Below are 56,457 nucleotides of genomic sequence, written 5' to 3'. Positions count from 1 at the left end.
TATGTATTCACCTGCAGCATATACACGTAGTTGTCAAAACCCTTTCTCCACTAGTAATTGTACCCGCTTGGTGTTTTCCCTTCTCAGCAATGATTCTTTGCGGTTTGTGTACTGTTGACAAGCCAGTTTCATTTACATTATAAATTTGGTTGGCATTAAACTGGTATTGTCTAATATTTCCTCATATTTGTTAAAAAAAATCAGTTATTCGTTCTTTATTGAATCCCTTAGCTCTTGCTATTGAGGTGGCCTCTTGTGTACTGTACATAAAGATAGGGAAGGGCTGTCCTTTATGAATTCATATGAATATGTATAACCAATTTGGTACTAGAGGGAGGCGTTAGGTACCATCTCTTAATAACTTTAATAAGAAATGCAGCTTTCCTCCTCCAGTTTCTCATAGTTTCATGGAGCTATTAGAAACTGGAAGAGGAAAGGCTAGTCAACGCTAATACACGAGCGCTCGGCGTGATGGTATTGGGCGAGGAATAGCGAACATCATGTGTATTTGTCAAATCGATTGCATTCTAACTTAAATTGGGTGTAACCAGAATCGATAGACATACTAGTCCATCAGCTATGTTCTAAAGTAGAGTGAATGTGCCAGGTTGTCGAAAGCTGGCGCTCGAGTCGCTTTGCGGCGAGAAGTTGGTTTATCTATTTGGTTAGAAGATAGTTTTGTTTTTTCCGAACGTTTTTGTACTTTTTTCCTACAAGAAAAAGAAACAATAGCACGCCGAATAAGTGTTTTGTGACTAAGCATAAATCTGGATACTGCAAATTTGGTAAAAAGTGGCATTTTTTACACCATTTCCGAATCAGTTAGATAAGAGAAAACGTATTATTCCTCACAAAAAAATTGCGAATATGTGATTTGCATTTTAATAATTTGTTGCATATTATTAAGGGTAAAAAGAGTTGAGATTTCCCGTAGCAATATGCTACGTATTGTGTACGTAAGTTTTGTACATAATTTTTTCCTTCTGTGTAGTGTATCTGTTCGATAAATAGGTGCATTTGCATTTCATTGCATATATATTACATAGTCACAATTCCCTGCAAGTTTTAATCATATTTTTCATTCATTGGGCTGCAATTTGAAAAAATTGTAGGTGTATAAATTTCCGGTCTTTCCTTCCTTTATATGCTCTCCACCTGGGCCTTTAGCCTCGAGTTTTTCGTGTTGTACTCGAATTGACGTCATTCAACTCACTCGTGTTACTATGACTCACATGACGGCCGGATGGCCGAGCGGTCAAGGTGGCAGCCTACCGCTTTGGGGGACCCGGGATCGAATCCGAACGGGTCGAAAATCCCCAGGAATTTTTCGGGGGGTGGTCCGTTCGGATATGTCGGGCCCCGTCCCTCACCACCCGGTCGCCCCATTGTGGGCCTGGCCGAACCCATAATGGGCCTTCTAAAAGAGGCCCTTTTAGTGCCCACAGGGCGGAAAGAGTTAAAAAAAAAAAAAAAAAAACTATGACTCACATAATCGGTAGTCTCGAGTTAGACCCGTCGAGCGAACTCGAAAAGCGAGAGGAAATACGTCATACTCACTTGGTTACGTATGTCGTTAAGCATGATGGGATTATTTACAATGCATCTGGGGGGTTTGCGACTATAATGATTCGACCAATCAATTTAACTGTAGCAAGTTGTAAACAAATCCACGTGAATAAGTTTGCACGTGTTGCACTTACAGTAGAGAGTCGAAAATCGGAATCAATTGGGGACTGGGGTTGTTCAGATTAGTGATTTGTTCCGATTACCGATTATGTACGAATAAATATATTAACCTGTCCGATGTTCAAATTTTTCTCCGTTGCGTGTCGCTTCGTGTTGAATTTTCGTCGATTTTAAGCCTAACGAAAATTTTTATAATAATAATCGAGGCTATCGTATCGTTAAAAATTATTTCTTCATTTTGTACAAACAAAATAAATATATTGAAGAATATAAAAACATGAAAATTATACTTTAGAAGTAAATCTAGTATCAAAAACGTTCGATTCGGCACGACACAGTCCGACTGAAAATCGTTCCGATTACCGGGGTTCCGATTAACGAGTCTCTACTGTATTTTAATTTAATCCTTTCTTGATCTGTTTCTTAAATTGTTCAACGAACTTAACACTTCTGATTAATAAATAATCTTACTATAGTGTCTATGCTCTTAATAATTTATACGTATAATTTACTACCATTTTAATTCATTCTCTTTTTCTATGAATTATACTTCTTTTTATTTTTGGAAAAATTTGCTGTATAATTTTATCAAATAAAATTTTTTTATTAGTGCTGGCTTGACACGAAGAGAAATGCGAAAGAGAAGGCATCGAGAATAAAAAACAGCAGAGAAAAGACTGGGGGTGGTAGAGAATTGCATGAAAAATGATCTTCTTTAGGAGAAAGAATTATTTCTATAATGGGAGATACAGTGGTTTTGGGGCAGCAAAACTCTTTGGAATCTGAAGTTGAAGAATTTTCAACCTTATTGCAGACTGTTTTTTTTTTTTTTTAACTCTTTCCGCCCTGTGGGCACTAAGAGGGCCTCTTTTAGTAGGCCCATTATGGGTTCGGCCAGGCCCACAATGGGGCGACCGGGTGGTGAGGGACGGGGCCCGACATATCCGAACGGACCATCCCCCGAAAAATTCCTGGGGATTATTCGACCCGTTCGGATTCGATCCCGGGTCCCCCAGAGCGGTAGGCTGCCACATTGACCGCTCGGCCATCCGGCCGTCCTTATTGCAGACTCAGGTGAATAATAATCTTTAAATTTAAAATGAATAAAGACTAACAACGTCTTTTAAAAAATGTTATACTTTATCATTTTTCTGTATATAATGGACAGTATTAATAATAAGTTTTGAAATTTCTATCAGTACTACTATCATCTCTTTTTATATTTTAAAGATGTAATTTATTATAATAATAGGAATCTACATCACTGCCAGAAACTGAAAATATCACTGTGACAGGAATAAATTTTATTTCTGATTCTGAAAAGGGTTAGTATGCATCAAAATAAATAATCTCATACAAAATAGGGGTGTACTATAGATTACTATCTATGGAATTTCAGGACTTTGATTATATATTGGAATTCAGGGGACCGAGACGACTTCAACGGTACCCTAGTTTTGGACCGGAGACGAAAAATAAAAAAGTTATCATACTTTTTCACTTACCATACTTTTTTAATGCTCTCATGAAGACGGCACCATAGTTACTAGTACTGTCGCGTCAGGCCCATCCTAGTCTCGTGTAATGACTAATTAGCTTTCGTAAATCTCACCTGACCGTCTTGTTCGTACGCCAGGTTCCCTGTCGTATGTCCAATCAAGCAAAAAGTCCACTAAATCTGTCTTTAGATTTTAATCACACAAAACAAAAATCAACTATTTACATTAATTCGGTTACAAGAGCATTCCACTATGTTCCCGCGCCTTTTGGAACTTAACAACTTTTTCTTGGTGTTGCCAACTCTCGACAAAAACCAAATACCCGCCATCTAGTGGGATGAACGGGTCATCCTCCCACCCTTGATTTTGTCAGTCAAAATCAAAATTAAATTAAACTTAAATACAACAAACACATATAGTACTAATTGAATGAGTTCGAATCAGTCTACAAATCCAGCCGATTGGGAGCCTTTAAGGGTCTGCCCCTTTTTGAGACTCGAGAATTCTCAGATGAGGTGGTCACATCACTCCCTGTAGCGGCAGAGATCATTCGGGACCGATGATAGGTCCTCTCGCAATCGTTTTCAGTAGAGTCTACAGTCTTGCCACGAAATTCGTTTCGCATAACATACTTTTCATCCACCGAAGAGATTTCCAAGGGATACAGTCTCCTAACAGGACGGATGAGAAATCCAACCTGTGTTTTTATTTTGGCTACTCTTACCAATCCATCTTTACCTGGATAGATCTCGACAACTTTCGCCAGAGGCCAATCAAGTCGCTTTTGGTTGTCATGCCCAACCAAGACGATATCTCCCACAGCAATTACTTTAGCGCCCTTGGCTACCCCCTTCGGGTTTTGCAATTGCCCCAGGTACTCAATTCGAAATCTATTTCGTAAATCTTTTCTCAACTTGCATAAATAACGGAATCTCTTCCCAAGATTTACCTTTTCCAAGTGGTTTAAATCGGGAAGTCCAGTTTCCTTTATCCCTTGCAGAAACATATTAGGAGTCAACGGGATTAAATCTTCAGTATCTTCTGAGAGTGTAGTAAGTGGTCGAGAGTTCATCAAACCCTCTACCTCACAGATAATTGTGTAGAGCTCTTCGTATGTTAACGAGGCTCGTCCCAAAATTCTCCTCATAATCTGCTTTACACACCCTACCAACCTTTCCCACCAGCCACCCCACCAAGGCGAAGCTGGGGGAATGAACTTCCAGATAATGCTCTGAACAAGAATTTCATCTTTAATCTTCGTAAGTTCAGCCTCAGAGAAAATTTTGGCAGCACCGACAAAATTTGTACCGTTATCACTATAAATGACAGAAGGGCGTCCTCTTCTTGCCACAAATCGTCTGAATGTTTGCAGGAACGCCTTCGTTGAAAGAGACGTCAACAACTCGAGATGTACAGCCCTGTACACTGCACAAGTATACAGGACAATCCAACACTTCTGCTTATCCCTCAAGTACAGTGGACCAGCTAGATCAACGCCAGTAACCTCGAATGGCGCAGCATCTCTTATGCGATCCACAGGCAATGGCGGAGATTCAGGGTGGGCTGGAGACACAACAAATCTTCGACACCTAGAACATCGCAGTGTGATAAGCCGAATGTATTTTCTGCACCTCAGTATCCAGTATTTCTCGCGCAGATGATTCATTAAAATTTGAACACCAGCATGGTTTAATTCTCTGTGTTTCCATTCTATTAATTTCTGTACAATATAGTGATTCCCAGGCAAGATAATGGGTAATCGGAAATCTTCACTATCTTTACTTCTGAATACGAGAGTTTTCACTCTCAAAAGACCTTCCTTGTCTATCACTGGGTGCAATTTTCGTAAACGGTTATCTATCCCCTTTGGAAATTCTTCTCTTTGAATCAGTTTCAGCAATACTAATTCAGCGTGCTTTATTTCCTTTACTGTGAGCCCCCCAGACATTCGAAGGGGTCGTCCTTTGAGATTTGAGGTAAACCGGTATATCCAAGCCGTTACTCGTAATATTTTCCAGTAAGTAGAATAATTCTCATAAAACTTTTCTGCTTTCTCTACATCCAGCGCAGAAATCACAGATTTTTTTCTTTCAGAGCTCACTATCTCCATGTCAGGCATTTCCTTCTGCCGAGGCCATTCTTCTACCGGTAAGCTTGTAAATTGAAGTGTCTCCCACCAGCGAGATTCGGCTAAAGTTCTTGCATTACAACCCCGAGATGGGAGATCTGCAGGGTTTAAGTATCCTGGAACGTGATTCCAGTCATCTGGACTACTTAAAGATCTAATTTCGTTTACTCTATTCATAACAAATGTAGCCCAGCATTCCTGATTCTTGATCCAATACAACGCATTCATGGAGTCAGTCCAATAAAGTGTTGATAATCGTTCAAGTGGGAAGTCCCCTTTAATAGTGTTCATCATTCTGACACCCAATAAACAGGCTAGAAGTTCAAGCCTTGAGATCGATACAGACCCTAAAGGTGCAACACGCGCACGAGCCTGTATCAACAGCCACTTTATGTTGCAGGTATCTGGCTGTCTGAGATAAATACAAGCGGCATAGGAGTACTGTGATGCATCACAAAATATATAAAATGAGAGTGGGACAGCTGTATTGTAGCTATTTACTATCCTTCTAGGAATTTTCACCTCCTTTAAAAATTTTAATTCTTTTATCCACTTTAGCAATCTTCTTTCTAAATCGTGCGGTAATGGGGTGTCCCAAGCTAACTTTCTTTTCCAACACTCTTGCATCAGAAGTTTTGGTATTAACGTCACTGGAGAAAGGAATCCAATTGGATCAAAAAGTTGACTCGCCAATGACAGAACCACTCTTTTTGTTAAAATTTCATCGTTAGGTACCCTAAGGTTTGCATCACAGTATAAAACGTCCTCTGAAATATTCCAATTCAATCCTAGCACACTGACTATTTCATCGGGCTGGATTTCCAAAGTTCCCAATGTCCTTTCATCGCCGTCGCAAACCGGTGACGTTTCTGTTTGTATACCATTGTATACCCAACCTCTTAAATCAAAGCATGCTAAACGCATGATTTCTCTAGACTGTCTCATAAAATTCACCAGCTCCTCTTTGGACTGACAACTCGTAACGCAGTTATCAACGTACATCGATTTCTTGAGTTTTAAAGCTGTTTCTTGCAGATGATCTGGAACATGGTTTAAGTGATAATTTAGAGTGGCTCCCAGGAGAAATGGACTCGAGTTTACTCCAAACACTACCCTGCGATGTCTGAAAACCTTTAATTTTCCAGGGTCGCCACCCTCCCACCACAAGAATCTGAGAAAGTTGCGATCCGCTTCACTTATTTCTATCTGCAAAAAAGCCTTTCGAATGTCAGCTATTACTCCGTATTCAAATAATCGAAATTTATTTAGAATACTGGGTATCAATTCAATGTAGTTAGGACCCTTTGCTAAACAATCGTTTAAAGAGACGTTGCCTCTTTCCTTAGCGGAGGCGTCGAAGACTGGACGAATCTTCGTCGTGGAATGCTCTTTGATGACCGCTCTGTGTGGAAGGTAATGGCAGTTAATCTCATTCGTTTTGACGTCTTTTATTTCTTCGATTATTTGTTCTTCAAGCCATTGCTTGAAGACTCCCTCGTAGGCATCGACCAGGTTCTTATTCTGTAGAGTTTTCACTGTAGATTTTAATCTTCGCTCGGCCAGAACCCTATTATCAGGCAGAGCTTGACAACCTTCTATCCAAGGCAAGGACACCATGTACCGACCATCGCTATCTCTCTTCAGCGTCTTTTCAAAATGTTCGATAGACGCTTGTTCCAGTTCCTTCTTTGATTGTTTTTCGGCAGGGTCCTTTATTCCAAGAATATCTAATTCCCAAAGATCAGGAATTCGCAAATCTCCAATTAACATCGAAGTGACAATCAAGTTTTCGGTTGGCTCGGAATGCTCCTTCGTGCGTCCTAAGATCGTCCAACCGAGTTTCGTTTCAATAGCAGTTAAACCTGATTTGAGTGTCCGGAGTCCTCCTGTCATTAGTTTGCCAGCGACATCCGCTCCTATGAGCAATTCAATGGGACCTTGACAATCGCTCAAGGATATCCCCATATTTGACAATTCATCCTGACACAGTTCCTGTGTAACTGGGGGCGTGGTCAGACAAATGGTCGATTGGTCCAAGACATCAAAATTACAACGATATTTATCGTCTACGCACGAGAGGTGTACCTTGTACACATCGTGTTCACAAATATCCGTACATGAACCTCCAAACAACGAATGTTTCAAATTTTCCTTTCTCATTGGTTGGTAACCGACTCTTTCTGCAGTGCTCTTCAAGATATAGGATCTCTGGGAGGCAGTATCAATAATTGCACGGATTTTGAGACACCTTTCCTCTCCCCTCAGAATCACAACCAAAGTCTGTAGCAAGACACGTGGAGTTGATGACACATTAGCCAATGCCTGCTCACATACTGGGGGGGCGCCGTCACCTTCACCAACAGAAGCATTGTTGGGAGATACCTTTCGGCTATTCCTACAGAGAAGAACGTGATGTGGTTTGCCACAAACTGTACAACTACACTTTGCTCTACATGAAGAAGATATGTGATTCAGTTTTAAGCATTTAAAACAAGCTCCTCGCTTTATAAGGATTTGTTTCCTTTGATCTAAAGTCAAATTTTCCGCCTTCCTGCACTCAGCGCTAGCATGGGATTTCTCACAGAATACACACTGCTGATCCCTGAATGGTTTCTCTTGAGCAGAAGTCAAAAGTTCCATACCAGTTGGAACAGTCTTGTTATAGGGAGAAGCAGCCTTAATTTTACTTTGTACTACCTTCTTGGTTTTGTTCTGAAAGCCAAACCCACTTGTGGCTAAGGAAATTTTCTCCTCGCTTTCAATTTCGTTACGCAAAAACTGCATCAGAGTTTCTAACTTGTTGAAATTCTCTCTTCCAGACTTGAGTAGCATCGAATTTAGGTGTCTTTCCCAAATTCTCAAGAGGTCGGTCGGTAAGCTAGATTCAACTAAAGGGTAGAGCATTGAAGCACACTTATCCGTAGTAACACCAAGCATTTTAAGGGATCGTAGTTGTGTCTCGATACGATCATAAAGTTTCACAATTGGCAATTTGTGCTCTTGCCCCAATGCATTATTCAGTACTAGACTCAGGAGCTCTCTCACGTAAACCTCGATGAGCACATCTTCTCTTCCGAAACGCGAATTTAAACACTCAATTGCTTGCGAGTAATGCTCGGCTGTCACGGGGAACGATTCAATTACTTCCCTGGCCCTTGAGCCCTTCAGAGTCGACTGAATGAGGTATTGAAATTTATCCAAATCCGAAATATTGGGATCTTCATGTATTTTCTTAAATAGTCCCCAAAAGGAAAGATAATTTTTCAAATTGCCATCAAATTTTTGCAATTCAATCTTTGGTAACTTAAAATTTCCCTTGGAATAGCCAGTTTCGCCTTCGCTTCGTGTTTCATCCAGCCCCGACGTATTCAAACGACGCTCTAGTCTTGTTTTCAAGTCTACGAATGTACCATTGTAATTCTCAATACCCTCAATTTCTTCATCCAACATCTGTTGAGAACACTTCTCATCCTTTTGTAACTTATCTAATATTTCTTTATCGATGGTTTCTATTTTAGAATATTTTTCCTGTAACTGGGCCAAAAATCCAGCACATGAATCGAAATCTTCAACCTTCGACGTCAGAAATTCCTGCACCCTATCGGCGAACTTTGTGAAAGCACCTCGGTAGGATCCACGTAATCTGATTGAGGGCTCCATGAAGTGAATCTTATTAATTAACCCAAAGAACAAAAGCAGACAAGATAGACATAGAGAAAACCTCGATGCAGAGATGTATTTCCACTAAATCCTCCAATCAGTACTCATTTTCTGCAGTTAAATAAATACTTCCAAACGTAAACAATGTTCGTACAACAATTGTAGAACGTTTATAAATAAAATCAGTTAGAACCTGACGTCCCTGTTCGGGCGCCATTATGTCGCGTCAGGCCCATCCTAGTCTCGTGTAATGATTAATTAGCTTTCGTAAATCTCACCTGACCGTCTTGTTCGTACGCCAGGTTCCCTGTCGTATGTCCAATCAAGCAAAAAGTCCACTAAATCTGTCTTTAGATTTTAATCACACAAAACAAAAATCAACTATTTACATTAATTCGGTTACAAGAGCATTCCACTATGTTCCCGCGCCTTTTGGAACTTAACAACTTTTTCTTGGTGTTGCCAACTCTCGACAAAACCAAATACCCGCCATCTAGTGGGATGAACGGGTCAAGTACTGCCATCTTGCGGTAAAGTCTGCAAACCATGACGTCGGACTACGGTCATTTCCTGGAGAGTTAAACACGCGATACGAGAGCGGAGAGAGCGACGCGACTTCCGATCATCGCGCGATCGCCATTTCGGTTAATGTTACTTATGGCAGCGAACATGGCGGCCCAACTGACCTCTCGTATGGGCGCCACCACACGCCGCCATGTGCTAAACTAGTGATCGATTCACGGTAGTTCTTGAAAAAAGTAAAAAAAGGGGGGGGAAACGTCTACTAAAGGCAATTTTAACGGCAAGCGACGGGACTCCCGATCGCGATAGCGAGGCCGACTTAGCGGAGAGCGACGCGACTAAAAATATGATAACTTTTTTATTTTTCGTCTCGGTCCAAAAGTAGGGTATCGTTGAACTCGTCTCGGTCCCCTCAGTTCAGATATATACTCAAAGTCCCGAAATTCCATAGATAGTAATCTATAGTATCCCCTAATTTAATATACAAAGTTATAAGATTTAGTGTAAAAGAATTAATTTTATAGCTATAGTAAGTTTTCCGTGTGAATTTATGTTTTATAGTAAAAGGAAGAAAAAGAAAACACATTTCTGCCGAACAAGAATTAACTGAAGCAAAAAGAACAGATTCATTTATTCATCTAGAACAGGAAAAAATTAAATTAAAGAAACAAGAACTAGAGTTGAGGGAGAAAGAACTTTCCATATCTGAAGAAAACAGACTTACTTAAAAAAATTGCAACAGCATTAACTACTATTGCTGATATATTATCCCAAAATAATGTATAATATTTAAGAAAATATATTATTTTTATGTACCGTATATGTTTAGAATAATAATTTATTTATTTTTAAATACATTCAAACCTGTTTTTATGCGCTCTTTTTATGTGCGATTTTTTAATTTGTGCGGTATAGTTGGTGACTAGTCTCGTGCGATTCGTCATGTCTCACGTTGACTTATTATAGCACAAATGCACTTATTATAGTAATATTATTGCACGAATATGCGAAAAATGAAATAATTTACTTTTTAAGTCAACAAAACACCACCTGGACAAAAATATGTAAAACAGACGATAGACCAGACGATGCAGTCAAGTGCTGACATCTGTTGTCAATAAATTCTATTTCGTACGGTTTTGAGTTATTTTCTATGTGAGACTTTTTTTATGCGGTCCCTGTTGACCGCATAAAAAAATTATTTTTTTAATTGTGTTGCGAAAACTATTATTTACAGCCATTCGTGAAGTTTCGTGAAAATTTTTTTAATGCGTTTTTTTTAATGCGGTCCCTATCCTCTGCATAAAAACAGGTTTGACTGTACTGATTTTTCTGTTCTTTATATCTGAATATTCTTGAAAAAGGCAGGCTGTTGACAGACATATATATATACACACATGCACACACACACACAATTTATTAGTATATACAATATACACACAATTTTTTAATGATACATATATATATATCATTAAAATTATTTTTATGAAAAACACAAGCTTATTAGTTGTTGTTGAATCCTTCTAGTTTCATTAAGAAGTATATCATTTGATGTATTTTCAAACTCTGTTGATGGTATGATCTGCTGTAACTGGTCTTCTGGTTGCAATACATCATCATCCTCCAGAGCAATATTATTTTTAATGCAAATGTTGTGAAGCACAACACATGCAATTACACTATCATCCAGAGACAGCATCAAATATTGTAAGACCCTATGTTTCAACAAACATCTCCATCTATTTTTCAAGAGTCCATTACATTGTTCTATTATACTTCGAGCTGCAGTGAGACAATTATTATATTTTACTTCGGCTCGAGTATCGGTTGTACGAAGTGGAGTCGACAACCACGGCTCCAAAGGGTATCCGCTGTCACCTAGAAAATACAATACATAATTTGATAAGCTAATTATGATTTGTAAATACTGCCTATAAACTATTTATAAAGTATCTGGAAATTTAAACAGAGACTTACTGTTAACAACTATAATAATATATTTAGTTTATCATTACCTAAAAGCCAAGTATGTGCATTTCTGTTGTAGTTATGCCATCTCCGAAAGGCTTTTCTAACATTCGAATTTTTCCATATAAATGCATCATGGACACTACCAGGAAAACGAGCATTTACATTCATTATGTACTGTACATGTTTGCATCACACACCTGAAAAAAAGTATATTGAATGAAATTATGTATTAATTCTATATAAATGTTGTTAGTGTATCATAAAATTAAATGCATACCAATATTGGATCCACAAATGCAATAAGAAATCAACCAACATTTTCTTGTAAGATGATATTTTGTGATATTCTGAATCAAAATAAAAAATGTTGGTTGATTCCTTATTGCATACGCTCATATCATATGCATAATTCAATATAAAAATACAATAAATATCAAAAGTAACTTTTTAATTGCTAGATATATTTTGATAGATAAGTAATGCAATATTTACCAATTGAACATTAAGAGAGTGATATCCTTTTCTATTAACCTATTCCTACCAGTTAGTAGGAACCACAGGCAAAAAATCTTACAGCTGCCAAAACCTAATGAACAGTAATAAAATACATGATAAATACTACTACACAATACTCAATGTAAATTTAAAGATTACATTAAGATTTTAATTCTCTTACTAAAATTAACAATGTTTACAATTTATAGTGACACACAATGTATGTAATTATTACTAGAGGAAGATATTTTAAATATGTATATTGTAATATCATTTAAACTTAATAATTGATTATTTAGCACATTCATATATCTGTATTGTATTATAATAATTTAAACTTACTCTAGTTTGAACACTTAATGCCGATCTTCTAGTCTGTTCTTTGTGTCGGTCGAAGTGTATCTATTAAATTTGATGCCACATCCTTGGAAAGCCTAAATAATCTTCTAAAATGTTCTTCATGAAGATCACAGGCATCTACTCGTGGTCGAAAAATTCGTTGCCTTCTCAAACAATGTCTTTCGGCTCTTTCTAACTCTTCGATAGCGTTAAGAATTGCATATCTGTCAGCCATTTTCACTTTCGTGTAGTGAACTCGCATGCGCGACTCAACGTGAGTAGCAACTCACGTGGTGAGATGGGAAAGCATGTGAGTTATAACTCGAGACTACCGATTTGAGGTCAGTGTGTGAGATGGTACCACGTGACACCCCAAACATGTTGGGAGTTGTAACACAAAAGCTCGAGACTAAGGGCCCTGAAATCAGTAATGCCCTACCCCTGTATATCATACTTTTCCTGTTAGCAATAGAGTAATGCCGGTTATCTAACTTCTTTTTGAATAGGGGAAAAAAGTGAAATCTACTCCGCACGCGGCGCTAGTATCGACGAGGTCGTAAACAGACTAAGCGATACGTTGTCGGTTGTAAAGTACCATTTGTTTTTTCTTTAAACGAAAATCTAATAAATATTTTAAGTTTCAAAAATGCCAAGTACGTGGTGCTGTGTACCACATTGTTCTAATAGTGGTGGTCACAAGTTTCCAAAAAATCCAGCATTGCGAAAGAAATGGATTCACGCCGTTAAAAGAGCAAATTGGAAACCAACTTCATCCAGTCTCGTGTGTAAAAATCACTTCACACCTGATCAGTATAAGGAAATTAATATCTTTGGTAAGCACATTATTTAAAGAATTATAATAACTGTACAATATTTTTTTCAAGCTATTAGCAATTAAGAAGCTTCAAACACCTCGCTTGAAAAATACTTGATGTTTACATCAAAAGTCTCTGTTTAGTTTTAATATCTAGGCGTGATAAGCCCTAACAGTAGAGGCTAGTTTTGAGCACTTACATAGCATTAATGCTAAGTTAACAAAGGATAAAAAATATATATAGTATCATGGATTTAATTGTTAATTCTTTATGCTAAATGAAAAATAAATAGATTTATTTTACTTTATTAGGAAACATCCCAGCAAAGAGACAACTGAAGGCTGATGCTGTACCAAATGTATTTCTTTGGTCTAAAAAAGAGGCACCTTCGGTTGCGAGCAGACGAGCAAGAAGAGAAAACCGTGAACGCAAAGTTCAAGATAATCATGATGCATGCTATATAATGGATACTGGTACATTAGAAATAGGAGGAGAAGTAATAATAGATGAGGAGGAGGAAAAGGCTACTTGTCTTATTGAAAATAATGTGGCAAGCACTATGGTCTGTGTAACTACACAGACCCATACTTTTGAAGTCCCAATGTCAGTTGAAAGATTTGAGTTTGACAACAATGCTATACATTACTATACTGGGTTAGAGAACTACAATTCTTTCAATTTTGTACTACAAAGTTTGGGACCAGCAGCATACAGCTTAAAATATTACAAGTTTCAGGTTGTAACACTTGCAGTGCCAAACCAGTTGTTCTTGACTTTAATAAAATTAAGATTGAATACAGCAAATTTTGAGTTGAGTAGGATGTTTAGTGTATCTGAAGAAACAGTACGAAACGTTTTCATTACTTGGATCAATTTCATGTATTTACAATGGCAAGAGTTGGATATATGGAGTGAAAGATCTCTTGTTGATACATACATGCCTAGAGATTTTAAAATGAAATTTCCAAATACTAGAGTTATCATTGATTCTCTAGAATGCAAAATAAGCAAACCAAAAAATCCTGTTGCACAGCAGGCTACATGGTCATCATATAAAAATGACAACACATTAAAAGCAGTTGTAGGTTGCACACCAGGTGGTCTAGTAAGTTTTGTTTCAGAAGCCTATGGTGGTTCTGCAAGTGATCGACAGATTGCAGAAAGGTCTTCACTGTGTAAAATAACAGAGGCAAAAGACTGTGTAATGGCTGATAGAGGTTTTAACATTCAGGACTTGCTAATTACTAAAGGTGTTGTGGTAAATACACCCACTTTTATGAGAGGAAAAGCACAGCCGAGCAGCAGTTTGTTATCTCGAGACAGAAAAATATCTAGTAAAAGAATACATATTGAACGTATTATAGGAATGGCTCGTACATATAAGATTTTGAGGCAACACATGCATCCGACAGTAACCAAACTTGGCAGTGAAATTATATTTATATGTTTTATGTTATGCAATTTTAGACCATGCATTGTTGGCAGAGATGCTTAATTTGTTTCACTGTTAGTCTAGCTCTATTAATTCTGTATATAATGTTTTTTTCATTCTAGACTCTAGCCTAATTTAAGTTTTCCATTTATAGTATTTTTAAATTTTTGTCTGCTTATAAATTCTAAGATTAAGAATGTATACTAGCATACACAGTAAGGTCTTCATTATGGAACTTCAATTCAAAGTAATATAGTGGTTTTAAAATTTGTACTATAGTTGAATAAATGTTTGTAAATTTGTAAGCAAATAAAAAATTTTAATCTTTAAAACAAAATCTCTTTTTATTATTTAAAAAATTCCATCTAGAAAAATTTTACATAAACTCAAATTGTAAAATAAAAATAACAATTAGCTCAATTATTTTATAAACTTAATGTTTATAGAACATCTTTTTTAAAAGAGCTGGCTTAAAATGCTCATGGAAAAACATAATTAGTGTTTCAGTCATGTCTGCAATAAATTTATCATCTCTTGGAATGATAAAAACTTTGAAGTCACTTTTTGTGTAAATAAACAGGTGAGCAACTTGTCTATTTGTCACTGCTAATTGACCTTGGATTTGATAAAAATAATCATGATTCCGTTTTAAAGTAATTTTGTCATCAGTACATTCCAAATATGGTACATTTTGCACATTCACAGGAAGTTTAAAACTGGAGTAAGGACATTTAACTTCTAATATTTTATCATCATCCACAAGCCCATCTGGACTTGCAGCTAAGAATGGGTATTTTGGATGAAGAAACATGCCACATTCTTTCACAGGAGTATTTTCAAAAGAAGAATATGCTTCAATTGCTTCTTTTTCATACCTTAAGCCATGAGAAATTGCCTTACTTTTTATTGGCCTACTTGACAGTAACGAGTCACACAATTTTAGTCTGTCTGCTGATTTTAATTTACAAACTTTTCCAAAGTTTGAAGATGTCAAACGCAACAAATGTTCCTTCTTCCAAACTGCACTTTTTCGTTGTAATCGGGTCTCTTTTTCCAAATGTTCTATGTACTCCCTACTTGCTTCAGTTACATGTAAAGCTTTTAAAAACATTTCGGACATTGTGCTTTTGCAATAATCATGATCTGACTCTAAAGCCCTCATGTTTGCTGGTTGCCTTAATTGTAATATCGGTATTGCACAACCACTTTGCATGTTCATTGCCAAATTAATAACAAAGTTTGTATAATCAGAGATTGAACTGCCAGATGGTCTGGGGTCAAATTTCATGTCTTCCAATCGTTTCCTTTTCATTCCTCTCTTCTTAAATAAATGAAATGGAAGCTCACTAGCCTTAATTGGGGAACCTTTATGTTGGCGGGTAGGCTGATGGAATGTTTGCAGAACCTGAGTGCATGTTTTGTGACACTTATAATTGCCTGTTCTTCCGTATTCTTCTATTGCCAATAGTGTTACACATACATGTTTGCAATACGCTTTAGGCCCTTTACCTGCTGTACATTCACATATTGCATTTTCTACATCCCCATCATCTGTAATTACTAAATCTGTATAATATGTGTTCCCCTTGGTTAATTCAGATTTTACATTACCTTTAAAATATGAAAATTTTTTTTCTTTTGTTCCTCTTATTGTTAATAAGAATTCATTAAAATACATCTGCACAGCAGACAGTGGCATTCTTTGATCTGACATCTCCATGTAGGCATCAATTGTATCTATAGTCAAAACTGGTATTTGTAAACTTGGAGAGAGATCCTTATATTCAGATGAATCAGGAAGTTTGAGTTCAGGAGAGCTATCACAGGATATAGAAAAATTATGAGTTTCCTGATTCCTCTCATATGCCAGTAACCTGAAAATTATTGTAAACAAGTTTAATAACTAGTTAACATATGATCACCAATATTTTATTTAGTTTTTTCTGTCTCATTGACAGGAAAGGCAAAAATTATTATTATATATTATATTCTTACCTTAATATATTACATATAATATAAAAATAAACAGTATAAGGTAACTGAACAGTATTGACAAGCACCTAAATATGGCATATATATATAGTGTATGCCAGATTTAGTAAAAGAAAATGGGCAAAAATTCACTTGTACAAAAAGTTTATTGGTGAAGAAATTAGTCTTATTGCATTAAATTATTGAAACAAGTAAGAAGACTTGTGACCAATAAAAAAGACATTTTGATTATATTTATTTTAATTACTCCAAAAATTGTTTTCTCTTGGTAAAAGATTCAGATATATATCTCTTATATTGTCTTAGAACTTCATAGAAAGTAGTTTTGTTTGTGTTGATTGTTGTTCTAAATTACAGTGATAACCTATTGGTACAGTTAACATTTCAGATACTGGTATAAATTGGTTATAATATATCAGGTTCAGTACATGACCATATTCCAAGAGGAAAAAACTTCATTTTAAAGTTTTGACCTTATGTTTTGGTTAGGCAAATGTGAAAAGAATCAATGACAACTTTACTGATCTTTAAATGTTTTTATCGACGAAAAATGTGCATTTTGTGAAATCTTATCCTTAAAACTTTCATATACTGGTAAGTTACCTTATCATGTAATAGTTATAAGGACTTGAAATTATAAATGTAATAATTAACGATAAAAATATAGATGTAGATTATTTTAACTTACCTTTCTATTAAATCGGCTTTTCTACCAGCTAACTTGGCATTGTACTTTTTTAATTCTTCCTTTAATTGTACCGTTGTTAACCTTCCTAAAAAATATTTTCGTTCTTCCATTATTATAAAGTAAGCTATCCTTCGAACGGAACAGCTTGTTTACAACCGTATCGATATGCGCGACACCTATGTCACGTGATCACTTTTTTCCCCTATTGATATAACGTGATTTTCTTATATAGTTAATCGGGACCTCCTTTGCCTTTTTTGCTCCTGTGGTCATGATCTCTGTTAAGGTCCCAAGAGTTATTCACATAAACAAGTTTACCCATCATTGTCATAGTGCTATAACTGTAGGCTGTCCATATATAAGAAAAAAAAAACCAAAAGATTTCTTTTTTATTCCTGTCCTGTGGGAACTAACAGGGTCATTTTTCCATACCCATTATGGGTTAGGACAGATCCACAAAGGAGCAGCAGGGTGTGAGGAAATGGGTCTCAAATATCTGGTATGGACTGCCAGCAAAAAATTTTTGAGGTTTCTTACCAACAGTGAAGGTAGGCCAAGGGGCCCTGGCACTCCCTGAAGTAAAAGGAAAACAAACACTACTAAATTTTCCAAAGATGTGTTCCTGATAAAAATTCATTTTACTTTTTATATATATTGTGTGAGGTATTCTCTTTCTATATAACTTATGAATTAGGAGTTATGAGAGAATTTTATTGAATTTGCAGTAAAGTTTTTTTATATCCATTCAACTCAACTCCCCAAGATTAAATCTTGAGTGCACCGAGATTTCATGTGTGGTCACCAGAGCAATACACCAATGCCTCTACTTCCTCAGTCATCCGACTGCCACTAATTGCAATTAATACAGTAATAGTTCATTAATCTGGCATTTATGGGACCAGATTATAAATTGTAATTGGAAACATTCTCTGTAAAAATCCGACGATAACACAGTGCATGATTATACTGGTAACGTGTTAAGATGAATCATGAGTAACTTTCCTTGATCTCATTGCTCTCAATCCAAGAGTGAACCTTCCAATGTGTAACAACATGCATGATTAAACATCAACCTTCAGCTTAGTTTATATGTAGATCTTTCGCGCATAAGTGAGAGAATTAGTGAAAAGAAAAAAACAATACGAGAAATGACAATATATGAACAATGAAAAAGAAAATACTTGTACTTAGGCGGTATAAAAATGCATAATAAAGAACTGACAGTACAGTATGTGACCAGCGAACACATTTAAGAAAAGAATTAAGCTCTAGAAAAGAGCTATAAACAGACAAAGGGCAAACATTCTGGGGGTATCTGGTGCAGGTGTAACGATGTTGTGGAATCCCATACGTTTCGCTAGTTTCGAGGTGGTGAAGCGACTCCAGTGCCATCAATAACCTCCAAGCCAAGATGAAACGCTTCGTCACCTCGAAACTAGCGAAACGTATGGGGTTCCACAACATCGTTACATCTGCACCAGATACCCCCAGAATGTTTGCCTTCGCGAAAACTCATAAACCTGGAATAGAACTCAGACTGGTGGTGGACAAGGCCAGAGCACCTACGTTCCTATCAGACAAAGGGCATTAAGTGTTTAAATCACTGCTGAAATGCAAAACTGTTAAAAATATATGACTAAATATAAAAATTGGCTATTGATAAAATAATAATATTCAATTAATATGGCATAATCACACAAGAAGGACGATATGTATGGATAGTAGAGGATAACCATAGAATGGAAAATAAAAAAAGGTGGAAGAAAAAAGAGATGAAGACACATTTTTATAGTCTATTGCTTTATGTATACTTTTATATGAAGATGTGTGAAGACTGATGGAAGAGAGAGATCACTAATAGTCAAATCTGGAACTACCGCAGTATATAAAGACACTGAACATACCTTCACACAGATGCTGTCTCACTACTGCTCACTACTGCTACATACTTCTCCAGCAAATAACTTTGATTAAATGTTTCCAAACAGTGAGCTGTTATAGAAATACGTACAAGAAAAACAAAATGAAAGAAATTCCGAAGATGGAAGACATCGAATTCCTTAAACTCGTATATAATTCTAATATATGTAAGTGTGAAACAACTAAACATTTGTTTTCCATGTAGGATGAAGGATCACTGCTGGACTTCTAATTCCTTTTGGTTTTCACCTGGTATAGGAATAGCCTACAACTCTAGTACAGTACTTAGCATGAAGCAATGAGAAAATCTTACTCTTAATTATAGTGAAGATGGCTTGTCAATTAGCAACCTTTGTTTTTAAATTATTAAACAATCCAAGACAATAAGAAAGAGGTCAGACTTACAGTGATATAACTCATAAATTGACAATTAAAAGTAAGATGAGATGAGATAGGATAACGTAAAACAATATAGAATACATGGTACATTATTTACATGCAGTCGTACAGTACAGCTGCTTGCGAGGATTTTGTAATTACAGTGAAAGTGAGTACAAAATATGCAGCCAATAGCATAAATGCGACGGTTCATTCAGATGGTAACTTTTGACGAGATTACGGAAGCAGATATAGGTATCACTGTCGTTAATAATATCATTTGCAGACTGGTTGAAGTTTGTTGGTCAATGATCCTTCCTTCTGTCAATGATCAACTGAAGCTGCAGCCTTTTGGCTGATAGCATTAGACATTCATAGAGGTAGTACAGGCTTCGGTCCTGTGTACCACAAATAGAGCACTGTCCGTTGTTATCAGAATTAGCAAATCTTTTAAGGTAGAGGTTAAACCAACCGTGGTTGGTGAGAAACTGTCATGTAGTGGTCTAATTTATTCTAACTGTAATCATTGACGTCTCTGACAGATAGAAAAATGGTATGTAGTAGAGTTCTGGCAGGTGTCCCAGTCTCTCTGCCAGTGAGTAAGCACGTTGTACCAGAGAAACTCTTTTAGGATGGGAGTGCTCATTTTATTGTAAGATATGGCATGATTTTGTTTTCAGATGCCTCTTTGGCAAGCTGGTCTGCACGTTCATGTATGAAACAACATATAAAAAAGAGACAAACAACCCATTTCAATAACTGAGATGTAGAGGTGTCTCCTACGATAACAAATATAGCTTAAACTGCCCAACAACAGCTTAAGCAAAGCAGTTTAAGCTGTTTATAATGGGTATGTTTCCTAGGTTTTACTAGGAAACATACCCATTATAAACAGTCCAAGTTGCAAGCCATTTGATTCTGGAAACTGCTATCCGGTGTTAAATGTGGTATATCGTTTGCTTTGTTACCTCAAAAGAAATTAGCATCAACACAAAGAAACTCTCATTAAGGCAGTACTACATTATGATCTCTCAGTAATTAGAAAGTCCCATGGTGGACAGGAAGTCTAGGGAAGTCTGACAATCACAATCATTAGTCAAACCTTCAGATGCCGAAATGAAAAGAACTATGTCGTTTCATTAGCCAGTAAGCCAGTTTTGACAGATCTTTGTGAACTAATAGTGCTAAAACGCTGATTGACTGACACGCACAAGAGATTTAAAATTACCATTATCAACAGTAAAGGAAACTGTTACAAAATTCTAGTAAAACAGATGTGTAACACCAGGAAAATCAATTGATTTGCAATTAGTACTGATCGAGATACATCTTTCTCTGGAAAAATAAAAACGTGGTGCTACAGGATTTCAAAAGATGTGTCTGCTTCCACTCGTACGTGGCAAAATCTAACAGCAAAACAAAAGAGGATTGGCACGGGCAAAGAAAATACAACACTCAATAGTAAGAAGGTAGTAAAAGATTAGGTAGTAATATTCCAGTTATTTTAATGGTAGACATGAAGTATTACAAAATGTGTATTCTCGTGGCTTAGAGACAGACTTGTGGTTTGTCCTCTACATTGCAAGAGATTAAGGAATTATAATTGATATAAAAATACTTAAAACTTTAAAACTTACAGGAAATTTTGAAGATGAGAACAAGAATAAAAAAACCTTTCACATAGCAAAATGTATTAAAAATGTTCTTGCGTATGAAATATTTCAAAACACGGTACTGCACATAAAGCAACACCACACTGCTGACACCTATATATAACGTTTCTTCGAACGTGATTTGCGGAACAAACAACACACGGACGACGAAGAGTACGATCCGAAGATCGAGAATTCTGAGAAATAAAATGATTTCCTAATAGTCTCCGAGATACGTCATTGGTCACGGATTCGTACGTTTTCCTTCTTCTTAAACCATCTCCTTTCAGATGGTGATCTATAATGTCCTTGACTAACTCCATTCTGAAGTTCAGATGAGTAATGTTGTGACCACATTTTTTATAAATGATGAAAGAATTCAAGATGGTGATGTCTAAAAGATGGCGGAACATCTTTATGTAATATTTTGTTGTTCGTTTCTTTGCAAGGGAATAGTCTGTGATCCGTTGATCAGAAAGATCAACTCCTCCCATTCCACTATTGTAATCAAAAATAACTTTGGGTTTGGTGGCCAGATGTTTAGAATTATTACTATTAGTTTTCATACTGTCGTCGTGAATGGTCGACAGCATATATACTTCCCTTTTACTCACCCATTTTAAAGCCATTAGTTTTTTCCGATAATATGCAGCTACCGCGTCCTTTCGAAGCATCAATTTCTTTGGCATACCTTTCCTGTTGCATCTAACGGTTCCTACGGCGTCCGTTTTCTTTTCCACCAAGGCATCAAACAGTTTAGGTGATGCGTAAAAATTATCAACATATAATCTGTGTCCTCGGTTCAGCAAGCTTTCCATCAGGGTCAGCACTATTTGAGCAGGCTTACCGAAATATTTGAGGTCGACATCTTGTATCTTGTCGGGAATGTCAGTTTTATCGCCGGAATATATCATTAAATTGTATACGTATCCGGTAGAAGATTCGCATAACTTGTACGACTTTATCCCCAGCCTATTCCTCCTTCTTGGTACATAAATCTTCCATTTAAATTGCCCTTTCCACAGCAACAAGCTCTCGTCGATACATACGTCCCTCTCCGGGGCGTACGTCGACTGCCACCTTTCCGAAAGCATATTTAAAACTGGTTTTATCTGAAGTAGATCGTAATTTGAATTTGATTTACATCTCTCCAGTTTTTTATTGAAATGTAGAAAAGACAACAATATCTGAAATCTGTCGCGAGACATTACTTCATAGAAAAAAGGGGTATCGATAATTTTACTCCTACTGAAGTACATTTGTAGTTCTGGTTTCACAACAATACCCTGAAGTATAAATAATGCAAGTAGTACTCTTATTTCGTCGGGATTTGTATCCGTCCAGCTTTTATCTCTACTGCTCTTCTTCTGCATCCTATTCATTCGCCGTAACTTGATATATTTATTTGCATATTTATTTGTTTCGTTCACTATTAATTCTACTAATTCTTGTGGGAAGAAATGATCGAATATATCTTTTGGTCTAGGTCTTTCGCCGAAATCTTTATGTATTACGCCTCGATTGTAAGCTGGAAATGGCTCTATTAGGCCAGCTGTATCCACCCAATCATCATCGACGTCTTCATCTTCGATATTTTCGCTATCTTCATCATCATCATATTCGTCTTCTTCACTATCATCGCTAGAAGATGACGGACAGCTCAACGAACTCTCACTGTCTGACGGATCTATAAATTGAAGTTTCCGTTTCTTTTTGTTATGTGTCGAAGGCTCATCCTCTTCATCCATTTTTGACAGAAATGATTTATTACGAGGTTATTCGCGGAAATTCTTCCTTCTTCCTGCTCGAAACGGCCGAGAAACGTGACATTTCATTCCGCCTTTGTTTTCGATTACAGTGTGACGTCATGTTTCTTCTCCCGCACTGTTGCCAGCTAGAAAAATGGCTGGCGTTTTGAATGTAAAATTGGTATAAATATTGATAAAATGATTAGAAATTTTGTTAAAAGATTGTAATTAATTTTAACGTTCCATTATAGGAGATGGCATACTTTTATTTTATTTTATTTTATTTTTAACTCTTTCCGCCCTGTGAGCACTAAGAGGGCCTCTTTTAGTAGGCCCATTATGGGTTCGGCCAGACCCACAATGGGGCGACCGGGTGGTGAGGGACGGGGCCCGACATATCCGAACGGACCACCCCCGAAAAATTCCTGGGGATTTCTCGACCCGTTCGGATTCGATCCCGGGTCCCCAGAGCGGTAGGCTGCCACCTTGACCGCACAGCCATCCGGCCGAGAAATGGCATACTGTATTTTTTGTGTATCGCCGTATCTTTTAGGTCTAGTAACAGGGCCTGATAAAGCCCTGTTACAAAGTTGCCAGACATTCGGGTTTCCGATTCGGGGAAAACGTTGCGAAGATATAGTTGTAATTTAAAACAGCTTCTCGTTCGTATATAACAGAGTAATACCATGAATTACCGCACCAGGTGACACCATGCCCTGGATGTTGTGGAAGTGTTTACGGAGAAGCTAAGAATTAAGAGATTCCGCCTCCAAGAAGACATGTATGTTATAGATAAACTAGAACACTCGTTGTTGAGTGCTTGTCATGGGCGTAGCCAGGGTTTTGTTATGGAGGGGGCCTAGTAGAGGCTGTAATTTTCTGGAGAGGGCACAAGGTTAACTGCGTGGGGGCCGGGCTGTAATTTTCTGGGGAGGGGCACCAGGTTAACTGGGGGGGGGACGTGCCCACCCCTGCCCCTACCTGGCTACGCCCATGGTTGAGTGGTAAAGCGAGTGAACAGTTAAATCTTGTGAAAAGAATACAGGAACTAAACTCTACTTTTCACCCATTTAAAGAATTCCCGAATCTATTTCAGGGGATTGGAAAAGCACAGAAACCTTATCACATTAAATTTAACCGGTAGCAAAGCCTTACGCTCTAGCAGTTCCTCGAAAAGTACCATTGCCCTTGAGAGATAAGCTCAAGAAAACTCTGGACGAGATTCTAAATAAGGGAATAATCGAGGCAGTAAATGAACCTGCAGAATGGTGTGCTCCAATGGTTTTGGTTCCGAAGAAATCAGGTGAAATAAGAATTTGCGTCGATCTATCTAAATTGAATGAGAACATTGAGAAATTGATTTCGAACTGCTCGATATGTATCCAATACTAAAAGTATCATAAACAACCTCTTATCCCAAGCGAATTTCCTGAGACCTTGGCAAATTGTAGGGGTAGATCTTCTAAAACTAAAAAGCCATTAGTATCTCATAATGGCTGACTACTTTTCAAGATATTTTAAAGTTCCCAGGTTGGGAAAATTGTCGTCAACGTCGGTAATTAACCACATGAAATCAATTTTCGCAAGACATGGAATTCCAGAGGTTGTACGAAGTGACAATGGCACCCAGTTTTCCCAGGTTATCTACTCGGAATACCGTAAATTTGCATATAAGTATAAATTTTCGAGTATAACTTCTAGTCCAAGATACCCCAAAGCAATGAATTCATTGAATCAATGGTCAAAAATTTCAAAAGTCATTACTTGAAATCTGAGTCGCAGGATCACTATTTGATGCTGCTGGCAATGAGATCTACACCATTAGAAAATGGCTATAGTCCGGCAGAACTGTTAATGAGCTGAAGATTGAGAACACCCTTGCCATCAAGCAATCAACAATTGATACCTCGTTTGATTGATTTCCCTTCAGTAAGAAAGAAGAAAAAGCGGAAGGCAGATAAACAGAAAACCTATTTTGATCGACGCCACGGGGTAAAAACTCTTCCACGTTTGAAGATAGGACAGCCAGTCTGGGTGTCTTTTAAATTTAACTTAATTATATATACTGATGTATATTTAATTCGTAGTGTTAAACTATAAGATAATTAAAAGAATTTATGTAATGTAAGAATACAATTATGTGGCTACGAAAAATTCGAATCCGGAACCTTACGCTATTACTTAAATTATAGATTTACGAATATATTTTAAATTGTTATAACAAATAAAATTTTAATACTCCATAATTAATAAATTAAAAATGTTAGATATAATATTACACTATTAATTAAGATTTATTTATTAAAAAAAAAAAATATATATATATATTTTTGTAATTATAAAAAAAAACTTCAGGTGGCGCTAACGATTGTTTACGCGTGTAAGATGAACTTTCACGTGGCTAAGTGTTATTCAAAAGAAAGAGAAATCGTAATATCGAAATTAAGTTTTAGTAATGAATGAATTAGTTTTTGATTATTTATCAATCGAAATTCAAAATATTCTAAAATAAGAACAAATTTCAACGCTTTCCATTCAGAATTGATATAGGCCTATTTATATATGAGATTCTACAAAATGGGAAGGTTTTTCGTGTCTAGAACATTGTAATCACATAATTAGTTATATATCGTCTAAGAAAATGAATGGCATTCTGTCTGAGTAAGTATATTTATTAACCTAATGTAATTAATAAATATAGCGAATATCAATATAAATTTTGATAAATACGTAAATTATATTTAAGATCACTTTATAAAAAACGAATTAAAAGTATGAGAAAATTTAACGTTATAATCTGAAATCTATTAAATAATTATGTAAATTAGGAGAAAAAGTGACGAACGTTACCTATTACTGCCGCCATGACAGTTGATAGTCGGATGGCGCGCCATCTAGATTACAGGCAATAAAAAACGCCAGTATAAATGTATCAGTAAGTTAGAGAAGAAAACCTGAGTTTTTCTCTATTTAAACTCTGATTATAATTTATTTTTATTTGTTTTTGGCAAAAATTTTAGCTATTAAGTTTCTAATTTTTGCCAGATGGTCATTGAAAAGAATACAGAGGATGAGACCGAAGTTTTAAACTCGTAAACGTGTACGTCGGACGTTCAGCGCCGCTTTCCTGTAAGCCTAGAAGTTTGATAATGTTGTTTGGAACGTCGAGCATGATTCCAAACGACATTATCAAACTTCTAGGTTTACGGGAAGGCGGCGCCGAACGTCCGACGTACACGTTTGCGCGTTGAAAACGTCGGCCGCAACCTCTCTATTAACTTCCTGTAATTCGGAGAAGAACGAAAGATCTTCGCTAGGAGTGGTTTATCCTGAATAAGTCGGGCAGGCTGCCCTATTCTGGGTTCAGCCGAACTCAAAATGGACTTCAAAAAAGATTCTCTTTGTTGTTAAGCCTGGACTCCACATTACCTGAAAACAGAAACTCAGAAACAGAATTGAAACATACAGAGTTTTCGTTTTAACTTGACTCCACTAGCGCGTTACGTGGAAATGCGTTATCTGTTGATCAGTTCTGTAATTCTCGTAAAGAGTCAAACTTGGACGACGCTGCGGATTTTGCCATGCTTTCTCTGCATTTATTTTAAAAAAAAAAAAAAACTGCGAAATAATCTTCTACTGTAGAAATAAAGATTTTATTATTTTTAAAATGCAATGCTTTTCTTTTTGTTTTTAAACATCAGTTATGCTTTACATATAAATTGGTTATCTTTTTCATGTTAAATGATATCGCGGAAGATAAAAATGTAGGTTAAATCCGCTAGTTTTTTCATACCCCGTGATATATTACATTTCCGAAGTTATTTTAAATGAACAGTTTAGTTACACCTGAATTCTTTTCGGTTTCGGTTTTGGTTTCGGTTTGCGGCCTGACTTTTGCGTACTTTTAATGAATATTCCTGTATTTTATTTACGCAAAAGTCATTGTGATATTATATATCGATTATATTTCTCTATATTTAGTACTTTGATAATTCGAATTGTCAACAATAACAGATACTAAAAACGCAGAAATCAAGCTTACTTAATTATGATCTATACGCTAATTTTATTCAGATATTGGCTTCAAAACGGTGTCTCTTCGGACAATCAGGAGAGGCCTGGTTGATTGAATTAATTACCTTACTTCAGCAGGGCGTCAGAACAGGCCCTAGAAAGAATTTTTGATAACAATAAAATTCGCTTTTCATATTCCTAACTTACGTAAATTTCATTGAAAATTTTTCATTTCTTTATTCCTCATTTCCAGAATTTCTTCACGGTTATTTCGTTTCAATTACAAATAACTTTTTTATAATTTAATTTTTATTACTTTGGAGTCTTAAAATAAATGTTTTGAATTAATAACTTCTATTACCTCAATACATGCAATGTATATTGATAAGTAAACGCGTAACTTTGGGAAAAATACACTTGTACCAATCAGAAACTGCCGCCAAATTGCCCGGAAGGACAAGCCAAGTCCTATAAATACCGTTTTCTCATCCTATTTCCTCCCTACACAAGTTATAATTGGTGCTGTTATCGTGATATTGTTCATTACTTTACACTTAAGCCGTTTATATTGCAAGGTGAGGTATTTTTCTTTATTCTTTCGGAGTTTTGTATTGTATCCTTGAACTTTCACCTCTTTAATGAAAATATTACAGTATATCGAGGTAACTATGTATATACCCTAGGTAAAGATATACAGTATATTGAGTAATATACTGTATATCTTTACCTAGTGTAGTTTCTGTATAATTTGTCTATAACTCATATTGTAGATTTAGTTTTTGATTCTATAACTTATGTAATAGTGATTTAGCCTATTAAGTACTTGTAAAATACGCAAAACATGTTACAAGTACTTTTTAAGCGTTTTGTAGACAAATTTGGTCCATTTAACATAAGACAGGCCAACATTACGTACAGATATGAAGACCAAGTAGCATTATCTACAGGTATTTTATACAGGATACCTGTAGATAAAACGCAGAAACTATCACTTTTAACGATAGCGGAAGATAAATAAACCGAAACCGAAACTGAAATTACCCGTTTTATTATAACACCTGACATAATACGGAGCTTAATTTACATTCTGACCTCCAAGCTGCTGTTTTAAATAGGTTAAGCAGCGCATGTAAAATTATACGAAAAACGGGTTCATTTAAAAAAAATAAAAGAAAACTACATAAAAAATTTTCGTCTTCTACAGACTTTTTTGATTGGTTAGAAGTTTGTGACGTAAAGATGCGTTCGGCGTTTAAAAAAAAAAGTACGCGTAGCCGTTTTCAATATGGCGCCGGAACACGATTCGCACAATCCGTTAAATTTTTTGTTTTTTTTTTCGTAAAGGGTGTTTTTTTCTGCTGTAATTTATTCATATTTTTCAAGTGGAAAAATAAGAAGTTAAAGAGTATTTTTAGCACTACGTAAATAAAACATTTTAAATGCCCTGTTTGCAAAGGTCTGTGCTTCCTGAACACAGGAATACTTAGATTGTTTGCTTCCTAATTTATAACAAATTCACGCAGTTTTGTTTCTATTCAATAATAATGTTAGAACGTGTAATTGCTAGTTTCAGTTTTGGTTTTGGTTTATTTATCTTCCACCATCGTTAAAAGTGATAGTTTCTGCGTTTTATCTACAGGTATCCTGTATAAGATACCTATAGATAATGCTACTTGGTATTAACATCTATACGTAATGTTGGCCTGTCTTATGTTAAATGGACCAAATTTTGCCCATAAGTTGTCTACAAAACGCTTAAAAAGTACTTGTAACATGTTTTGCGTATTTTACAAGTACTAAATAGGCTAAATCACTATTATATGAAGTTATAAAATGAAAAACTAAATCTACAATATGAGTTATAGACAAATTATACAGAAACTACACTAGGTAAAGATATACAGTATATTACTCAATATAATTAAAATTATGCGTATGTAGAAAGATAAAAAACGCAGAAACTTTCACTTTTAACGATGGTGGAAGATAAATAAACCGAAACCAAAACTGAAACTAGCAATTTACCCGTTTTATAATAACACCTGACATACTACAGACCTTGATTTACTTTCTGATATAAATAGGTCAAGCAGCGCATCTAAAATTATACGAAAAACGGGTTCATTAAAAAAAAAGAAACTACATAAAAACTTCTTTTTGATTGGTTAGAAGTTTGTGACGTAAAGATGCGTTCGGCGTTTAAAAAGAAGCGCTCGTAGCCGTTTTCAATATGGCGCCGGAACACGATTCGCACAATCCGTTAAGTTTTATTTTTTTATTTTTCCGTAAATTAATACATAATGTATATAGAAATGTTATTACAGTTGCTATACAGTTTTCAAACAGAGTACAGATTAAAAATTATTATCTTTTGATTACGTTTTTGCTTCTTAATCAATAAAAATATCAAATAATACATTGAAAAGTGGAAATAAAATTGATTAAAAATTATTCAAATGAGCTGTGTAATAGAAAGCATGTAAAATATAGAAGTTTATGTTTATGTTTCTGTATAAAAAGCAATTAAATGTTATGGCCCTAAGCTATAACGAGTCCTTCCTTCGAGTGATAATTCATTTAAAAGCGAGGGTCGAAGCTAGACTTATAATACGAGGTCCCGAGCTACTTTGCTTAGAGGCAGTCTGGCTTTGGTTCCCTTCTCTCACCTCTCAGCTGACCCTTGTGTGGCTGAATACATAATAGGTATGAAATAAAGACCCTCTCGGCACCCACAGAGCAGAGAGAGTAATGAAAAAAGTTTTAAAATACTTTTATAAGTTTTATCATTACATGTATAAATAACTTATCGATTGTCTTGTGATGTTTGTCGAGAAAGTATCGAGCGAAATCACACAGATAAATTAATTTTCCATATAATGTTATCTTTCAAATGTTGTTATCTGATAATTAATAATTAGGAAACATACATAATCAGAAGTAAAAACATAATAAAAAATAATTTGTTAAATAAATAGAGCTGCGCCAAAAAGATAATTTCTTCTTTTCCAATTTGCAGGACGGTAAACTCGGAGCGGAGCGAAGGATGCGCGATACTAAAGGAAACGGTAAGATGTATTTTAATTATTACCGGTACATTAATTTGATCGAAGAGGTATCATTTAGTAAAATATATAAACGTAGGCACCTTCGCTTGCTCTTTTTTTTGCCAGAAACTTTTCTGTAACGTGCCGAGGTTCGGCCTTATTCGAGACTGCAATTCTAGTAAATTATGTAAAAGACAAGAAATGTCTGCCGGCGACTGTATAACTGTAAAAATAAGTATATTACATTTAAAAATTCGGGTCACTCTTATCTCTTCTTTGCTGAGGTTCTACATCAAATGAAAGGTCGAATCTCTTTAGACGAGTTCCTGGAGCGAGAAAGGGCAAGCAAAGATGCTTTTTAGATCTTCTATATTTGTATTTTTAACAAACTTTAGTGTTGATTTTAATGGAGTAGTATACGAGTCATAAGGTACTGTACATGTAAAGATCCAGTCATTTACAAAGGTGAAATGGGAAGACAGCTCCAAATTTGTGTCCAAGAACACGAAGCTGCAATTAGATTAAAAAATAATCAATCATCATGGACAAGCCATTGTAATCAATTTGGATGTGTTATTGATAAAAATAACATTAAAATAATTTATAAAGAAAAAGATCTATATTTGCGTAGATTTAAAGAACACATAGTGGTTTAAATGCACATAATATTGTTAATTTAAATAACAGGATTCAGATAGAGGGCATGTGAATGGATGTATTAGGATTTCTTTGCACAGTATAAAGGTCAAAATCATCTGAGAAAACAGAGTTACATATGCGACAACAGCTTAAACACAAATTAAGTGCAAAGCTCGTCCGAACTTTACTCGCAGGCCGAAAGAGTGATGTATATTAGCGAGGTTGAGGCCGAAGTTTTAAATGCAAAAATGTGTACGTCGGACGTTCGGCACCTTCCTGTAAGCCTAGAAGTTTGACAATGGTGTTTGGAATGTCGAGCATGATTCCACCGACTTTCCAAATACCATTGTCAAACTTCTAGGCTTACAGGAAGGCAGTGCGAAATGTCCGACATGCTCGTTTTTGCGTTTAAAACTTCGACCTCAACCTCGCTATTAGCTGCTCTACCAGATACACACATTTCTGTACCTACAATTTTATAAGTCAAGATTGGATGTGGTTTGTATTTTGATTGTTTGTAAGTGGTTGTTAAATATATAACTCAGTTTTGTCAGAGGGTTAAAGGTTTGTTCATTTTTAAACTCCACACTGTTAATTTTCTCTTAGCGCACATAGGAAATAAGGATCTCTAAATTTTCATGCAGCTTTCTTCTTCCTCTTATTCATAGTTAATTAATAAAAATGCCTTAATTAATAAGTCGACTTCCCTCCTGAAAAAAATGAGTTCACACTGCACAGTGTGGTGTGAACTCAGACGTCTATCAGACGTCTAAATGAGTGTGGGACAGCAAAAGTATGTCGATTTATCTAGTGGTGACGAGTTAAACAGTGTCGAGTAAACCGGAGTTTTTTAACGTTAATGCCTACCTAAGTCGGCCGGGACCACAGATAACTGACTACTTAACCGACGGTGTCGAGTTATACCTATGATGACTTATGCGAACTCCACTGTATAAACTTTTATTATCGTGTCATTTGGAGGCATAGATAGCATTCTTATCAAGGAATTATAGATTATGTTTCAAGTGTGATTGCATTATGTCTTATTGTTGTCCGAGAGCAATACTTTCTTAATTTTTGTTCTAGATATATGGTAGGGATTTGTGGTGAAGGCATGGGCATCTGCAGAAAATTTTCTAGAAGGAAAGCTTGGACACAAATAAATTTTTATTTAATTTTTATGGGTTTTTCACAGGTAAAATTTAAAATAAAATAAAACAAAAAAAGATAGACAAAGTATCACATGGTTGAGGACGTAAGGTTATGTATCTCAATCACTTTTACAATTATAATTTGTGGAATTTTTTAAATTTAATCTCGGGAGAGCAACTGTTCCATTCGTCCCCTCAACGGATGCCACGAGTGTAGGTGTAGTGGGAGTGCTGTGACTGTACAGGTGTAGACGTGAATTTAATCGACACAGTACACATATATACAATAGGTAATTGCAGATCCTGTTGTAGGATGCTAACTGTAGGCAGGTACAGTCGTTCTTTTGAAATGCCAGGATATCATTTAACTTCTTATTGAAAAGTCATTTTTAATTAAGTTTGGAGTGTCTTTTTTTTGTATATTGTCTGATGAATTTCTCCTCTTTAATTACTAGTTATGCCTCTGCAACATTTATAAGATGTAAATCACCAGATCAAGACACAAGTACTCTATCCGTTTTTAGTTTTGCATTTACTCTATTTTCTAAATTGGTACACCTCACAGGTTATGTTATTAGTTTAAAAATATATGTGCTTGTTAGACTAAACCCCATAGAATGACATATAGTTCATCTACAGGATGATCAAATGAAAGTAGAACTTCTGAGAAATAGTGCAAAGAGTTTGGTGACTTTTTACGTCCGAACTTGTGATGTCGTGAGCTGGTAGTTTAATAAGCATGTGTTGATAAGCTAACTTAGTTTTTTCAGTATTTTTTTTATTGACAACATACAAATAATGTACATTCTTGGCACTGCGTAAGCACAGCCAAGTAATATCGTGTTACATATTGAAAAACCAAAAAAATTACAGACTCATGCATAGTATAATAAACAACAGATTGTATATATAAAAAGAGAATTAAACAAAACAAAAGTAAATATTTACAATAATGAAAAAAAGGTGACAGGTAACATGTAAAAGATAAAGACATTTCAAAACACTGGATGACAATGAAAGTGCATGTTTTGCACTGAAAGGAAAGATAACAAAGCATCAAACAGATTTAATGCAATACAGTAGACCCCCTATAACACGGTAGATACGTTTCGTGTTATACGAATCCACGTTGTTCGAGTCACTTAAATACATGACCAATCACAGCCCGGCACGTGTGCAATTTAGGGGCAATGGCCGTTTGAAAGGTTTTCTTCCATAAAATTAATCGATTCTAGACTAATTTGACTTAAAATTTCGAAATTACGTATAATTTTTTGGGAATAATCCATATAAACTATGCTATAAACAAAAAATTGTAGGATTACTTACCGAGTGTGCACCGTTCGACGACGCTATTGCTTAAGCTTGTTTTCGTCGCGGAGCTGCTCGTCGAACGGCGGACGCGTTTCCCGATCGATGAATTTTTCGCAGAAAAATAATTTAACTTTGAAGACATCATTAATAAAAAGATAATTTTTATGGCCGTTGAATAATAAATGTTTTTTTAGTAGGTCCAATGCTCGTTTAAACTCAACGGTTTGTACAATATTCGCTGTTGGTCCAGATTCGACCAATCCTGTCGTGACACCAGTCGGCGATGACGTTTTACCGTGTTATACGAGTCTCTTTTAGCGTGTTATATGAACACGATGGCAAATTTTTTCGCTGTGTTATACGAATCCGTGTTATACGAATCCGTGTTATATGAACCCGTGTTATACGGGGGGTCTACTGTACGAACATACCACTCGATGCACTTACATAGGCGTGTTTGTACTAAGAAAAAGAAACATGATGCATAGCATTACAACATGTGCCTACTACTCTATGCCCTAACGTAGATTACAGTAATTATACAAAATACTCAGATCGTACAAATATAGAGAGCTAGTATAGCAGTTGCATGTTTGTATAAGTTGCTGTTGCCTTATATTAACGAGTGGGTCTGTTGAACCAATTAATTTTTGTGTATGTTATATTATTAATTAATTAATTCTTTATTTATTGAAACACTACACCACATTTTATTTTTATTTTGGTTTAATTAATCCTTTCATAGTTTAAAATATGTTTAAATTTATTAAAATTTTCTTATTTTATTTTAGTTTTTTGGGAGAGTATAAATCTAAAAAATAAAATTGTTTAAAATAATTCTATATTTTTTTAAAAATTGCTTCAGATTTTAAGGTTTTTAAAATATTTTATAAGCTAACTTAATCAATTTTTATGATACAACTCAATGAATATACTTTTCTACATCTTATAATCATTCTTTAGAATCTAAATTATATTATAGGGCGACTGAATAAAAAAATACTTTCAAGGAGTAGACTTGGCGATACCACAAGTTCCTATAAGTTCCCACTGTCGTGTTCGTCTGCCCTTCTTTAATCTCAAGAACGGATTTAGACAAAAGACGAGACCGGATATGGAAATCTTAGGGACGGGAGGGGCCCCGATTAACTACGTAAGCACTTCCGATACAAACCGGAAGTTGCGTTATTCCAATTCAAAACTTTTCCTCCGAAAGGTGTTAGACGGACGAGCGGCACGACTCTGTTGTTAACAGAAGAATATGATGTACAGGGGCAAGCCACTACTAATTTGAGGCGAAGAGAATATATTTTAAATGAAATAAGTTAAAAATAAGATTAAAAATCGCAGCTCGGCATTGCGACAACATTGCAATAAATAATTGCTCCTCCTGGGAAAAATTCATTTGGTACTTAAACGGCTTTCTGGAAAGAATTCGGTTCAAGTACCGAGATGCCACTGTATATGATATATAATTAGAATTTACTGTTCATTTGCAGCGCTAGTGGCTACGTCTTTAGTGGCGCAGGGGTGAACGTACGTTTGCGTGTTCTAATTTGATTTGGTTTACACTATTGAAGTAAATAAACTTTATTATTGTAAAATATAAGAGAGCTTAAATAACTGTACAGTTATTTTAACCAATTTCTTGTGTAACTTAAAACTTTCTAACATTTTTTCTTACGAACAAATCTTTTTTTTTTATAAATTATATTGAAAGGATTGATTAATTATTGTTTTGTTTATTAAATATTTTAATACTTATTTTTATTTTTCTTCCTTAAAGATACTAACAAACACTTTTCAGAGGAAAATAATAAGAGAGAACAGGTATTTATTTGCTTTTTTATTCATTTTATAATTTAATTTTATAATCTATCAACAATTTTATTTGACACTGTAACTAAAAGTAAGTAATTTTCTACGTTACCATTGTTGTTTACACGTAAGACCAGTGATGAAGCTAGGGGTGCAGGAGGAGCAAATGCTCTTCCTATCCTTTTTTCCTTTGTGCCTTCCTCATTTCAAAACCTGGCTATGCCACTATATAGGATTTTTTCAAATCTATATTGGCTTTAGCCAGACACACAATGGAGACTAGCGGCAAAGGAAAACTGATACGACTGGGTCTGAATATCACGAAGGTTTCCGTGGATCTGACCGGACTCGAACACCGATTAGTTTTTTATGGCTACATGGAAATCAAGGAGGCACTAGCCTGCTGCTCTCAGAGATCCAGGTTCAAGTCCAGGGGCCGTATTCTGGTCATTGTCTCTGGTCTCTCATCTCTCACAAGCCGGTCACTGATCGGCTAATCCAAATGACTAGCCAATCGGCGACCGGCTTGTGAGAGACAAGAGACCAGAGACGGCGACCAGAATACGGCTCCAGATTAGATTCTTGCACAATTTCGGTTTGAATATGTCTGCTCTGCCCCTTTGTCATTGTTTCGTTGTGAGCCTGGCCAAATTTATGGTAGGTATGACAAAAGGCTCTTCATACCTGTCCTGTTATCATCTCGTTTTGGCACCTGTAAGGCAAGAGATAGAGAGATCAAGATTGTTTTCTCTCGGTTGTTTATGGGGTGTTTGTAAACAAAATTGAAAAGTTCTTATTCTTAATATAAAACTGAATATATCAAAGAGAAATTTTTACTAAAAATAAATTAATTATTTTTCATTTCTAGGTATTTTGCGATCCTGTACATGGTCAGATAAGTTTCGATTCCCTATGTCTGAAGATCATAGACACGATAGAGTTCCAGAGACTCCGATTTCTTAAACAACTCGGATTTGTTTATACCGTTTATCCCGGAGCCAATAATAATCGATTTGAACACTCTTTAGGGTAAGAGGACGTAGACAAGTTATATTTAGAAATGTAGATTTTCATTACAAAGATATGCAGGTATATGCAAATGTTTCACCTGGCTATATCTTGCTTCTGTTATGTATTCCCAACTGCCATTCTCGGGGCCAAATCCTGTCTTTGTTTATATGAAAAATAGTGGAACAGTTTAAATTACAAAGTCATAGAACATATCAAAATTAGTATAGAATGATTTTGATATAGTTAAAATATTCAAAGGGAAGTGGTTTGAGGAAGTGTGAGGCTTCTCTGCATGGCCTCAAGCGTGCAAAGTTATGCAGAAAGTTTCCATCCATTTTTTTAATGGTGTCCAACCACTTCTTTTTATAAGTTTTTTAACTGGACAAGGAAATGTTTTTTACTAATTTTGGGATGCTTTACGGCTTTGTAATTTAATGTGCCACTATATTTTATAACGCTGACCAGTGGCCTAGCGGTTCTGTTGCTAAACACTGGGAGTTCGGTCGCGGGTTTGCACTGTGCTTGGACAGGCTGGACGTGTGGAGTTTTCTAGGTTTTCTCCACGTTTGTAACACCCGAATAGGGGCCAGTTTCCCTTACAAGACCTCCCGGAAGGCATTTTTCCTTGCATAACATCGCACACCAGAGAAGGCAACGGGGAACCACTCCGGTTGTAACTTTCCCCAGGATACACATTGGTGCCTTGACTAACTTGTTAACCTGCGCCATGTGCTCGTCGACATAGTGATTTCTGATAGGGCATGCAAAGAGAGATATTTTATAACAGCTAAGATAGGATTTGTTTGTAGAACAAAGTGAATTAAGGGTGCAAGTGACTATGCAATTGAATAGCCCACTACCTGTATTCTCATCCACATATATTTAGCTAATACATGACAGAAGCAAGATTCACATGCAATCGTAAAAGTAGTTTCTTCTTATACCATTTTCCAGTTTTTGTTTTCAATTAAATTGAACGTTATAAATTGTAGGGTGGCTTATCTCTCGAAACAATTTCTTCTCGAACTACGAAACAATCAGCCCGATCTAGACATTACAGATGCCGAAATACGTTGTGTACAGATAGCCGGGTTGTGTCACGACCTTGGTCACGGTCCATTTTCTCACTCGTGGGAGATTTTCATGGAGAAATCTGAAGAAAAAAGAGAGAATGGAACTCAAAAGTGGAAAGTAAATATGACAGTATTTGGAATAATTAAAAAGTTTTGCATCATTGATAGCAAAAATGTCGATTTTGTGTTTTTTAGCACGAAGATTCGTCGATTAGAATCTTTGATTATATTGTAGCAAAGTACAATTTGGCTGCTGAATTTAAAAAATTTGGAATTGATCAAGATGGAATATGTTTTATCAGAGATCTTATAAAAGGAAACATGGTAAATATATGTATATATATATATATATAGATAGTTCTTAATAATCATTTGTTATAATTTCTTACAAAGAACACTTTTTAATTTTATAGAGAGATGACAAGCGAGCATTTTTATATCAGGTAAATTTTAATTTAGTCTCTGTATTTTTAAAATATTCATTTTTAAGATATATTAGCATGGTTGAGGCCGAAGTTTTAAACGCGAAAACGTCTATGTCGGATGTTCGGCATCGCTTACCTGTAAGCCTAGAAGTTTGACAATGGTGTTTGGAATGTCGGTCATGATTCCACTGACTTTCCAAATGCCGTTGTCAAACTTCTAGGCTTACGGGAAAGCGGCGCTCAACGTCCGACGTACGTGCTTTCGCATTTAAAAGTTTGGCTTCAACCTCGCTATTTTCTTCTCTGAATAAGATATACAAGGTGCATAGTAAAGTCCTTACACACCCATTTAACTGACAAATGCAAATATCTGCAGTTATGAAGATGAAATATAAGCTTATATGTGATTATGTGCTACAAGACAAGAGCATTTACAATATCACCTACCTTTTAAATTTGGACTCCTGTCTTGTGCATGATATGAAAAAAGATCAGTTATAAAGTTGTAATATACGACTGATTTAGTATGAATGGAAAGCATGAAATGCCGACATGAATGTTGAGTAAAGACAGTAAAATGTGTATCTGTCGCGTATTGATTCTTGCATTCTCATTGAGTTATCATGTGTTTATTTTGAACATGTGTATTTCTCATATTCCGATGTCTTTATGCTGCATTTGTTGTTGTATGTTGGTCATTACTTACATATCAGTGTGTAAGAACTATGCTATGCACTTTGTATATGATATCTTCTTCCAATTCATAACAGGCATTTTTTTCTGTTTAACCAATATCTGTTTCTTAATCTTTTCCTAATTCTACCAGATGGGACCTCTAAAAATATACCAAATCCACTGCTTAGTTAATGTGGCAAATGCAAGGTCTTTTGGCCACTATGTTCTCTCGACCAGAGCACTTCTAAGTCATACCACACAAATTCATTGGATGCTTGTTTTTTATATGCTTACATACAGTTTAAAGGAGGATGCACACGTGCGGCGCGGCAAGGAAAAGCGACAGAAAGACATCACTTTTTCTCGCCACAGAAGTTGATTTTGTGCAACAAAAGTTGGTCGAATTCTATCTTTTGCAATGACTGCAGCCAAGACGTGTTTCTATCAACCAATAACAGTTCGTCTGGTAGTCACGTGAGAAAATACAACCACGTGGTGTTTTAATGGTGGAAAGTTTGACACCAGGTTAACCGAGATAACTAACATCAGAATAAAGAGGAAAGGATAATAAATTTAACACAAATTCTACACAAATAATCATATATACTTTAATTCAAAGAACAAAACAACCGAATCTTACTCGAAATAGTATTCTTTATCGAGGAATGGGCGTATTTTGTACACCAGTTCTTTCTCGATCCAAGAAAATATCTCTAATCTGAATCTTCTAGCGAAATAAAGCAAGCGGTACAAAACAAAATTCGTAAACACGTGGATAGCGCCAGTGTCGGTATTGTTTGCCATCTTGAATACTGAACACATGTGCGGAAATGTAAGCGGATTGCCACTTGTGCGGTTGTGCTGCCGTGCGGCAAAGATGTGTTTGTGACACTGCTTTTCCTTGCCGGGCCGCACATACGCATCCTCCTTAATGTTTGTGTGTACAAAGCCTCCTGTTGCCATCAGGTACAACAGAAAAGGTATTACAAAAGTAATCACAGCAATCAGATCTACGGCCAGTATTTTGGTTAAATAATTAGATTAATGCAGTGATTTTCAATCAGGGTGCATGACACACTAGGCTGCAACGACACTTTAGGCCCTAATTCAGAATGGTGTTAAACAGATAAATTGAGACCAGATATGAAAAACTAAGGGGTTGAGGCACTGATTAACTGTATATGAATTGCCATAATAATTGAATTCAACTTGGTTGACAAGCTAGCTCCAGGCTTGGACAGTTAAAAACAAAGTGCCGACGTTAGATAGGAAGAAAAGATGGGATAGAATAAACAAGAAACTGTAGATGGATTATGATGACTGCCTTGCTTTCCAATTTTTTATTCTGGCATTATCATGAAGCCGGGCTGCAATTTTTAAACATATTTTTAATTTATTTAATTTCAAATATACGCTCTTTGCTTTAAATTAGTAGTGTCGTGCCCCTGCACATCATACTTTCCTGTTAGCAATAGAGTCATGCCAATCATTTATCTAACTTCTTTCGGGAGAAAACGGTCGAATTGAAGTAACGTGACTTCCGGTGCAAATTGGAAGTTCATATATAGTTAATTGGGGCATCCTGTCCCTGCAGTTTCCGTATCTGGTCTCGTCTTTCATTCGTCTTACCCCGTTCTCCAGATTAAGGAAGACGGATGGACGGATGAGAGTGGGAATTATAGGTCTACAGTTTTTTAAAATTACAGCCATTATTTTATATTTTTCAGATAGTAAACAATGAAGATTCTGGACTGGATGTCGACAAATGGGATTATTATCTCAGAGATTGTCATTATCTTGGCATTAAGTGCGGATTTGAATATAAACGTCTCATGCAGTTTGCCAGAGTAATTGAAGTGAATGGAAAGAATATAATTTGTTTTCGTGATAAGGTAACAGGACTTAAATATCATAACTGATTTAGGGGGTATATTAAAGTCCTCTGTGTCAAAAAGCATGGGAAGTAAAAATGCGTTATGGCAAATTAGACTAACGAACAATGAGAAGCTCTGTCGCAGACATGAATATATATTTCCTATTCTTTCCCTTTAAATAATCAGTTTATTAAATTTTATTAAGTAATGTAGAAGATACCACAGAACACGCTATGTATTCAATTCTATTTCTGGTGTTCTTTGACACGTTCAATACCACATTGTAATGTTAACTTGAAGTGGTACTAAATGTTAAAAAGGCACTCAGATTAAGCACACGTTACCAGTAGAGTTTGTTTGAACTGATATTGCATTGAGGAATATAGAGAAAAACATTATTATTATGCACAATGCATCATGGAGTCTGATGTGATGATATCCAATTGTTGTTTCTTGCTCAAATGTGCGATGCTGTCGATATTAAGTTCTTTTTCCGTTTCAGACAAGTAAAAATGAGCGAAAAAGTTCATCTAAGAGTACAGAAATACAGTGTATAAAAAGAATACTTGTTTTGATTATGTTAATTTAAAGAAAGAAGGAAAGAGGATTAATCACAAACACAATTTATTATCAGATTTATATAAACGAACATGATTTAAATGACACAGCAACTTCTTACCACTCTAAAGAATATTATTTTAATTTATCATTAGGTTGGAACCTCGGGAACTTTTAATAAGTTGTTTTCATTAAGCTCTGACCACATGGTCAATGCAGATAAGGATCAAATTGGACTGAATACATAAGGCAATCCAACATGCAGTGACCTTTCCAAAGGGAAGATACATCCCAGGGGAACTTTCAATAGGGAATCGGCTCCGATTTAGCTATTTCATTTGTGAAGAAAACCCCGAAAACTCTTTGCGGACAGCCAATTGACGAGGCTGACAACCGACTATCAGGTTTTATCCACTCGGCTACTGGTATACTTCAAAGCAGATGTAGTTCTTGCCTGTTATTCCGAGGTTTCGAGAGTTGAATTTTCGGGAATTTTTTATATAGAGTTGTATTGAATTAACAGATCTTACTTTCTTACTTGGAAAGAATGGTGTGTCTATGCACGCAATTCTTTCCACTCCAATCTGTTGAGTTTTATTTCTCACTAATCCAAGTGTTTTCATTGACGATAAGTGGAACTCGAGTTCAAATCCAGATTAGATTCTCGGAAATTTGCATTTGATAAATTTATCAGGCTCTGTTCCTTACCGTCTATCGGGCTGCTCGCAAATGGCGGAGTAGATAACTCAGCTACTGTCTCGTCAATAGGCTGCTCGTGTGAAATTTTCTGGGTTTTCTTTACATCTAACACCTGAATATGGGCCAATTTCCTGTAGAAATCTCTCAAGTGTTGCATTGTCTTATTCCATCAATTCAATTCCCTCCAGCGGTTTTAAATTTTCTTCAGTTAATATTATTTTAATTCTAAGTTTCTTTACTCTTGTAAAGGTGAAAAGCTCCGTTTATGGGATGTTTCGTACTAGGAGCGAACTACATCATGCCGCTTATCAGCATCGCATGGCAAAAAGAATAGATTCGGTGTAAGTTATAACGCTCGGAATATATGTCTTAATACGAATTTTATCATATTAATTATTTTTAATTTTAGTTTCTGCAATGCTTTAATTAAAGCCGACGGCATCGTGCGTGCGCCTAATGGGTCAGTGAATTTTTAATAGTCTAACGTCAAGAATGATTAGAAGTTTTAATGGAATTTTTTTTCGTGCAGGGAAGTTTTTCAATTCTACGATTGGACTAAGGCCGTGACTGAAAGCAATGAAATTACCAACGATATAATGACAAAATATTGTATGCTGATTGACAACAACGTTTACTCTGCCCTTAAATATTCGGGCAATGAGGAGATCGAAGAGGCCATAAAGATGATCGAGACACGTTTCCAGGATTCTAAATTGTATCAAACAGTGGCAAGATGGAAAATTACAGACAAAACCGAGAAAGTAATTATCATTTTTGGTACTTACGATTGATATTGTTACAACTAAAAGATATCGTTACAACTATTTGTAGCTTAATCCCTACATATTTGACAAACTACACCAGTCAATCTAAATCTGTATCATTTTTGTAAACGACCCCCACTCCCTCGTAATGGATTGTAACAATTACCTGCATATCCGCCGATCTGTATTTGCATTATGTAATTTATAGACGTCTCCTAGGTACCGTTTCCATCACCAACTCTCCTTTTAATGCAGATTTTGGATAAGTCACTCCAAACCTAATCGAGACACCGAGAAGGATCGATCGGTGGCACTCGATAATTCTATATCGTATCTGATCAAATTATATTCAAGCTTCTTACTCCTTAACCGACAGTTAAGTAACAAAGAGCTTGGACGTAAACTTTAAATTGCCAAAATCTAACGAGAATCAATATGTTTAACGAAGGCAATTGTCGAACAATAGAATATAGCATGTATAAAAAGTTTTAAATATATTTAAATTAAAAACAAAGAGGTTAAAATTGTAATATAAGCTTTCTTTAATTTCAGGACAAAGTCAAAAGAGAACTTATTCAATACATAAAACGCTGTCCCGAAAAGACGTGTGAAATGGGCAAACCGAGTCAAAGAGGTTCTAATACTACGTGTAATGGAAATTTCATTATTCAGGTAATTAACCTTTTTAATTAGATTAAATATTAAATCTTTTGTCCATTATTGGGATAGAGTATATGCCGGATGAATCGACACAAATAACCCGTATTTGTTTCCGAGACACCACGAGGCACAGTCGGGATTTAGAACGAAGAGAACAAAATTACGATAAATGCAAAAAACGTAGGTATAAAGCTCAACAATACAGTTACCAGTAGTTTATTCCTAGGGGCAAGCCATCGGGTTCAAAGCAGTTTATTATATAAAATGCGGATGTTACAATCGGTAGACAGTGTTGTCACTGGTCAAATTCTAGCTCTATAGCCAAGTTATTCTACGAAACAACAAATATATAAACACAGGGGTGGACGAGATGCCTCAATAAAGAGGTCGACTCCGCCTGTAGAGACTGTTTGTTATATATATAAACACAATACACTCAATAGATATAATGCTGGTAGTAAAAGGAAAAGAAAGGAGAGACAGTGACAAAGCAGCGTAGAATAGTGTCGGCACATGTGGTCTGGTAGACAAACAAAGACGATATCACTTATCGTGGAGTACTCTGAACTTTTTTCTATCCACTCTATGGACAAAATTCCTGTTTCCATCTGTGCTTTTCCTTACACTTTCAGAATTTCCATCAAAACTCCTGTCGGCACCTGTCATATTTCATATATATCTGGCCTGAATATTCAGTAAAAGATTTTACTGTATATTGTTATACTAGTGATTCATATTTATTTGAAGAATATGAATCACCAGCACAACAATGTACAGTAATTTATTTTCTTTAAATAAGTATGAATCACACCATGATGTTTGAGTTACTCTCTTCTGTGTATGTTACAAATAATATCTAGAAGAATATAAAGAGTATTTTAATTTTTAATGTTTAAAATAAGAATCTAAGAAATTATATTGAAGAAAATCTATAAAGAAATAAGTTAATGATCCTACCAAAATATTTTAGAATGGAGTTAAAGAAGAGCTTAATGGACACGTAAGAGAATCCCGTTCTAAAGAGGGAAATGAGTTTCGGAGACAAAACATATCTGAAGATGATTTTATCGTTCAGGTAATGAAATTTTATAATTACAGATTGGTTTTTTGGTTAATATACTTTTATTTTAACTCAATTATTAACGTGTTTTCTGCCAGTTTATGCAATTTTTCATCATATGAGAGTTGCACGACTATGTCAACTGGCAGCAAATATGTTAATTACAGACAATTTTTCTGGTATAACTGGGTTCTGGTAGGGTCCTTAATGAAGTATACACTAATCTCACTACTATACTTTCATTTTCTAGCTTTTCTTATTAACCATCAATTGTTAGCTGTAGTGTTTATTTGAAATCTCTCCTATCTTTTGGAATAGTTATTGATTTAACCTTCCATTTAAATCATCACGTGTGGCAAGTGTGCGATGATGATAATTCAGCATATGTGTAGTAGCGTAGGGAGGGGGTGCAAGGGGGGGTATCATGCACTGGGCGCCACTCGCAGAGGGGTGGGCGCCCAAGTGGTCTCCAAGACAAACTATATGTGTTTCTGGAGGGGGAGAGGGGCGCCAATAAAGTGTCGGGTGCCAGTTATGCCTTGGGCGCCAGTTATGTTTGCTACGCCACTGCATATGTGGTTTGTTGCTTGGTATATTGTGTTCTATTAGTGCGAGGCCACTTGAGCCATGCTGTGCCATGCACCAGCGAACTCATAACATTCTATGTGCATTTAATGCTTAGGATACACTGCCAACATTATTTTTGGCACACAGAACAGAGAAATTGTATCTAATAGAACTTTTTGTGTTGATTTCAAATATGGGATTGAATTTTTTTATTACCCTCCGAATTTCCCTAATCGTAGACTTTAATTTTGGATCCATCATGTTTCGTGGTCTACGGAAACTTTCCTGCACCTCTTTGCAGGGGAGAAGGGACAGAGGTGGGATCTGTTTAACAAGTTTGTTTTACCAACTCGTTACCCAGATAGCAGACTAATGAATCATGATTCATTAGTCAGACATGATTCATGTAACATGACTCATGCCACCACTGTACAGAATTTGTGGTATTTGCATTGAGTGAAGATGAATTCTGTTTGTCTTGTTATTCATATGTTCTGTTATGTGTGTGGAGAATTGACATTTTTACCTCAACGATGACGGTTGACTCCGCTCGTTAAAAAATGTTATGAACTATATTTTGATTGTAAAGTGGACAATCAGGACAAAAATTGGGCACACATATTATATGTTAAACTCGTGTAAAACATCTGAGAGAGTGAGCAAAAGGCTGTCCTTGACATTTAAGCTTTGCAGTAGCATAGTCTGGCGTGAACCACGAGATCATGTTACAGACTATTATTTTTGTTTGACAGCTATAAAAGGAATAATTAGTAAATCCAAACACACAGTAAAGTACCCAAATTTATGAGGCCAAGCCCTCACTGTAAGTACCAGCTCCGCCAGAACATTTTACTGGTAAAGATTTGAAACATGAAGCAGTTGCAGAAGTTGAGAACGAGGAGAAAGAAGATTCTGATTTTGAAGCTAGCGCCTCTACTCGTGAACCTCATTTATTAACTCAAGGTGAGCTAAATAATTTTTTTAGAACTAAGGTGTTTTTCTTGCGTAATCGGCGAGAAGATTTTCGAGACTACTATCCCGTAGCTGGAGTTTTTGTGGGTCCGCAAATAAAAACTTTAATTAAAGATGAAAAATTTGAAAGCTTGTTAAGCGCTGTTGAAAAGTCAGCATGGAAGTCATTCAAAGATGTTGCTACACAAGAACCACAAAGCTCCAAATTACTGCGAAATTCTGAATGGGCTCTTACAATTTTACAAATATAGGGGATGTAATATGTCTGTCAAAATGCATTTTTTGGATTCCCACCTGGATTTTTTCCCCGATAATCTTTGTGCTGTCACTGATGAGACATCTCTATCGTGGAAAAGTGATATCGGGGCCAGTGCAATTCAAGAATGCTTGCCGACACTCGAGAGGGTTTCTCCAAACGCCAAACATAGCAGAAGCTCTACATCTCGCCATTTATAAGATAAATAGGTATGTTTTGTTCTATCCACCAATCTTTTGTTAACTATGGTCTCAAGTAATTTCCTTCAATGCATTTCTTTATTGCACTACAGGGAGCTGACCAAGCAGCAATGCTTACTAATTAATTTTCTCTTATATTGACACGACCTGGGTCCTGACGGATTTTTGCTCAGCACTGCTTATAAATGCAGTCTGGCGTAGAATCTTCAGTATATCACTGTAAAATAAGGTCAACTCAGATGGAAAGTGGTGACTAGGATGGGACAGTATAAATTTGAGGCTCGTATGTTATGTGTTTCCAGTCAGTTGTGTTGATCAGCTTCTTCATTCGCAAGAGAAATGCAGCAAAGTAGAATGGACGAGCTCTATGTAACCTCTCCAAATTTGACTCAAATAGTGAAGTTCGTACAGGTGATTTAGACTGGAATTTCAATTTTATATAATAATAGAGAGTGATAATCTGTAGGTAATTCAGAACTGTGACAAAATGGATGCGCGAGGTCTTCTCGGCATTAAAACTAAAGCCATTTTTATTAGACCAGTAGTGTAGCTCTTTTTGAATCTCACATTACTGGCCATACAGGTTATCCATAGTGCTTTTGATCTTTGGAGTCCACTTTCAAGTATAGATATTTGATATATTGTCTAGAGAAAAGCCAATTACCTATCTATTCACCATTTGCTTTATGAGCTTATCCAGGCTATTAGTCAGTGATGTGGCTAGTAATTAAAGGGTTTCTTAGATGCTTTTCAGGTTCAAAGATGCTAGCAATTGTTACAGAAACTGCAAGTCCATTATGTATTTGAGGCATCGATTTTGGTAATGGTATTTAATTTTATAGGTGAAAAATGCATCTATTGCCGAGGTGGTGATGCTTACGTGACCTCCGTGCGTATCTTCTCATCAGAAATACCAGAAAAGTCACTTGTAGACTGAGTTTCTGATTTTGATACTTTAGACTGGCATGGCTTATAGTTTTTTTGTTTGTTTAGTGGGGTGTTGTTAGCTGTTTTAAATCTACAATCTTGATAGTTGTACTTGATTTCGCTGTAAACTGTGATGTTCTAATTGTATCCCATTCTGTTCTTGGCTTAGACCATGTTATCAGCGATTAATAAGAGACTGAAATATCTGTTCTTACCACACAAGTTTTTGTGGCTTTTAATACAGAGGAATATGACAATTGAATTTTTGGTTTGGGTGGAGTAACTATTTTTTATGCCTCTTCATAAGTATTGTTGAGTGTTTTTACACATCAAATCTCCTTTTCTTGCTGCCATATAGGATAAAAACGAGAATGTGTGAGACGAACATTTGTACAATTGACATAATTTGGTCTTTTAATACAAACTAAATCAATCTTTTGTTTCATGTACATGCCGCAGGGCACAACCGGGCTAATAAATACATGAATACAAAATATAATTCCTTGAAAATCTTGAAAAAGAGCGATCAGAACAAACCGTCTCAAGACTTATATGTGCAATTGATAAATAGATAACAGTTATATACAATATACAGTTAAGTACCCATAACATTGCAGTGTTGTGACCTCACTGTACATCAGAATTTATGAAGTACAGTTCTTATATTGTAACTGTCAATGAGATGTTGGAATTGGTAATAAATGTCACATTTACTTTAGAGAATATTTCTCTGGAAAGGCCAGGAGAAACCATTTTCTTGTAAAAGTAGCTTGAGTTTCAGCCTTTCTTTTTCATTGATAGGCAAGTCAAAAGATAATGTTTGCTTCTATCAGGAATGCTGCAGTAGTATAGGAGTTGTTTGCATAGAGTCTGAATCAATGGAGGTATTTAAAGAAACAACTATAGTTAGTATCAAACTGGTTGTTATAACGATTTGATCTGACCCATTGAAATTTGTTAACAGTATACACTTAACTTCAGAAAAATAAGTGTGGGTTAGGTCATTATGAATGCAATCCCACTCGACTTGCCACTCTTCCAAAAGCCGTTCCCACAAGGCAGTGATTCCTGCCTTTATAGACTTCTTGCAGTAAAGAATGATGCGATGGATGCAACAAGTGGTTCTTCATGATTTTTTTCATGGCTGAAATTTACTTGCTTCAGGATTATAATTGTTGCACCTGTAAGATGAACATTAGAGAACAAGTTCTCTATGCAATCCCGAGGAAGCTGTCTCACGAGGAGAAATTTAAATTCATAATTTTCCTTTAATTCTCTCTACAGTAAGTTTATTGCACTTATGTTTTCCAGCCATCCCTACAGGCATGGTGGGTTTTGCTGCTGGAAACTACTTTCTGCAACAGGCCATCACTGACAGAGTGACTCGTTAATTTCGTTACATAACGTACCTGCATTAGTGTGAATGGTGGAAAAATTAGATGCACTTTTGTAGGTTTGCAGCTGTTTGAGGCATAGAATCTTTATATGTGCTTGAATTCGAATGTATTCCCACGTTGTTCAAGATCATACTTCTTAAAGTATTCCACAGGACTTCAGAAAATGAGGAGTGTCAATGATCGTACAGACTTTTTCATCATCTATGACAAAATAAGGTCTGTCTTCACAGATTCCCAATTTTGATCTTATGCTTCTATTATTGGGTCTATAGTCTCACACTATCATCTTGGGAATGAACCTGGTGTTCTTGGTATCTCAGAATGCACATATTACTACTTTGGCTATTTTGCTGGCATGGCATTATGTATCAAGTAATACTTAACTAGTTGCTTTAGGCTAGAATGGAAGCACGTTATCCAGTGGTGTAGCATGGGTGTCAGCCGCCCGGGCAGAGGAAAATTTCGCCACCCCCTTATTTAGGTATCTCAATTTAAAACACTAAAATATACAGTAATTCTAAAGAACTTTTCGGCAAGAACAGTCATCCTTATTATGTATTGTACAGGTGTATTGTATTATTATTATTTATTGTGAAATTTTTCCGCCCCCTAAAAGTGCTGCCCGGGGCGGGCCGCCCCTGCCGCCCCCACTACGCTATGCCGCTGACGTTATCATTATAGCAAGTGCTTCATTTGCTCCTTGTTGTCAAGGTAATCTTTATAGTAGTCTCCAATTGCATTATAAGAAATGTGCTCCTTCAGTGCAGTTTCATCGATCATGATGGACACTAACCTTTTGTTGACAAGTGATCTTATTGCTCGAATTGTTAGAATATTCAAAATAGTTATGTTTATACCTGGTTGGACATCCAGTTATTGCAGAAAGTTTTTAAACTCCTAACAATAGGGAGAGTGAACACTGTTTGCATGAATTTGTAAGCACTTGGAGATAAGTAATGTTTATGATGTTCACATTGAACAAAATTACCTATATCGTAAGGCAAATTTATATTAAATAGAAGGAAAGAGGGATGAAAATTTTGGAAAAAATATAACATCATGGATGCCATAGGAAATATCGACTTTGCTTGGCAAGAATTAACTGATAAATGCATGAACAGAGCATGGAAGAAGTTACGGCTGAAGGTATCCAAGAATTCTCAACGAGAAGAGCCTATTGCTGTTTCGTTAGGTTGACGAAATTGTCAACCTAATCGATACAGCATGACTATGAAATGTATACGAGCAGGATATTGAGAAGTTACCGCAGGTTTCTGGTGAGAGCCTTACCAGCGGTGACCTTCGAGAACTGGCAGAACTGGAAAATAGAGATTCTGAAAACGAAGACCCAAAAAATTTCTCAACAGATTTCCTTAGTAAAAGTTTGGTAACAATAACCAAAATCATTGATCGAATTGTAGCGAACGATCCACATTTTGAAAGGAGTGCAAAAGCAAGATGAGGCGTTTTGGATGCAATGTTCCGCTACCGACATTTGATTAAGGAAAGAAAAAAACGACGTATGAAACTTCACGACTTTATTGCAAAAAAACAAGAATTTCGGAAAAGTCCGGACCTTCATCACAAAAAATGAACTTTACATTTTTGTGTGCGTATATTAATGTGTTATTTAACATATATTATTATGCAAATTAATATTAAAAAAATCTGTTTATTTTTGGTCGTGTGTTCACCTATCCCTATTTACTCAATGTTAAAATGACCTCGTTTAACGCTGTTTCGCTTAGCACTTTGTTGTCTAGAAACGCATCCCCCGCATTAAGCGGGGACTTACTGTATTATAAAAAATAGTTTTGGCTATGAATAAGATTTGGTTATGTTGTAAATACTGAACACAAGTAAATAAAATAAGTAGAATGATTCGGAAACATCACACATAGATGAGAGAAAGTTGAGCATTGTCTCATGCCACAAACTTCTGTTTTTTATCTTACTTGCATAAGCAGATAGAGAGAAATTTGTCCATTCTTTTACATTGCCAAACTGTTTGGTTCTTTTTTCTCCTTATGTTCCCACAGTTTCCTTTTTTTTTTCTGAGGAATATGTACACAGATACAGGTTACCCAGAAAGGATTAATTAAATTTATTACAGTTTTATCTGTCTTCATCAGTTATAATATAATTTTGTTATTTATTTTTAAAGTCTAGAGTTCAAAAACATACAGTAGAGCATCACTTATTTGACTTAATTGGGGACTGGGGTCGATCGGATAACCAAAAAGTATAAAAAAATACATTATTAGTATAGTGTATTAGGCGTGGTTTAAATACTAGCCTCCCTTTCATGGTAGAGCCAGTGCTGCCGGCTAAAATATGCAAAAATTTAACAAAAATAATATTAAAGTAGCCAAGACATAACCAAATATTGTAGTGCCAAATCACTAGCGGACATTTGAATTTGCCGACTAGAACGCGGTCGGTCGATCGGGGATTGGATAATCGATGCTCTACTGTACTACTACTATCAGTTGTTATGACTATGTTGACATAACATACGTATCGACACCTGACTTGTACCATTTTGTATGGGATGTCAGCCTTAGTTTTAGCTCTAACTCAAGTAGTTGATATAAAAAGTGTATTAGGAAAAAAGGTAAATACTTCAGGTGAATGTAAGTAGGAAGTATATGGAAAAGTCTATGTGAAGATTGTTAATGTTAATAAATTACCATAAGTGTACATTCATTGTGTTGTATCTATCTCACGATATGACGTGTCAAGTGTAGTAGCTATGAATCCAATCAATATGCATCCAAAGCCACTTACATTTATTGAACCCAATAATGAACCAGAACAACACAGAGTGTTGTCTTCAGAGGAGGTCTCAACATAACCACCCTTTGCTTAAATGCATTTTTGAATGCACTATTAGTTTTGAGTAGTTTTTCAAAGCATTTCTCTATTCTCTTTTGTAACTGCGGTAGCATTTCTTTTCCAGACAATAAAATGATCACAGGAGTATATTCTCTTGGAATTCCTTTAATGTACAAATAAGCTGCAACAATTGACAAATGAACATTGACACAAACAAACACTGTTTACATACATAATTGCAATAAGGATGAACATGTTCTTCACTGGTTCAATGTTACCAAAAATGTCAGTAATTTTCATTAAATACTAGCTGCTGGAGTAAATACTTTCATTGTTTGTTTGTGTCAGTGTCAATTGAGATATACCCCATTATTCTTCCAGCCTCATGCATATTAGTCCATTGGATTTAGATTTGATGACCAAGTGGAGAATATCCATGGAAAGGATCTCGGTACATCTACAGATATTTGTGCATTTTTCTCAGAAAGGGCTCTTACATTTTTATTCGGGGAGATAAACTTACTTTTCTTATTGTAGGAATAATTTCTCCTCTTGATACATGTAGTAGTATTGCATTATAATGGATAGAATTGTAGAAATTCTACAAAGATTATAATTTATGCTTATATTATTTTTAGACAGTTTCCATTAATTGGGGAAAAGGAAGCAAAAATCCTGTTGATTTTGTCAATTTCTACTCTAAAGAAAACATGGACAAAGCATTTGTATGGAAGAGAGAGGAAGTGGACTGGATTATTCCCAAGATATTCGAAGACATTCAGTTGAGCATTCTTTGCAATCGGGAAGATGCAAACACATATGAAAACTTAAAGAGAATATGTGAAAAGTATAGAGAACAAAACATTGAAATTACAGAGATATAACCAAGTGTTATTTTTATAGTCTTATTTGAATCTTAAATATTTATTCAGAGTAATATATAATTCTTATATTTTATATAAAAATATTGAGCCAGATGATTGATTTGGTAAAATTTCTAAAGTATTATTTTGTTAATTTATATATTTATGAATGGTTTTTAAAGCAAAAAGTATTTATTTGTAAATGAAGCACAGGAGATGATTATTGAAATAAAAGTTATATTCTTCCAGGACTGATTTTTTGAGTTCATTCTAATTGGGCTGTGTATTGTTTGACCACATCTTGCTTCTCGGAAGAAAGGAAATATGCTTTAGAAAATTATTTACTACGAGGTGCCCGGTTTCACTCGGGAAAATCCCGCAGTAGCAGACGAAGCCGTTCACATCTGTGGATGTGAGCATGTGAGATATGTGATCTTCTGAATGCTTACAAACTTTTCCAATGCTTAGTCCAACTTGTCGGTCATAATGTAGATTTGATCTCGTAGAATATCTGAATTGTACAAGTGCCAGAAATCTTCAACCGTAGATGTAACGGCCATTAATACGGGATGTTGCGTGATGGATGTTAGATTCAGTTGATGAAGCTGCAATTACCTTTGTGGGCCTTCAGATGGTCAGGTTGCATAGAAGGATTAAAAGGTTTTATCTCCAAACTACTGCTTGACTATGGGGTAATAGGTCTTCAGGCCACGGTTCTTAATGTTCCTTATACAAAAGCCAGAAGGGAGATAAAACGTTCCTGGGTATGAATTGCTTATTTCTTCATCTTTTACAAAACAAGAGTTTAGAATCAAGGTGATATAAACTCTGCAAAACAAACACTTATTACCAAAACACGAACAAGGTGTTATCATTTATGCAATAAAATCTAATAAGTCATACAATATATTATCCTTAACACAAGGGCCATAAGAAGCTTTAGTATATTAAATTCTGTCTTAGACATAAATTTTTGGTGTTCAGTCACCAATTGATGCTGTCTCACCACTTGATTCAATGATGAAGAAATAGAAAAAGCGACGCCAACGTTATATTTTTATTTACAATATGTGTACAGTACATCGTTTGCTACACTTTGGTATTGAACTGTACGATCGAAAGTCCGTTATATTTGAATTTTCTGCTGATTGGGAAGTCTGTCCTTGGTAGTCACTCGTCAGAGAGAGAATGTGTAGTTCGATGTTTGCTCCTTTTTTGCTTGCGCCCTTTGTCGGCCTGAACCGGCACATTGCCGCTGGGCGCCACATATAGTTTGGTTTTTATAAAAAAGAAAATTCCTCATATCCAGTGCCAAGTCTAAATGATACAATGTAGAATAAATTGATTGGTTAAGAATATTGAAGAACTGTGCAAGTTCAGATAATTTTACCAAAACGATAATTGCTAAATGAATTTGAAATATGTATTCAGAAAGCTTTGCGAATTATAAATGTACATAAAAATGCCAAGAGAAGATATTTTTTTCAAAAAAGGGTGATAAATAAGGCTATTTTTTAAATTTAGTTTGGGAAGACTTCTTTCAAAATTTCACTAAGAAAACTGGGAAGAAGTTCAACAGCAACCACTCATTTGGATGTTAGGATCCATCAGCAATCCTCTATCTATAGCTGAATAGTTATGCCTAAAATGCAGTCGTAAACTGAACTAACTAGACATCAGAAAAAAAGAATTTGTAAAATTAAGAATGTCAAGTGAAATATTTTATATAAATATTCGAGAGCATGACACTGCACGTTTACTAATACAGAACATTTTATTTGCTTTTGAAACATAGTTGAATGCATTCAGATAAAAAACAAGGTATAGAATATCGATCTTGAATAAATTTAAGATGTAGGAAGCATTTATACATTATAAATTCACATGCCATATCAAAATTACACATTTTAAATTAATTGACATATCTTTAATCATAACAATTTAACTTTTCATTGAAGTAACGTATTTTCACATAAGATGTTTTCCGGTAGAGTCTGGTACTGTTTGATGCACTTCTTTTTGTTCTGTTGTTATCATTGTTGCAAACTGAAGGCTTGCGAAGGGTTTCTATATGCAATATTTTCCAGAATCTAGCTTCATCTGATTTATTAATGCGAACAGCCACTCTCGAACAGGTTTCTCATTCTGTTTTCCTGCAATAATAAAATTTGCGAAATTGTTTTCTAAGTTGTTACTTAGTGTTTCGTTTATTAAAAAAGTACTTACTGCAAATAATTGACAAGATATCTTTTGGAGACCGTTTCGTTCTGCAAGAGCAAGTGATACGATTCGGCTTCTGTTCATGTAAGTTCTTCATTAGAGATTTTCATGGATGTAGTAAAAAGAAAAAAGAGGTTATCGAAAATTTATCTATTTCCTATAAATTTATATTTGCAATCAATAAATTAATAGATCTTATGCAGCTTAAGTCCCAGTAATACGTTTCAGTTGGAGTTGTGTATTACCTGCATTCCTGTCACTTAAATGACAGGTGTCTAAGCAATGACTGAAGCCATTGTTTTTCGTAAAATGGCGCCTTGTTTTTACAGCATTATACAAATGACGAGACAATTACAAATTAGCAAGAATTCTGAAATACTTACTGTAGTGTAGAGTTCAGATTTGTTTCTTGCAATTACTAATAAACATTCTTTAAAGGCAGCCTTTCGTGTTGGCACAAAACGGTGGACCGATATGACAGAAGATATGGAAAGAGCGCAGTAGATCCTGGACTAAAAATCGAATTTAAAGAAACATTAATATACTTACATTAGAAAATATTTTTACAGCTTATATAGAGTATAAGAATAAAGAATGCAATAAAATTCGTATTACCCGGAGAAAAAAAAAAGTCTCAAAAGCAAAATATCCTCTAAAACGAAAATGAAATTTTCGAACATCATTATTTTTCGCATTTCTGTAAAAAGAGAAAAAGCAAAACAATTATTAAATCGGCAGACAACAATATATGCCGATTATTAAGCTAAGAAGAAGAATTACAGTACATAATGTTCAAATACAGTACCTCACAACAACTGGGGTCTTCGTTACTTCGTATGGAGATTCACGTTACGAGCCTCTGCAGTAGAGTGACTTGACGGGTGAAACTGCAGCTCCCAAATATAACGATTAAAATAGGAACATATAAAATACAAAATCAAGCGCACACAAAAAAAGGGACAGTACCTAAGACGTAACTGGACAGTCTTCTACAATAACCGCTTCAGTGTTCTGCTGCTCACTAGGACGATTTAATTATTTTTTATACATGGCTTTTAACTCACAAGTTCACCTTCATACAGAAATTGGTATCACTCGCAGGCGAAGTATTTCTTGATTCCTTCCGGGCATCGTCTCAGCAGAATCATTTAATGTATAAACGTTGCAGGAATAACAAATGGAAGTGATGAAAATTTCAAAATCATGCTTTGTCTTCACAATACACGATGGCTTTATATAGTTACTTATGGGAATTCTGAACTAAGCACGCAGTAATGACGTAGGAAAAACAGCCAATTTTGTTCAAACGAACCTACCTCATTGTTGGTCATATGCAAAAAAATAGTATTAAAAAGTTCACGAGATGTGTTTTTGATTTTTCGTTCAATAAAATTGTATAAAAAAACTAACAAAAAGTTCAGTTTAAAATATAGATGATTATAAAAAGGAATAACAACGTAAAAACTATCATATTGTATGAATAAAATATCAAAAACCAAAAATTTTTAAAAGAACAAAAACAATTTCTGCCTAAGGTGAAGTTTAAGGAAAGCGAGGTGTACTCAGGTAATCGCCATTTTGTTAAAAAAAAAAAACGAACTTCGTCTTCAGTGAAATCTGTATCTGAGAAGCGAATGAATATGTTTGTGGTGTTGAAATTGTTGCTCGTGTGTAAATCCTGTTCCACATTCTGCGCAAACGTAAGGAGCATCTCTGAATGGTATATGAATTCGACAGTGTTCGACTAAACTCTCGAGTGTAGTGAATGCTTGGGGACAATTGGGGCAAACATGCACTGCGTTAGTGTGTTGTTTTCGGAAATGATTGTTCCAACTCGATTTGTGCACGAAAGTCTTGTTGCACTCTTTACATTTGTACAGTTTTTCTTTAGTGTGTGTCAGAATATGCATCTCTAATTTTGATTTGAAGTGGAAACTTTTGTTGCACTTGGAGCACTTGAACAGTTCTTTTGACTCCGCTTGCACATGTGTTGAATACTCAATTTGCATAGATCTCTCAGAGATTTGGTTTTGGCTATATATTTCTACGGCTTGAGCTGCTTGAGGATTTTGTATCATAGATTGAATGGATAAATTTGATTCGACGAAACGGGATGGTCCTGGGCAACTCTCTCTTTCGTTATTCATTTTAAAAGCTTTTTATATCTAGAAAACGACAAAATATATACACGAAGTTATAATTAGAGAGTAAGTGGCTCTAAAACGCGAAAGAATTAAATCACAAGGAAACTGTATTCAAGAAAGAAAAATTTTAGCCTTTAACCATTGTAAAACAGGTCAAATTTACGGTAAATGTAATGGAATGCCCTTTTAGTGTCCACAGGTCGGATAATTTTTCTCATATAATTTTCTCCTTTATGTAGAAACTAGAGATTTTTGTGTGGATCACCTCAAGATCCATTATTAAAAAATACGTTTTTGAGAGTATAATCTAAGTTCTTGAGAGAACAACATGTTAATCCAAATTTTTTTTTTTCTAATTTCTGCACGTATTAC

At 35.7% G+C, this 56,457-nt stretch overlaps 4 protein-coding genes, 1 long non-coding RNA gene and 1 pseudogene across 6 annotated transcripts; 2 read left to right on the top strand and 4 right to left on the bottom strand.

The window, feature by feature from the left end:
* Nucleotides 1–3,630: 3,630 nt before the first annotated feature.
* LOC136970759 (uncharacterized) lies at nucleotides 3,631–8,973 on the bottom strand. The gene has a single exon (XM_067265209.1). The coding sequence runs from the start codon at nucleotides 8,971–8,973 to the stop codon at nucleotides 3,631–3,633; it is 5,343 nt and encodes a 1,780-aa protein (XP_067121310.1).
* Nucleotides 8,974–10,893: 1,920 nt separating this feature from the next.
* LOC136970758 (putative nuclease HARBI1) lies at nucleotides 10,894–12,535 on the bottom strand (annotated as a pseudogene).
* A 371-nt stretch (nucleotides 12,536–12,906) lies between these two features.
* On the top strand, nucleotides 12,907–14,663 carry LOC136970790 (uncharacterized). Its single transcript, XM_067265242.1, has 2 exons — nucleotides 12,907–13,133; nucleotides 13,427–14,663. Exons 1-2 carry the CDS (start codon nucleotides 12,947–12,949, stop codon nucleotides 14,608–14,610), a joined length of 1,371 nt encoding a protein of 456 aa, XP_067121343.1. The 5' UTR covers nucleotides 12,907–12,946; the 3' UTR covers nucleotides 14,611–14,663.
* A 6,342-nt stretch (nucleotides 14,664–21,005) lies between these two features.
* Nucleotides 21,006–22,972, bottom strand: LOC136970768 (piggyBac transposable element-derived protein 4-like). Its single transcript, XM_067265218.1, has one exon. The coding sequence runs from the start codon at nucleotides 22,923–22,925 to the stop codon at nucleotides 21,219–21,221; it is 1,707 nt and encodes a 568-aa protein (XP_067121319.1). The 5' UTR covers nucleotides 22,926–22,972; the 3' UTR covers nucleotides 21,006–21,218.
* Nucleotides 22,973–25,312: 2,340 nt separating this feature from the next.
* On the top strand, nucleotides 25,313–51,772 carry LOC136970776 (deoxynucleoside triphosphate triphosphohydrolase SAMHD1-like). Of its 2 annotated transcripts, none has more exons than XM_067265231.1 (14): nucleotides 25,313–25,586; nucleotides 29,956–30,004; nucleotides 34,874–34,917; nucleotides 35,774–35,934; nucleotides 36,909–37,107; nucleotides 37,185–37,323; nucleotides 37,407–37,432; nucleotides 39,817–39,981; nucleotides 41,470–41,561; nucleotides 41,630–41,680; nucleotides 41,750–41,981; nucleotides 42,537–42,656; nucleotides 43,615–43,719; nucleotides 51,497–51,772. In XM_067265231.1, the coding sequence occupies exons 2-14, from the start codon at nucleotides 29,983–29,985 to the stop codon at nucleotides 51,740–51,742; spliced, it is 1,602 nt and encodes a 533-aa protein (XP_067121332.1). In that variant the 5' UTR covers nucleotides 25,313–25,586; nucleotides 29,956–29,982; the 3' UTR covers nucleotides 51,743–51,772. The 2 variants fall into 2 exon arrangements, with proteins under 2 accessions (XP_067121332.1, XP_067121333.1); XM_067265232.1 differs by lacking the exon at nucleotides 25,313–25,586 and adding an exon at nucleotides 27,494–27,514.
* Nucleotides 51,773–53,847: 2,075 nt separating this feature from the next.
* LOC136970789 (uncharacterized) lies at nucleotides 53,848–54,358 on the bottom strand. The gene is made up of 3 exons (XR_010880041.1): nucleotides 54,325–54,358; nucleotides 53,948–54,032; nucleotides 53,848–53,874 (listed from the first exon to the last, which is right to left on the bottom strand). It is a non-coding gene; the product is annotated as an uncharacterized lncRNA (long non-coding RNA).
* Between the last annotated feature and the right edge of the window lie 2,099 nt (nucleotides 54,359–56,457).

This window comes from Centruroides vittatus, unplaced genomic scaffold (assembly GCF_030686945.1).
Source record: "Centruroides vittatus isolate TY-2023 unplaced genomic scaffold, ASM3068694v2 contig_216, whole genome shotgun sequence".
NCBI classification, from domain to species: Eukaryota; Metazoa; Arthropoda; class Arachnida; order Scorpiones; family Buthidae; genus Centruroides; species Centruroides vittatus.
This window is presented reverse-complemented; position numbering and strand designations above follow the sequence as displayed.

Coding starts and splice junctions, on each gene's coding strand:
- LOC136970759 (XM_067265209.1), bottom strand. CDS start 8,973: ATGGAGCCCTCAATCAGATTACGTGGATCCTACCGAGGTGCTTTCACA.
- LOC136970790 (XM_067265242.1), top strand. CDS start 12,947: ATGCCAAGTACGTGGTGCTGTGTACCACATTGTTCTAATAGTGGTGGT. Junction 13,134..13,426: donor TAAGGAAATTAATATCTTTG/GTAAGCACATTA, acceptor TTACTTTATTAG/GAAACATCCCAGCAAAGAGA.
- LOC136970768 (XM_067265218.1), bottom strand. CDS start 22,925: ATGGATGAAGAGGATGAGCCTTCGACACATAACAAAAAGAAACGGAAA.
- LOC136970776 (XM_067265231.1), top strand. CDS start 29,983: ATGCGCGATACTAAAGGAAACG. Junction 37,433..39,816: donor AGCGAGCATTTTTATATCAG/GTAAATTTTAAT, acceptor TATATTTTTCAG/ATAGTAAACAATGAAGATTC. Junction 41,681..41,749: donor ATCGTGCGTGCGCCTAATGG/GTCAGTGAATTT, acceptor TTTTTCGTGCAG/GGAAGTTTTTCAATTCTACG.